This window comes from Chinchilla lanigera, unplaced genomic scaffold (assembly GCF_000276665.1).
Source record: "Chinchilla lanigera isolate Chin_1 unplaced genomic scaffold, ChiLan1.0 scaffold00051, whole genome shotgun sequence".
NCBI lineage: Eukaryota > Metazoa > Chordata > Mammalia > Rodentia > Chinchillidae > Chinchilla > Chinchilla lanigera.
The window spans coordinates 15454276-15523453 of record NW_004955452.1 but is presented as its reverse complement, the minus strand read 5'-3'; the positions used below and the strand labels follow the sequence as shown (position 1 = coordinate 15523453).

General features: G+C 48.7%; 3 protein-coding genes across 7 annotated transcripts in view; 2 read left to right on the top strand and 1 right to left on the bottom strand.

Moving 5' to 3' along the window:
• The window catches only part of Epha10 (EPH receptor A10), a 37716-nt gene extending 24316 nt beyond the window's left edge, over positions 1-13400 (top strand). Inside the window, exons 7-18 of the mRNA XM_013519462.1 lie at positions 336-507; positions 4555-4663; positions 7032-7093; positions 7225-7350; positions 8266-8451; positions 8884-8945; positions 9167-9370; positions 9635-9784; positions 10005-10198; positions 10746-10901; positions 11070-11178; positions 13038-13400. Coding sequence (XP_013374916.1) covers positions 336-507; positions 4555-4663; positions 7032-7093; positions 7225-7350; positions 8266-8451; positions 8884-8945; positions 9167-9370; positions 9635-9784; positions 10005-10198; positions 10746-10901; positions 11070-11178; positions 13038-13136 — 1629 coding nt within the window. The 3' untranslated portion in view covers positions 13137-13400. The remainder of the gene's footprint in view (positions 1-335; positions 508-4554; positions 4664-7031; positions 7094-7224; positions 7351-8265; positions 8452-8883; positions 8946-9166; positions 9371-9634; positions 9785-10004; positions 10199-10745; positions 10902-11069; positions 11179-13037) is intronic.
• Positions 13401-21615: 8215 nt separating this feature from the next.
• Positions 21616-36939, bottom strand: Cdca8 (cell division cycle associated 8). 3 transcript variants are annotated; one of them, XM_013519695.1, is made up of 12 exons: positions 36805-36939; positions 36572-36698; positions 36317-36445; positions 34254-34294; positions 30947-31019; positions 28496-28578; positions 26782-26840; positions 25785-25880; positions 24389-24515; positions 23587-23673; positions 22610-22702; positions 21616-22404 (listed from the first exon to the last, which is right to left on the bottom strand). In XM_013519695.1, exons 2-12 carry the CDS (start codon positions 36663-36665, stop codon positions 22360-22362), a joined length of 927 nt encoding a protein of 308 aa, XP_013375149.1. In that variant the 5' UTR covers positions 36666-36698; positions 36805-36939; the 3' UTR covers positions 21616-22359. The 3 variants fall into 3 exon arrangements, with proteins under 3 accessions (XP_013375149.1, XP_005395272.1, XP_005395273.1); XM_005395215.2 differs by having other exon boundaries at positions 36572-36681; positions 36805-36936; XM_005395216.2 differs by lacking the exon at positions 22610-22702 and having other exon boundaries at positions 36572-36681; positions 36805-36926.
• A 114-nt stretch (positions 36940-37053) lies between these two features.
• LOC102013140 (chromosome unknown open reading frame, human C1orf109) lies at positions 37054-46201 on the top strand. Of its 3 annotated transcripts, none has more exons than XM_013519698.1 (5): positions 37054-37367; positions 37507-37784; positions 41428-41607; positions 44171-44289; positions 44597-46201. In XM_013519698.1, the coding sequence occupies exons 2-5, from the start codon at positions 37510-37512 to the stop codon at positions 44632-44634; spliced, it is 612 nt and encodes a 203-aa protein (XP_013375152.1). In that variant the 5' UTR covers positions 37054-37367; positions 37507-37509; the 3' UTR covers positions 44635-46201. The 3 variants fall into 3 exon arrangements, with proteins under 3 accessions (XP_013375152.1, XP_013375150.1, XP_013375151.1); XM_013519696.1 differs by having other exon boundaries at positions 37065-37123; positions 37504-37784; XM_013519697.1 differs by having other exon boundaries at positions 37098-37123.
• The last annotated feature ends 22977 nt before the right edge of the window (positions 46202-69178 follow it).

The window sequence follows — 69178 nt, the reverse complement described above, 5'->3', positions numbered from 1 at the left end:
GGGCTGAGGCCCAGCTCACCCTTGGACCACCAGGCCACACGGCTGTCATTCCTAAGGAGGTGCTGCGACTTCTCTAAAGTTTCTCTTAGGCAGAGCGAGGCTGTTCGCAGCCATGAATACCCTGATTGTGGGGTAAAATTGTGGTGGAGAGAGATGCTGGGAATCCCATGGAAGAATGCTCTGCAGTCTCCTGGATGATCAGGTTCCCCCACCCCACCCATGCTGGCCTGAGACTACTTCTCCCACCTCCTTGCTCCTTTCCTCTCACCCTCCTCCCAAGAGGAGGGCACCGGGTCAGGCACCGGGTCTGGGCCTCACTTCTCTATCTTCTCCAGGGTCAAAGTGAGCATACTTACTCCATGGTGAAGACAGGGACACCTGCGGTCACTGTCACCAACCTGAAGCCAGCTACCCGCTACGTCTTCCAGATCCGGGCCGCTTCACCAGGGCCCTCTTGGGAGTCCCAGAGCTTCAACCCCAGCATTGAAGTGCAGACCCCAGGGGAGGGTAAGTAATGTATGCAGGACGTGGGCAGGGCTGGGCTCAGTGGGCCTGACCCAGAGGTAGGCAGGAAAGACATAGAAAGTGAAAGTTAGGTGTGTACCAGAGCCTGCAAAGCAGCAGAATTACAGCCTAATTTATTAAGAATTTTGGGATCCATCAGTATGAACTCAATGGGGTGCCTGCCTTGGAGGGGCTCACAAGAAAAGAGTTTGGGACTGCTCAGACCCCTACCTCAGCCAGCACCAGCCTCCTCAGACCGTGGATCCCATGTCTGTGGTGACATCCTGTGTCCTCTCCACAGTCTAGCCTCTCTCTTGGGAGAAGTTCATAGTCTCACAGTCTCCTCTTGCTCTGACAGGTAGATCTTCTGTTCTTGTTCTCTGCCATGATATAGACCACCTTGGGGCCCTGTCCCTTTCCCCACCAGGCTTAATGTGTAAAACATGTCATTGAAGGTTGGGGATATGAAGGGGGTGAGACTGCAGCAATCAGCAAAACAAAACAAGCATCGTACACTTTAAATGGGTCAATTGACTGGCATGGGGATTACCCCTCAATACAGTTCTTGTAAAAACAAAACAGAAGCTGAACATTAGATATCCTGATCTTAAAATATCTCTGGCTTCTCCACAATGTCACGCTTCCCGGCTGCCCCCTGCGTCCCTCCCTGCTGCCTCTTCTCCCCAACCCACCCCAAATTCCCTCTCAGGGGTCTGTGCGGAGCAGTTTAGCTCCCTCTTTTGTTGTTCTGCCTGCTGCTAACCCAGCCCTCAGGATCTCACCTCTATCTACCCGGAGCAGCTCATGAAAGTATTTTCCTGAACAAAGGCAGTTCCCCCTAAGAGGCATTCTGGCACCAGCTGTCAAGATAACAATTCTTTCCAACCTGGTACACGACTCTAATCCAAGATAGGAAGAGCTGCGAGCCCAAAGGGAGGCAAAGATAAAATGTTGAGAGAGTCTGAGTTCCGGGAAGGAAGGCAGCCCTTCATGCCCAAATGCCTGACTGTGCCAAACCTCAGCTATGGGAGGAAGAGATTAGCACCATGGCTGGAGGCTGGAGAACATCTGAACCAGTGGCCACAGGCAGGGAAGGCCACTGGCAGAGCTCTGGGTGGAGGAAGCCATGCGAACAAAAGCCCATGGGTTGAGCTGGAGTGAGTGTGGCAGGGGCGAGGACTGGGGCTGTAGAGGAGGACTGATGATTTCCATTCACTCTGTGCCTCTTTGTTAGTAGGGACTGCTCAGACCCCAGCCTCCTCGCTGTGGCCCTGCATATGGGAGGATCTGGTTCACCCTATCTGTGATCAATTTTTCCAGTGAGCTGTGACCCTCAAATCAGAATTTTATTCTTAGACAGGTCTCTTTGTGCAGTCCAGGCTGGCCTTGAACTTTCTGTGTAGCCCAGGGTGGCCTCAAGCTTGCATTCCTTCTGCCTTAGTCTCCCCGAGTGCTGGGATTACAGGGGAGGAACGATATCAAGATCTTGATGAGGGATCGTATATCACTGTTGCATTAGCTATTTACGGTTGTATAATAAATACACCACAGTCCAGTGGCTACAAATAACAGGATTGTTTTGTTTCACGGTTTCTGAGGGTCAGGAACTTGGGTGCCACTTACCCAGTGGCCTTGGCTCAGGGTCTTCCTTGGAAGGCATCTGCAGCCAGTTGTCCTCTGGGCTGCTGTCGCCTCGGGCTGACTCAGGCGCTCTCTGCTGTGCCTTGCGTGTGCCATTCACTGCCCCGCCGGCCCCTCGGCAGGGCTGCTCCGCGCTGCACTAGACTGCTTCAGAGGCTGTGAATGAGGGGCAGACAGAAGGCACCCAAGACAAAAGCCACAGTCTCTTGTCACCTGACAGTGGAAATGGCTTCCTGTCATAGTTGCCATATTCTGTTCATTAGAAGTTAGTCACCAGATCCAGCCTGTGCTCAAGGGGATGGAGACCAGGAGGCCATCATCCTGATAATCATCCTGACAGCCACACAGAGCCTGCCTGGCACAACTGTCTTTCATTTTCTGTGTTTGTGTCCCATGGGTGCCTGATTTCAGACACTTCTTGGCATCTGCACTCACCTTCTGCTGCCAGCCAGACCTGGGCTCTGTTCACCTCTGTAGGCCGGGACTCTGAAATGCACTTTTTGATCCTTTCTTGTGGGCCTCTAACTCTTCCTTCTTTTCCTGCTTTTCTGCACTTGCTCTGTGACTTTTCTTTTTTTTTTTTTTTGGTTTTTCTCCAGTACCGGGAACTGAACTCACGACCTTGCGCTTGCCAGGCAGGCGCTTTGCCGCTGAGCTAAATCCCCAGCCCCGCTCTGTGACTTTTGAAAGGCAGCTTTCTGGATCCTGCCTCATCTCTCAGGCTTTGAGCATGCTCACCCCCATCCCTGTGCCCAGCTCCTGCAGGTTACCCCATCAGAAATGCTCCCAGCTCTGCTGGCTGCACACCCTGCACGTCTGTCCACCTGCCTGCTGGTCCTATACCTGGACCTCCTTCTGCCCCACGCTGAGACTGCCTGCAGACATGTGGTTTTCCACTCAGTTCAGTCTTCAGGGCCACTTAGAACTTCCCCTGTTTTTTGTTTTGTTTTGTTTTGTTTTGAAAATTTGATACAGAGTCTCAGTATGTTGCATAAGCTGGCCTCAGACTGCTGATCCTCCCAATTCAGTCTCCAAATAGCAGGGCTTACAGGTAGCAGGGCTTACACCTGGACTCCTCCGCCCCACCCTCACTCCCCACTCAGAAGATGACATTATTCCTTTCTCCAGGACACAACTCTACCCACTGTCCCCTGGTTCCCTGTCACCCTCAGGATAAACTTCCCACTCTTTCGCCTGGCATTCCAGGCCGCTTTTCCTCAGTTTCCCTCAGCCCCTGGCCCCCAGCATCTGTGTTGCCACCTCTTCTCTCGTGTATTCTATTGTCAGGCCACAGGGGCAATTTACCATTTTCTATACCTGTGTGTGCATCTGGATCTGGAAGGCATCAGCAACCTCTTTCCACCTTCCAGGCTGACTCAGTATGTGTCTCTTCTGTGAAGCTTCTTCATTGGCTTTAGGAAGGAATTGCTGGGCCTCTGCTCAGCTCTGTTCACTTCTCTACTTTTCTTTTCTTTTTCTTTTTTGTCTTTTTGAGACAGGGTCTCGCTATGCAGTTCAGGCTGGCCTTGAGCTCACTTTGTAGCCCAGGCTGGTCTCGAACTTGCAATGATCCTCCTGCCTCAGCTTCCTGAGTGCTGGGATTACAGGCGTGTGCCACCACGCCCAGCTCTACTTTTCATTTGCAGTTAAAATTTTTGTTTATCAGCTGGGGTCTGCACACTGCTCCAGGGCAAGGACTCCACCTCATTCACACGTTGTATGATGGATGGGTAGAAGGAGGGATACATGGATGGATGGATGGATGGATGGATGGATTGATGGATGGATAGATGGATGGGCAGATGGATGGGGTTCTGTGGACCTGTCCTGGAGAAATACTTCACAGCAGAGGCTCAGGCAGAAGCTTTTACAAGTTCAAATCTTGGCTCACCACTTGTTGGCTGTGTGACCTTGGACAAACTGCATAACTTTTCACAATGTTGGTTCCCTCTGCTGTAAATGGAGACAGTAACGGTTTTCTGGGCTGTTGTGTTGAAGAAACAGGATAACAGATTCAGGAACAGTGTCTTGTTGACTGTGTGTTTAACACTGGCTCATTATTACTGGTGGTGAGTATCCAGATCAGAGGTGGGAGCTCTGAGCAGAGACAGTTCCCCCTGTGCAGCGTCCTTATGTTGCCCATCTGAAGGCACCCACAGCTGCCTGTCCCCACTGTCTGGGTTCCTGCTTCTCCCTCAGAGCTGGGGTGTAGTGGAGACGCCCTCCCTGGCACTCCAGGTGCCGCTCTGGACAGTGCCACCACCTTGGTCCCTCTGCTGTAGGAAGGCAGTGCTGAGTGCAGAGGTTTGGAGGGAATCTTCCTGTGGGGTGGGCACAGGAATCTGTCCTGGGGCCTGGCCAGGAACCTGCTTCTCTGCCTGCTTCGACCTTTTATGGTTTTCCTCCCAGTCACTTCAGGGTCCAGGGACCAGAGCCCTGCAGTTGTCGTCACCGTGGTGACCATCTCAGCCCTCCTCGTCCTAGGCTCTGTGATGAGTGTCCTGGCCATTTGGAGGAGGTAGGTGGCTAGTCCCAGGCTGAGTGACCATGGTGAGTGTGTTCCCCGGTGCACATTAACGTATGCTCACACTAACCTGTATCTGCACCCGCTTTGCTTTGCACACATGCAGATCTGTACACGCAGGCACGGCTGTGTAGATATAGCTGTGCCGGGCGCAGCCCCTCCCCCATGCATGGCTCCTGCGGCAGCCACCACAACAAGCTCAGCCGCCCTGAGATGAAGGGGATTTAGCTCCTTAACTCATTAAATGTCAGAAGGCATCACTGAGGATGGAATCAAGCTCTGGCTGCTCCAGTGTGATTAGGATTCTCCTGAGGTGTTCAGAGGCCCCCAGCCTCTTCCCCCAAGGGGTATGGAGACCACTGAACACAAGCAAAAAGAAGAAATGAAAAGATTGCGTGTGTGTGCACACGTGTGTGGAGAAGGCAGAGTGGGGACCCCACAAGCCAAAACCTGCCACCTGCAGCAGAAGGAGGCTTGCAGGAGAGTGGGCAGAGGAAGGAGGGTGGAGCAGATGTAGAGCTTGAGTCTGGAAGAGAGAAGATTCTGGCCTTTTTGCATGCAGCACAGGCCTCACCTCTGCTTCTCCCCAGGGCCACGCTTTGCTGCTGGTGGTAGCAGGCTGGGGCAGAGGTCAGCAGGTTGGAGAGTGTGGGAAGTTTGTATACAGTGGGCGGTTAAGGGGAGCAGAGGAGAAATGGTCTGGTCAGGAGCCGCATCTCAGCCCTCACAGCCCCCCGGGACAGGGGCAGATGCCCTTGATTTGGCACTGGCTGCTTCCACTGCCTTAACTGAGGCACTGACAGTGACAGAAGGCAGAGTCAGGAGAGGAGGCCAAGAGCAGGGAGCGCCAAGCTCCCACAGCTACAAGGCCCACAGGCCTGCATTAAACCTGTTGGAAAGCAGCGATGGGCAGCTGCGAGAGCATCTGTCTTGGCTTTGGGTGTCGAGACTCCTGGAGGCAGGAGGAAGGGGAGAGAGCAAAGGTGCTGAACCCCAGAGCAGACGCCAGGAATGCTGAGGAGCCAGGTGCACCAGAGGTGGCAGCGAGCCAACAGCGGGGCTCACTCGCCACCGCCACCACCACACTGCAGTGGGGAGAAGTGGCCGGGCTGAGGGGTCGAGAAGCTGACTCCCCTACAGGCATCCCCAGCTCGCAGACTTGACATCTCTCACCGTGCCCTCTGCATGTCCCTCAGTGCCTGCTCTGTGCTCTGGTCCCCGCACCTCTCCTCCCCACCTCTGTCGCCCATCCTGACTCACTCGCTTCTCACTGGAGGCTGGCATCCTGAGCTCTTAGCTATCCATCGCTGCATGGTCTTTTCATTTCTCTGTGCTTGCTTGCTTCTTTTTTTTTTTTTTTTTTTTTTGAGAGAGGGTCTCACTGCATAGTGAGCTAGAGCTAGGATAATGAAGTGGCTCTGTGTTGCACATTAAACAGTTTGCACCACAGACTATCAATGCTCTCTACATCATCAGGAGACCGTGGCATCTTTAGGTTTCATCAGATGTCTAAATGTACACCTTTTATCTCCCCATCTTGGTGATGGCATCTCAATGAACTCTGCGGAGCAACTTCTCCATCCACCTTTCTGCCGTCCAGCAGTCTCCAAGCCCTGAGGCCCCTTTCTTTTCTGTTCCTGGCATGATCACCCCACAGCCCGAACCACTGTCGGCCTCCTGCAGGGACCACAGAGCACTCTGCACTCAGCAGCTGGGATGATCTTTCTAAAATGCAAATTGAAGCACGGCACTCTCCTGCTTTAGGTCCCCAGGCACCGCCCCTGCTCCCAGAATAAAGGGCAGAGTCTTTATCTGGCCCAGCAAGACCCTGCCTGGGGGCAACAAATGCTCGCCTCTGGCTCTGGCTCCGTTGATTGTGACTCCGGCCTTTAGTCCATAACTGCCTCTTGTCTCAAGATTTCTGTGATGGTCCCAGTGGGTCAGGTGGTCTGCTGTGGTCGGTAGTCATTGCCTTCTCCTTTGCACCTGAGGACAGGGGCTGCCTGTCTCCTGTCTCTCCGGAATGCAGGCAGGGGCAGCTTAGGGCGGGAGCCTCTGGAGTCACCAGTGTTTTTATGGTATCTCACAGTGGCAGTAACTAGGAAAGCTGATGGTGGTGCGGGGCTCGGCTGGGACTTAGTTATATGAGTGCTGTGAGGAGGAGGTTGCCAAACTGTGGAGAAGGGGGATGTAAAAATCAGAAAGGAAAAGAGAAGGAACAATGCAGAAGTCTTTAAACCGGCAGGACAAAAAGTCGCTCCCCAGGGTGGAAGCCTTGTTATTTGGGATACAGAAGTGTTTTCCTGGGTGCTGAAGTGGGAAGGCTGGGGTGGCCTGGTGAAGGGGTTCTCTGTGCCCGCAGGCCCTGCAGCTATGGCAAAGGAGGTGGCGATGCCCATGAGGAAGAGGAGCTGTACTTCCACTGTGAGTTGTGGAGTCACCGGAAAGGGTGGGCTTCACCCACCTCTCTGCTGATTGCCCTTTCACTAGCCCCTCCTGCCTCAGCAGTGAGGCCCCTTTCCTCGGGCTCGGGCTTTCTCACCCTGTGTTTTCAGTCAAAGTCCCAACGCGTCGCACTTTCCTGGAACCCCAGAGCTGCGGGGACCCGCTGCAGGCTGTGCATCTGTTCGCCAAGGAGCTGGATGCGAAAAGCATCACTCTGGAGAGGAGCCTTGGAGCAGGTGAGTTGGGCCCCATGGAAGCTCCTCCCGCAGGCCGGACCCACCAAAGCCACGCCCATCTGGTCCCACCCAACCAGATGCTCCACCCACCTGCCTCTCTGGTCAGCCCGCCTCCTGAGAGGCTTATCTGTGACTCTGGGGGCTCCTCGCCACACAGAGCCCCTCCACACAGAGCCTTGCCCACCAGAAGGATCTGTGACTCTGTCTGCCCTCTTGGGTTCCCAGGGTCATTGTAAGACCTCTCTGTCCAGTCCCACTCAGGGTCAGCCGCTGCAGTCTGTTGCTGGCCCTTTAGTGCCTGGCCTTCAAGAGGCAATAAGAGGGGCCTTTATAAGAGGAGTTCTAGTTGTGGCACTGCCACCAATAAGCTGCATCACAGGGCCCGATCCTCCTCTACTTGGAGCCTCAGTTTCTCATCTGTAAGATGGGCATGACCTCTGCCTCTTCCGGGTGATGTGGTGAGCTTGCTTGCTCAGGTCAGTTTCCCCCTGCCTTCGTACCTGTCCATGATCCCTTGCCCCATGTGTTCAGAGAAGCCCAACAGACACTCCTGACACTGTCACCAGCCTGCTGCACAAAAGGCAGAATAGATGTCATTATCACCTGTCCTGGCTCCTGCTGGGCTTAATGGCCCGTGAAGGGCTGGAATGTGCAGTGTCATGTCCCGAAACTTTATGGGGAACGAGGTGAAGCCCATTCTCTGTGCCCCCTGTGGGCACAGAGAACCCCTTCACCAGGCCACCCCAGCCTTCCCACTTCAAGGTCACACTGCTGGGACTCAGGTTACCAGGGTGAGAACTCAGGAGTTCCACACCCCAGGCCAGAGTCACTCTCTCCTCAGTTCAGGCTGCCTCGCTGGACACTGGGGGTGGGGGTGGCCTTCAGGGGGCCAACTGAGGTGCTGTTTCCCCACAGGGCGGTTTGGGGACCTGTGCTGTGGCTGCTTGCAGCTCCCTGGCCGCCAAGAGCTGCCTGTGGCTGTACACACGCTGAGAGATGGCTGCTCAGACTCGCAAAGGCTCAGCTTCCTGGCTGAGGCCCTCACTCTGGGCCAGTTTGACCACAGCCACATTGTGCGACTGGAGGGGGTTGTCACCAGAGGTAGGCCTGCCTGGTTCTGCACTTCCTGCGGGAAGGACAGATGTGGGGGGTGGGGGGGCTCCAGGAGTCATGAAAGAGGAAGCCTAGACATATAGGTCTTAGTTTGCTTTCACTGATTCAGGGTGATCCCTCTCCTGGAGTGGTCACTCACCTGGAATGACCTTCTGACTTATAGTGCCACTGGGGGGTTGAAACACTTTGACCCTGGATGATCTTAGCTAGCTTCTAATTCCTGATGGTGGCCTCTGTTCCCCTACACACACTTCTTTTGTTACTCTGCCTGGGGGATGCTGGGTTGAGGAGAAGAGTAGCAAGATTAGGGAGCTTGACTTTGGTTCTGGCCATGTTAGCCAAGACAGGGTCTCATGGAGGGAACGTGTGTGTGCAGAGTAGCCAGGCGACTTAGTGTGTGTGTCCCCACCCCTGGCACAGGAAGCCCCTTGATGATTGTTACTGAGTACATGGGCCATGGGGCCCTGGACAGCTTCCTCAGGGTGAGTGGCTTGGGCCCCGGGGGGTATGGATGACCAGCTTATTCCTGGTCCTTCACTTTCTCCTTGGTGGGCTTGGAGTTGGCCTCATTACCCCTGGCCGTGCTGACCTAGGGGCCACAGGGTAAACTGAAGCCCAGTGAGGGCTAAGTGGCCTCCTAGGAGTCCACAGCACCAGGTGATCTGAGTGTAAAGCCCTGGCCTCAGTCTCCCCCCGTCCGCAGCATCATGAGGGGCGGCTGGTGGCTGAGCAGCTGATGGGGCTCCTGCCTGGACTGGCATCAGCCATGAAGTATCTGTCGGAGATGGGCTATGTCCACCGGGGCCTCGCCGCCCGCCGTGTGCTGGTCAGCAGTGGCCTCATCTGTAAGCTCTCTGGCTTTGGGCGGGGCCCTCGAGACCGAGCCGAGGCTGTCTACACCACCATGGTGAGGGGTCCTTTCCCCAGGAGTCTCTGTCCTGCCCCCCAAGACCCTCTGTTAGGGTCCCTTCCCACCCTGCCCTTCCACCCATTTGGTCCTGAGTTAAGGCCACCGTGGGCCCTGCACTGTGGTGGGTGGGATGCCTTCCCCAAGCGTGAAGCTGGGAGTGGGGAGCTGCCTCGGAGAATGACGGGTGAGGCTGGATGTGGGGTGGGGAAGCCTGGCTGTGACTCAGTTTCTTCCTGCCCTGGCCTGCCTGCCCACCAACAGAGTGGCCGGAGCCCAGCGCTCTGGGCCGCCCCTGAGACACTTCAGTTTGGCCACTTCAGCTCTGCCAGTGATGTGTGGAGCTTTGGTGTTGTCATGTGGGAGGTGATGGCCTTCGGTGAGCGGCCCTACTGGGACATGTCTGGCCAAGATGTGAGTGACCCGTGGCTCCAGCTCCTTGATTTCTACCTTTGACCCTTCGCCTCCTAGCTCCAGGTCCCTTTTCTCTGTCTACTTGCTTCCCACCCTGCCTGGCCACTACCTGAGTCCTTGGAATGGGCTGGGTGTGTATGTGTGCGTGCATATGTGTGTATCTGAGTGTGTGTTGGGGGGACCTGGAGCCTCCTGTCTACTTCCCATCACCATGGCCCAGGTGATCAAGGCTGTGGAAGATGGCTTCCGGCTGCCGCCCCCTAGGAACTGTCCCTCCCCGCTGCACCGACTGATGCTTGACTGCTGGCAGAGAGACCCAGGTGAGCGGCCCAGGTTCTCCCAGATCCACAGCATCCTGAGCAAGATGGTGCAGGACCCAGAACCCTCGAAGTGTGCCACAACCACCTGTCCCAGGTACCTTCCCATTGATCCCCATCCATACCAGGTTCAGCCGACCTCTCACCTGTCCATGAATGGCTTCCCCAGTGTCCAAAACACAACACCTCACCTCTCTGGGTAGCGCCACTCAGCAGGTGCCCCAGATAGAGCTAACACTCCCACCTATCTCAGGTACATCTTACCTCACATCCACTTGTCCTGGATTTTGGTCCACATATCCCCGTACAGTGACCATTGACTGGATAAATATATCTACAGTGCACCCCCCTATATAGTTCAATTAAAATAAGTGAATTTAGTATCAGTTCCAAATATATGTCACCTGCCATACTTGCATCCTACATGTAGCTAAACTGTCCCAGATGCTGCCAGTCCCTTTAGCAAGCTCAGCTCTCCACTTGCCTGAGTACCCTGAGCCTTGCCTCTTCTGGGCTGCAAAGTGCTGGGAATGCCAGGTCTGTCCCTGGGGCTTGGCTGCCCTCCCTTTCCCCATCTTTCCCAGGGAGCAGCGAGGTCTGGGCACCAGGTCCCACTGTCAGCTGACCACAGACCTCCTCCCTAGGCCTCCCACTCCCCTTGCGGACCGTGCCTTCTCCACCTTTCCTTCCTTTGGCTCTGTGGGGGCCTGGCTGGAGGCCCTGGACCTGTGCCGCTACAAGGACAGCTTTGCGGCGGCTGGCTATGGGAGCTTGGAGACTGTGGCAGAGATGACCTCCCAGTGAGTCTGAGAAGCCAAAGCAGGGACACTGCCCCTGCCTAAATGGGAAGCCCCTGCCTGTCCTGATCCTGGCCCTGCCCCATCCAGAGGAGGGAAGGAAAGCAGGGGGCGATGTGGGAGGAGCTGAAGCGGGGTTGACCAGCTGGGTCTGAGCAGCCCTTGTTCCAGGGACCTGGTGAACCTGGGCATCTCCTCCGCTGAACATCGAGAGGCCCTCCTGAGTGGGATCAGCGCCCTGCAGGCTCGAGTGCTGCAGCTGCAGGGCCAGGGGGTGCAGGTGTGAGTGCCCCTTTTCTTCCAAGGCAGGTCCAGCAGGGGCCAGATCCCAGTCCTGCCCAAGCAAGGACCCTGGCAAACTGTGCTCCCCCTGGGTGGTAGTGAACACTTTTCTTCCCAGAGCTGGTTTGGGGCCACAGTGTCCCCCATTTCACTGCTTGCTTCTCCCATTTTCCCCTCTGGCTTAGTGCCCTTGGAAAAAGGGTTCAGAACTGTGGGGAGGAAATTCAGGGTCTCAGGGACAGAGCTGGGACAGACCTGGAGAGCCAATAGATTTTGCTTGCTCCGGCTCATGCCCTTCTGTCTTCCATACCCCTGGAGGTTGGGGCCTCCCCAATGGGTGTCCCCTTTTCCCACAAACTTGCCATCCAGCCAGACAGCATGGGCCCCTGAGAGGCAGTGACCACAGCTGCCAGGTATCTGGGCCACTGGGCTATGCTGGAAAGGAAGGCTCCTTACCCGCTGTTCCCTGGCTGGCTGAGGTGTGTCTGCTCTGAGGCCCAGGGAGGTGAAAGTGGTGCTGAGCTCAGGGGCTGGACTCCAAGGCCCAAGACTCAGGAGCTGTGTCCTCATCCTAGACTGGCAGTGCAGAATGAATGGGAGGGTCCTGGCTGGGCTGAGTGGTCCTGGTGCTCCCCTGGGGCTCCCCAAGGCTCCCCATTTGCATTCACTTTATGAACTGACTTGGCAGAGCATGAGGGGACAGTTCTCTCCATGGAGATCTGTGAGCCTTGCTCTCCATCCTGGGCAGTGGTGAAGACGACACTCAGAAACAGCATTGTGCGGTGGGGAAATCAGCTGGTGAAACTCAGGGCCAGAGTGAGGTTGGAAGCCGATCTAGGGAGGAGGCTGGCTCTGGAGGGAGTCCTTGGCCTTGCCATGTCGTGCCAGCCCTCTTCTGTGAGGCAGCCCAGTAGATTCTCTAGAGGTGACCCTGTGCTGCCACCTCGGTCCCTGGAGCCTGCCTCCATGGAGCACCTCCTCCCTCTGGTTTCTGTAGAGCCGTGGAGAGTGGCTGTATTGAGCTGATTCTAGAAGTTCTTATTCAGAAAGGCCCTGCAGCAGTGGTGATTGTATGGCCAGGGCCTAGATGTGGTCAGGGCTGTGGAGGCAGAGTTTGTTCATGTCACCTATGCCAGATGCCTGCTGTGGTTTGGCTGTGTGGGGTGGGGGTTTGGGGGAATGGGCTGTGAAGGAAGAGAGGAGGGGTGCAGGAGAGGTGAAGGAAACGCAGAGCCTGGCCCTGGGGGCTCAGATGGGCAGGGAGATGAGCTCAGGTGCAACAAGTAAGTTAACAAACTGCATTCCGCCAGTGGCCAGGGCCCCCCAGGAGCCCTTGGGGTCAGCAAGAGGGTGAGCTGATGGACACGCTGTTGACACATGTATAGTGAGGGTTGTCCAGAAAGGCATCTTAGCTGGAGCACAAGTCGACAGAACCTTGGGAAGATGGAGATCTCAGCAGGCCAAGGAAGCAGGCTTAGGACAAGAGGATTCTCAGCAGGGACCCCCTGAGGAACCATAGGGCTGAAAGGCATTGTGCAGCTTTGAGGAGGACCTGTGATGGAAGATGGAGACTCCAGCTGTGCCTTTGGCCTCACCCTGCCAGCAACAGCTCCACCCTCCTTGGAGCCTACACACACACTTGGGCTACCCCGTCTCTGAGACCTGTGTCAGCTCAGTGGCTTTAGGGGTAGTGGGGCAGACTAAATACTGCCTCCACCTTGGACAGGGTTGGCGGTCCCCTGCCAGGCACCCCCATCTCTCCCTTCACCACTCTCTCCAGGGAACCCTGGGGACCAGCGCCCTGTCTTGGGTAGACAAGAAACCCACCCCCCTCACCAGCCACTTCATTCTCCTAAGGTCAAAGTGCTCCCTTCCCCAGCTGTTCTGTGGAGGGACTCCTGGCTGTGCTGGAGGACTTCGGCATCCAGGGTAGATCTCCCCTCCGCTGAGGAGTGAGGTCCAGAATTGCTGTGGGTCCCAGGCCTTAGCCCTATGCAGGTGCTGGCCTGATGCAGGGCGATGGGTCTCGAGGAGCCCTTTAAAGATCTATTTTTGTATGGAACTTGTTCACTGGACAGAAGGAGGTGGCCTGCAACCCCCATCGCCCCTGTCGGCCCACCCAGGAAGGGAGGGGGCCTTTTGGGGAGGTGACTAATTTTGGAGATGTTTTTATATTTCTTGGGTTCTATATGCAGGACAAATAAAAACTTGTCTGTGATACCGTGCCTCTTTGAGTGGTAGTTTTTTAGCCTCCGAGCAGTTTGTGGGAGGGTTCCTTCATCCCCTCCTGGGGTCTCCAGAGTGTCTTATCTGAGATCCCTCTGCATGGATGTAAAACTGACCCTAGTCCTTTCATGATGTATGCCACAGGCTAGTGGGGACACGTTGAGGGAGCGTGACATAATGGTGTGGTTAGGGTATAGGGAACATTTTGGGTGCCCTGGGGCTGTAGAAAATGGTGTCACCCAGCTTCCAGAGCAGTAAACCAAGGACAACATCCCTAAGGAGATGCCTTTCCTGAGATTGACCCTATAGAGGGCAGGGGCAGGAAATTAGTTGGCTGCATGTTCAAGATGCTGGTGGGAGGTGCAGGCTGAGGTGTCTGGGATGCAGGCGGACACTGGGTCTGGAACTTGAAGCACAGATATGTGCTAGTGACAGGCTTCGGGATCTGAAGCCACCGTGGGGAGGTCACCTGGGTCAGTGTGTGCAGAAGAAGGGAACCTGGGGAAACTCCAGCATTAGGAGCTAACTGGGTGGAGCGGGGCCAGGAGGCAGAATGTGAGAAGCAGTGGGAGGGAAGCAGAGGCCAGAAGAGGTTGTGCCATTGCAGCCCGAGAAAGTGTCATTACAGTGTGAAATAGAGAAACCAGGCAGCAGAGGGTGAAGAGTGGCTGTCAGTCTGGATATTGTCAGGGACTGGGTTCGTTTATGTGGGCCAGTGTCATGAAGCACTGGAAACTGGGTGGTCTGCCCAGCAGGAGGGGATATCCACACCGCTGTGTGACAGGAAGTCCAAGATCACGGTGTCGGCAGGGTTGTTTCCTTCTGCTGCCAAAGGTTGTGAAGGGGGATCTGCTCTGCGGGTCTCTTCTTGGCTTGTAGATGGCTGACTTCTCCCTGTGTCTCTTCATGGCCTTTCTTCTTAGTGTCGGTTACTCCATTCTCTAGGGACAGCAGCTAGAGTAGACTGGTCCATATTGGCCCATCTTAAAGCTTCATTTAACTTAATCTCCCCTTTAAAGATCCTGTCTCCAAAAATGGTCACATTCTGAGTTAGTGGGGGTTAGGACTTCAGCACCGAGTCTGGGGTGCACCCAATTCAACCCTAGTCAAGTCGGGGAGGAGTGGCAAAAACCACATGAGCAAACTGGGGTGTGGAGCTAGGGAATCTTTTGAGGAGTGCAGCAAAGGCTGCAGGAAGCGGAGGCTAGGATGGTGACTAGAGTGAAGGGAGATGTGCGGCCAGGAGTGCTGGAGCAGGCCCTGGCACTGTGTGCGTGGGACAAGCCTTTGCCACCCTGGATTGGCTCGCTAGTGCTTCCTCTTACAGGCTGGCTGCTCTTGTTCACAGGCTGCGGAAGACATCCCACTCATCTGCGTGGTCTGAGCCGCGGGAGGTGCCTAGTGCAGGGGGTGGGGCAGTGCTGACCAGTAACACCCTGTTCCTCCTCTCTTGTACCTGGAACCAACGGAGTTCTAATTCACTGGAACAGATGGAGATTAACCTACCAGTTCCTTGACAAGCCTAACTGGAGAATGTTGCTTACCATGTTCCTTTGAATCTAAGATGCCAATGAGTGTAGGACACGTGACTAGGAAAGAAACATTCCAACTAGTTAAACCATGTCATGCCATCTGGCTGGCAGATGCATCCCATTTTCAAAGACATCCAGATGTGTAAAATGTAAAATCTCCAATAAGTGAGGTATGGTACATTGGGGACAGTATTTCCCATCATTCCCCTGAACTAGACACTCCAGTGCCAGGCTGACTAGATGGCACAGGCCTCCCCTGCCCACTCAGCTGCCACATGGTGAGGGAAAGACCGGAGTGCCTTTCTTGTGGGAAGGCAGATGTGGAGGAAGACAGATGGAATTGATTCAAGCAGGTCCTTCCTTCTCCCCCAGGTCCATTAAACAAGCCCGTGAGGAGGAATAGATGAAGAGTGGGTTGGAGATGCTAGGAATGTGGCTTTGCTGAGGTCGGTCCCAGGACAGCATGCCACCAGGGAACAGAGGAACCCTGAGTTAACACAGGCCTGGCTCCTGGGGTGCCCTGAATATTAATACTAGTAAAGTGTGAGCCACCAGGCAGATCTACTGTGTATGGTCAAGAATTTTTTTTTCTTTTTGAGATAGGTTCTCACTATTTATTTTTCTTTTTGAGATAGGGTCTCACTATTTAGCCCGGACTGGCCTTGAACTCAAGGTGATCCTCCTCCCGCAGCTTCCCAAGTGCTGGGCTTCCAGGTGTGTGCCACACCTGGCTACGGTCAGGAATTGAAACAGACAGTGAATTCTCTGGGCAGTGAGCCCACTCTTTGTCCTCAGTGAACATGTACTGGGCGCCTACTATCAGCCAGCACTGGGAAGTTAAGACCTCATTGCTTAATAGAAGAATAAATTAAGTAAAAAGCATGATTGGCAATAGGCACCGATTCTAGACATTTCAGGAGCCGAGGGGAGGGTGCTGCCTCACTAGTCCCTGGAAGGAGAGAGGAAGCCCCGGGGAAAACCCAGTGGTGAGTTCTTGGCTTTGCTAACCGGTGCCTGAGTTCTGGACTTCAAAAGAGGCACCTCAGCTCCTAACGTCATGCCCATTTCACTGTTCAGGAGGTGAGTGAAACTTGCCAAACTGCACCGTCTTCAACCTCTTTATCTTTTGCCATTGAAATTGAAGTGCCTGCCAGTATCTTTAAAAAACATCTTGTTATTTTCCTTAGGAACTTCCCACTCTGTTTTACTAGGTGGGGCCCTGAGGTCTTGGAGCAGCAGAGTCAGAAACTGACTCCCATCATGGATGACCTCATGATCTCTCAGCATCTTGGGAACCGACACGGAAGATGCTTTGACCAAAATTGCTTGTATATGTGTACAAGAGAAGCTGAAAATCTGAACTTATTTCCCTGTTGGAAACACCTTACTTACATGCCTTCCCAGGTGGGCGCCCTTTTCCCGCTGCTGCCACTGTGTTCTTTCCATGACATTCTTCCTGACCACCAGCCAAGGCATTCGATGCATCAAGCCGCGGTTCGCCAGCGTGACCTTTGCGGGCGATCTGAGGTGCACTCCTGGAGCCTGCCACCTCTCCGCCCCCACGGTTCTTGGCACTGTCTTGCAGTGTGCTTGTGGGCGCTGAACGTGTGCATTTAGTATCTTGGTGTCAAGAATACATCTGTCCTCCACTGTGGCCATCACTGAGGATCAGAAAACACTATTACACAAACCCTAGTGTCAACCACGGGAAGGCTGACAGCAGTGTAAAGAAGTCCCAGCAGGCTGGCAGTTAGCGGGAGAGGAGAGGTGACATACTTGATAGGTTCAGGAAGATGGAAGATGGCACAGGAGAGATAAAGGGCTAAAGAAACACCGCATCCTGGAGTACCATGGAGATGGCACTCTGCTAAAGCAAATTAGATTCCAGACTATACCAAATGAGGGAGCACCCACTGAGTAGACCCCAATTCTGACTGAACCCTTGTGTGTCTTTCAGCACTTTAATTTCTAGTATAAAATCTAGTATCTAGTATAAAATCTAGTACAAAATTATCTAGTATAACTTATGTAGTATAAAACCTTTTATCTGGTATAAAATCTTTTATCTAGTATCTAGATTTAAAATATTAAATTATCTAGTATAAAATCTATTTTTTTTCTTTGAGACAAGTTCCACTATGCAGTTCAGGTTGGCCTTGAACTTGCTTTTGTTGCCCAGGCTGGCCCAAAACTCTTGGAGATCCTCCTGCCTCAGCCTCCTGAGTGCTGTGATTACAGGCGTGTGCCACTACACCCAGCCTAGTAAAAACTCTTGGATATGCACCATGCTAAATTTTAAGTGTGGGATAGTTATCGTGTAAAATAAAAAAGGAAAACACTTACGCACACTTTAGTCATTGGTACACTTGCTTTTCAGTGGTCATGGGGACATACTAAGGAGGGAAGCCTTTCATTGGTACATCAACTATCATTGGTGGAAATAGGCTATTAATGCTTTTGAGAACGTGGTCAGGTGGTTTGAAACTGCCTCCCAATACCTGCCCCTCATGAATTAGCTTTTCAAATGAGTAATCTAAGCTTCATAAGGCAATACTTTCATCAGGAAGCCCCAGGTAGAGAATGCCTTGTAGAGGAACAAGGAACCTACTCTTTATTGGAGCTCTGGGGGTCCTTGAGTCTGCCTAGAGGTCCCAGGGAAGGACCTCAGGCTCCTATCTACTCTTTGCCCAGAGCAGTTCTACTTTGAGTTATCTTGTTCCCATAGGAAATGACATAAACCAAATTGCCCAGAAGGATTCCAAACTCCTGTAAAGGAGGAGGAAAACTCAGTTCCAGGCAGTGACTTTGATACTAGGAGTGCAGAGGATGAAAATGAGGAAAATAAAGTGAACTGCAGAAGGGAAAAGGTCAGAGACTTCCAGGCATTACTCCAAGGTAGGTGACACCAGGGGAAGAAGCAATCCATAGGGATTGCCTAGTGCCAGAAGAGGATTCTCTAAAGGCCAAGGAAAGCTGCTACTCCTCTCTAGCTGACTGTGGGCCTGTGTTGCCAGACCTTATTTTTGGAGGCTGTTTTTAAAATTGCTAGCAACTGAGACGGAAGCAAGATGGCAATTCTAGGCAGGAGGCATAGGCTTATTTTGCCACAGAAAACACTGCAGTTGCACCCTATTTTGCAAAAGCTATCAGTGTTTGGGAATGACTGTGATGATGATAACTGTGACGGTCTTCATAAGGAAGCTAAAGAGCAGACTGTGGCACAGACCAAACTTGAATATGGAAGAGTCCACTGTATATGAATATTCCAGTATTTATGATGACATACAGGAAGAAAATGAGGAAAAGTAATCCCAGTTACTTTGGGGAAAAGATCAAAAGCCCAGGTATATCCGCAACTTACAAAAAGCAGTTGAGATCAGAAAAAAGAAACAGGAAAAAGAATGGAAAAGAAAATAAGAGAATAAGAGATGGAAAAATGAGAATTTGAAGATAAGGCATTTGTGACATCTGCTTATTTAAAAAAAAAACTGCAAGAGGGCCGGGCATGGTGGCGCACGCCTGTTCCCAGCACTTGGGAGGCTGAGGCAGGAGGATCGTTGTGAGTTCGAGACCAGCCTGGGGTACAAAGTGAGCTCAAGGCTAGCCTGAACTACATAGCGAGACCCTGTCTCAAAAGACAAAAACAAAACAAAAAAATGTAAGAAAGAGCTGAAGAAGAGAAAAAGGGCACCTAGTAACGCAGCTGGTGAGGAAGTACTAAATGCAGCTTTCATGAAGCCAGTTCTTGAATAAAGAAAGAGAAATGAAGAGGTTACTCAGATGAAATAAATGAAGAGAGCAGAATACCACAGGAGAAATGAATTCTCCAAACTCCTGGAAAGGAGGAGGAAAACCCATTCCAGGCAGTGACTTCGATACTAACAGTGAAGAGGATGAAACTGAGGAAAATAAAGTGAACTGCAGAAGAGAAAAGGTCAGAGACTTCCAGGCATTACTCCAAGCATCACAAGAATCAAACCCACCCAAGGTCATCTAGTGAAGAAAGTGGTATGGTGCCAAACACCACACCAAAAGTTTCAAGTCCAGATGGCACAAGAAAAAGGAAGATCAGCACCAAGAGAGGCAGGAAAACTCCAGAGACTATTGTACTGACCATCACCACCCAGGAGCAAACGGTTCGCATACGTTCAGAGAGCAGGCATAGAGATTCCCACCACAGCAGGCATGAAGAAGGTAAGCCCAGCGGAAGAGACCAGAGAGAACTGACAGGGAGAAAACGGAGAAATATTCTTCAGAACGACAGACAACAAAATGATCATGACTGATACAGTGAGAGGTGGGGAGAGGGCAGAGAGGAGCAAAGAAAAGGAAGAACACATGAAAGCAAGGAAGTATATGAAAATAATGATAAATACAGAGGTGGGGAACAAGAAGTATGTAATCGTCAGAAAGAAGTCAGAGAAAAGAAGGCAAAGCAAATCAAATCCTAAGGCAAAGGCAAGTTTCTTAACCAGGAGAGACCCAGCAAGATGAGGAAAATGGGAAAGAAAGAAACCAAGAGAAGTCCCCTGGATCTGAACATTACTGGGCGCAAAGCACAGACTCAGAGAGGAAAGGCAAGAGCAGGGCAAAGAACGAGAGCTCACCAGTTTGCAAAGGTGAACAGCGAGGCAGCTGTGGTGTCAGCTAGGGAGAGGTGTGTGGCCAGGAAAGTGGCATGAGAAAGATTAACAGCTGCCCCAATGGGAGTGCGTGTGGAAACCTGGGACGTTGTGATTTCTGGGCCTTGCTTTGTAAGGGCATAAAGGAAGGTGTCAGCAGTAGCTGGAGAAGGGTATTTCTAAAGATACTTTTAAAATTCATTATTTAAATCAAAAGCTGGTCCTTTTATCTTGACTGTTTCAAGATACGTAGGTATGTAATATTTTGTTATCAATACCATATTCTTGGTTGTATTCAAGAGCCATAAAAGTGGCTGGGTATGGTGGCACAGGCCTGTAGTCTCAGCACTCGGGAGGCTGAGACAGGAGGATCACTGCAAGTTCAAGGCCAGCCTGGGCTACAAAGTGAGTTCAAGGCCAGCTTAAACTGCACAGTGAAACCCTGACTCAAAAAGACAAAAAACAAAACAAACCATAAAAGTGTGCTAAACCCCTGAGTTAATGAGGAAATGGTCTCCGCTGCTATCCTTCAAAATGAACAACTTTCCTAACAACTTTGCTTTTGTTGAGTAAGAGTTTTACAAATATTTATTTCAGATAAAATATAAAAATTTTAAAACAAAAATTGTAATATGCTCTGCAAATTGTATTAAAGTACTATATAGATCAGAAAAAATTTCAATGTAGATAAAAAAATTTTAAAGATTTTTAGAACCAGGTGTGGTGGTGCATGCCTGTAATCTCAGCATTTGGGGGGCTGAGGTGGAGGACTGGCTGCCCTGGGTTTGGACTACATAGTGAGTTCAAGGACAGCCTGAACTATATAGCAAGACTGTCTCAAAAACAAACAAACCAAAATTATAGAAACTTATCAAAAATTTAAAACAAAAACCCAAACCAACCAAAAAAGTGAGAGTGGAATTATGTCTGTGGGCTATGGCACTTAGGATCGAAATTTTCTTTGCAATACCCCAGTCCTGTGACATAGTTCAGCCCATGAGTTAAACTTCTGGGATGGGGAGCTCTACCTTCCAAACTAGCTTTTAGTTAGGCATAATGGCACATGCCTGTAATCTTAGCACATGGGAGGCCTAGGCAGGCAGATAGCTGTGGGTTTGAGGCCAGCCTGGGCTACATAGTGAGTTCAAGGCCTGAACTAGAGGTGAGATCCTGTTTCCAAAAAAAACCCCAGTAGGGGCTGGGGATTTAGCTGTGGCACAGCACCTGCCTGGCAAGCATGAGGTCATGAGTTCAATTCCCAGTACCGTTAAAAAAAACCAAAAACCCCAGTGGCAACAACAAAGACAAAATACCAAACTAGCCTGTTCTACAGCATGGAATGCCCTAACTCAATCACAGGCCTTCGTTCAGTACCTGTTGCATACTAAGCATTTTGTACAACTAGGTTTGTCTTGCCAGTGGCGTGGATGGAGTGAACTAGGGTGAATCTGGCTCTGGGAAAAGCATGTTGGGCCCTAGGTGATCCCTGAAGTCTGGCCTTTCTCAGTGCTGCAGTAGAAGAGGGCAAGGTAGAAACCTCAGGTGTGGTTACTGCCTCGCACTGAATAATCTTTCTTCCAAATCATGTCACTGACGAAAGGGCGGCTTCTCTTTAACTATCTGTGCCCCACAACCTGGCTGACTCATGGCTCCGTAGAACCCCTGGCCACCTAGCTGAGCTGAGCATGCAGCGTGGGCAGTTCTAGGAAGGCAGGTCTGCCAGTCCCTGGCGACTTAAGAGAGTGAACAGCATGACCACCAAGTCACCTCACTCCTGCTCTGTCCTGGCCGAGGAAGTTTCACTCTGAAGCTTTACTGTAGACAGACTTGATTTTGTCCTTGTAAACATCTAGTTCCTGAAATGAAGGTGCTGGAGAAACCTGCTTAGGGGCTGACGTCACTGTGCCTTGGATCTTGGGGTGTGAACCCCTTCAGGTATCAGGTTTTGCCTACAGGGTTTTCACGAGGAAGGCAGTTGTCCAGTGACGCCCACTCTAATAGCGTTAGCTCCAAAACCATCACCCCTGTCCATGTGGCACAGCTGAGAATATTAACTAAAAAACCAAACCAGAATTTATTGAAAGCAGGAACACCATCACTCAGGAAGACAGTATGTACAAAAGTCTTAAGAAAGGGAGGATAAAACAACTTGAAAACAAGTCAGTCTATGCAGGACAGAATTAGTAATACAAAATATAACCAAGAGCCATACAGAAGGAGGCTGTGTGTCCACAGGCCTGGAGATGAGAACACCGGTTCCCAAATTCTCAGAGCACAGGTCATGATCCTTTAGGGCAGAGAGGCTGTTGAAGCACAAAGGTCTCACCGCTGACTTCTCATAACTAGTCCTTGCCCTGGGCATAGGTTAAACACAGGGAACGAGGTCACCAGACAAGTTACACTTGTCCTCCCGAGGCTCCCATCCCCATCAGATGCAGTTGGCAGACTCAGCAGGGACCACTGGATCAGACAGCTTAGAGACAGTTACTCTGGTTGGTCACGTAAAACCCTAGACTACTCTAAGCCCTACGGTTCCCTTATCTAAACTCCCATTAACTAGAGAGGTAGAGGTGCAAGACATGGAAGCTGCCTCCAAGCAATTTTTGGTCTTTGATAAACAGGAATAAACACAGAATGTTGTCCCACAAATCAGCATGACAAGAACTGCTGGGCACAGCAAGTGAAAGATTCTGGGGGCCCCCTTAGTAAGCCCGTCTCTTCCCTGCACCAGAGGAGAAACAGGAGGGGAAAAGGGAGACACGCATGTTCCAATCCGATCCGACATGCCCTGCTGTCTTCTCATTTGTGGGTCCGTATGGTGCTGCAGATTTGGGCCAGCCGGTTCTAAAAAGCAGAGTTAGAAGGTCATTTAAAGATAGCCCGAGGATATGTAAAATGATAACCATTGATAATTTCCTACCATTTTGTCTGTAATTTGCTAAGTCCCCCCTATTATTATGTTATCTTTCTTTTATTCTTTAAAATAAAAAATAAATAAATAAATAAAATAAAGATAGCCCGAGGCACGTATGCCTAGCCAGCCACTTACAGTCCACCCAAGAACAGGTCTGAGTGAATCTTTGCCCTTCCATCCTCTATTCGTATCACGTACTCTCTGACCTTTCTGAAACTCAATTTCCATCTGAACAAAGGAGTAAAATATAATCTTGAATGAGATAGTGAAAGCATCGCATGAGTATTTGGGAATAGTGGTACTTAAATATAACACAAGAGTTGGATGGTTGAGTGTGTGGGACCTTCGTGTGTGTGTGGAGAGGAACCCAGCTCCACCCTTGTCCCCTTCCTCGGGTTCGCCTTGCATGGACCCCGCAGAAGGGTGGGACTACAGCGTCATGTTTGTATCACATGACCCCATCTACCACGCAAGACCACAGATAACTGGACCAGGGAGGTTTATCAGACCAAAGCTGGGCTGTAAATCCTTCCTCTTGAGAATTTAAACTAAGACAGGAAACTGAGCAGGGTTGGCACTGAACAAGAACATTAGTGGTTCCCTGAAGGCACACACAAGTCAGTGTTAAGGGCGAGCACAAGGGCCTTAGGGAGAAGGTTATGTGCTGAGGGAGAATGAACACGTGCAGAGAAATGAGGGTTAGGGCCGGGGCTAGAGATGGTGACCCAGCACAGACTTCCATAAACCGCTGCTGGTGGTCCCCAGCGCTCTGAAGGCCTGGCTGTTCAGCTCTTTCTTCGATTCCGTGGGACCCACCCTCCTCTCCTCCTTGGCTACTGTAAGGAGGTTCCAGTTGGGAGGGCCCAAGCATACCCTGGTGCCAACTGCCTGACTTTGTTTTAGAACTTCAGTGCCAGGCACTTGGGAATTGACCAAAACTCTACACCAGGGACTGAGCTGCTGCTATTTAAGTACAAAATCTCTTGGGGGGAAAGAGGTGACATGGCCTTAAGTATCACCTGCAGGTCAGACCCAAAAGATAATCTTAAAGAGAGCGAAACCAAGAAAGGTGCTAGAGGCCTTCCATATGTGGTGATGAATATGAGACTCACCGAGAGCTTCTTAATGTTTCCTAAGGCCTCTGGGTCCAGTTGTGCAATATCGATCCTCTGCAAGTCACTGGCCAATAACCGCATGCTCTGTGTGGAGAAAGAGCAGGTTCAACTGGCCTGTCCTTTCTCAGACAGGAACTTCCACCCAGCAGCCGAGGGCGCCCCAGGGGTCCCTCTGATATCCAGGGATGGGCAAGACGGAGAAGTGGCAAGGTAGGCAGGAGGGGTGTTAGCCCTAAGGAGATAATGACGTCGTCAGTGCTCTTACTGGCCTCTGGCGGGATTATCTGGGTACAAAGGCATGCACAATAGCTTAGAAATGCCATGCAGACCACAGAGTCCTCTCATGAGGACTGAGCTCATGTGAACTTGCTCTTCTCAGCCCAGAGAAGCCAGGCTCGGCATGCTTCAGAATCCCGAACATTGTAGATTTGAAGGTACAGCTCAGGCCACCCTTGTTAGACGAGGTCCCTTCCTCTGCACTCCCTTTAGGATCTCTATTAATACACATATCACAGAAGTTATAATTGAGGACCTAGCTCTACTGAACTGGGCAGGAACCGTGTCTCCACTTCGGGTCTGCTGTAATCACTGGCACTAGTAGCTGATAAACAGATGGAGCCCTGAGTCAGGCAGGGACCTTCCCAGTCTGGCCCTCTGAATGGAGAGAAAACGGTTCTGATGGAGATCAGGACCCACGCAACTGAGAGGACTGTGAGGGAGAGCGGCGGACAGTGCCCAGGACAGAGAAATGCTCCAGCGAGCACTGCACGTTGGCCTGGTTCCTGGGGCAATACTTAACCGCGCCGCCGCCCACTGGCACAGTGAGGGAGATCTCTTTGCTGTCAGCGAGAGGGCTGCCATTGACAGAGATGTTGTAAATCTGCTCTCTGGCTGCTGGAGTGCGCAGGCCAGGGGTCTTGAAGACTCTGCAAAGCAGAAAAGATTGGTGAAGACGGTTTTGCAGACTGAATGATACCAGACGCAGTGAGCCCGTCCAACTCCCAGCTGGTTTCAAGCTGCAGCCTTCAAATCACACATTTCTAAGCAAGTAAGTTCTAAATTTAGGGAAAACTTTTTTCTTTAAAGCAACAATGACTAAACACAGCTGGAGAATGGAGGTTGTAATTATCAAACATGCATCTAGCAAAAGTCAACCCTTATCTGTGTAAATTTTAGGACCAAAGCTCCACATGGGTGCCAGTCATCCACCCATCCACTGAGCCAGAAATAACCTAGTAAATGTATTCCCAACTGGCTAAGTGTTTCTATCAGAGGAACTTCCCAGGGTCAAAGGAAGAAGATGCCGATTACATCATTATACTAATCTCCAACCTAACTTTCTCAATGCTTAAAGTGTAGCTCCTGTTTTCCCTTAAATGTCTCTTGCTACATGCTGGTATGAACAATCAGGAAAGTGGGGATTAAAAGTAGAAAGTAGCCACGCGTGGTGGTGCATGCCTGTAACCCCAGCACTCAGGAGGCTGAGGCAGGAGGATCTTTGCGAGTTCAAGACCAGCCTAGGCTACAAAGTGAGCTCAAGGCCAGCCTGAACTGCATAGTGAGACCCTGTCTCAAAAAGACAAAAAAAAAAAAAAGAAAAAAGAAAAGAAAAGGAAAAAAGTATTCCTTATTCTCTCCACACCAGAGATAACCACTTCTTACTCCATTCCCCAGGTAACCACTCTTAATTTCTATTGTATTTTCCAGAAAACTTCCATGTACATGAAGCAAATGGGATCACATATTACACACTGTCCAGCAACCTGCCTGGAGAGCCTGTAACCATGTAGCTTCTTCCCTGGAGCACATACACATACAGAGTCTTGTAAGGACTATACTGTTCAACCAGCCCCTATGGAAGGTATCATCTTGTGCTGTAAACATGCTCATTCATGTTGGCCTCCAAAAAGGCAGCATCAACTTCCACTCCTACCAAGAGTATAACAAATGCCTACCTAGCTTTGAAGAGCTTCTGACAAGGATCAGAAGAAGTCAAAAGAACCACACAGAGGTTTCCTAATCATCACAGGCCGAATATCCTCCTTTTTCTAATCAGTCAAAGAATCATTGTGCTACTGAGAACAGTGGGAAACTGAGAGGGCTCCCTTGCCGAGGCTCAGGAGCATTTCTCACACTCTCCTTCTTCTCAGTGCTACTCACTGCTGGGCTCCCACCTGCATCCAAGCACTGCTCACCTGGAGTCAAACCGGGGTGTCATGCCTGGAGTTGGCTTCACCATAGACAACTCCAATCGGCCCACAGCTGGGGTCACAAGGTTGTCATAGCTTGGCCTACAGGTAAGAAACAGGCATGAAGTATGTCAACTCTCAGGTGCAATGAGAGCAGAAGATAGGGAACACACGGAGAGCACTGATCATGGCAGACACTGACCCTCCCAGCCACCTTCAGAGATAAACACTATTCATGTCTTCATTTACAGATGGGGAAACTGTGGTACACAGTTTAAAGAACTTGCCCAAGAGGACACAGCCAGGTAGGGAAGAGCCAGACTCTGACCACAAACAGTCTGCCTCTAGCCTTGGCAAGGCAAAGGCTCCCAGCTGGAATTCCTGTCCTGCTGCCTCCTGCATCCAAGGAGAAAAGAGGTGCTCTCTCCTTCAGAAACGCATGCATCTCAACGCCTACTTCCCTCAGCTGTGCCCTTGTGCTCTGAAACAGTTTACAGTGGAATCCAGCATAATCAGTTCAAGCCCACGGACCTAGGCCATTTCAAGAAAGCCACTTATGGGAAAGTGACAGCCACTCTGTGGCTAATTCTGGTAGCTGTACACGTGGACCATCAAGTAAGTCAACATAATATCAAGTTCCTACTGTACTCTTCTCAGCCGTATTTTCCCTTTCTGGGTTGAAAACCAGTGGAAGCAGATGCACGTGCCTGGAATCCTAGCTACCAGGAAGGCAAGAGGATTGTAAGTTCGAATCCCGCCTAGGCAAGTGAGACATTGTCCAAAAGTTAAAAAACACAAATGGCTGGCCATGTAGCTCAGCAGTCCCTGAGTTTAATTCTTAGTACTGCAAACAAAGTAAAACAACAAAAAAGTAGGGGAAGACAGAATGTAGCAAAAGCCCTGGAGAAGGTATTGGTGTAGGCCACTGCTAGCTAACTCGTGCCATACTATATAGAGTTCTCCAATGAACCCAAACTGTACCTAACTTTGGAAAACCTGTTACCTTTTGCCTTTTCCTTGTACGGACTGGGTTCTCTTCTTAGACGGAGGACATCTTTTGGCCTGAAATCACAACCAAGCAAAACTGAGGTTATACAAAGCCCAGCAAAGGTATGGAGGGTTAAAAAAAAAAGTAGGCGGGGGGACCAGTTCTGGAAAGGAAGATTAATACTGAACACAAGAAGGTCCATCTCACAGAATGACTAAAAAAATTCAGAACGTAAGTAATCAACTTATACTGGCTTATGCTGGACTTGGACTGGCTGGCACTTTGAAATCGATGATTGGGACCAAGATTAAAAATAAGAATCTCTTGAACTGATCGAAGCCTGGCTCACCCTCACTACTTGCCAGAAAGTGCTGCTGTGGAGGCCACGCAAGCCATTTCGGGTGCCCAAGCCACGGAACCCCTGGCAGTTCGCCCTGCCTGAGTCACGTCTGATTCTTGCTCCTCAATGTCTGATGAATTTTTTTTTTTCCTCTTTCTTTTTGAGACAGTCTTACTATGCAGTTCAGGCTGGCTTTGAGCTCACTTTGTAGCCCAGGCTGGCCTCAAACTCGCAACGATCCTCCCGCCTCAGCCTCCTGAGTAATGGGATTACAGGCGTGCGCCACCATGCCCGACAATACCTGGTGACCTTCTTCTCTCATCTTCCAAGCTGGATCCAATTTTCCTCCATCTCTAGCTGTTCCTTCACAGTCTGCCTGAGGAGCCCCTTGCCACCTTCCTCTGGTGCCCACCCTCAGCTTCCCTCCCTTCACGCTCTCCCTGCACAAACTTCTACCTTGGGGCAAGCACCTAGAGATCCGGGAGTCAGTGGGTCTCCCAATCTCCTCTCTTTGTCTGAGCTCCAGGCTACAATTCCCATCTGGCCTAGATGTCCTGGAAAAACCTTAACACTCAGCAGGTCAAGCAACTGGCACTTGCTCCCACTCACCCTAGCCCCCAAACTACCACTCTGCCTCCTGGGCAGAGCCCGTGGGACATCCTCCAATGTCCCATGTTTCACTAGATGATCCCTTTCTGCCACCAATCACAACCATTCTCCTTTATAAAACATCTCAAAACCACTTATTCCTTCCAGTCACTGCCTCAGTTTAGCCTGCAAGGTTTTTTTGTTTTTTCCCCTTCAATTTACCCTGAATTCCACTTTGAACTTTTGTTTGTTTGTTTGGTTTTTTGAGACAGGGTCTTGCTATGTAGTTTAGGCTGGCCTTGACCTTGTGGCAATCCTCCTGCCTCAGCCTTCCGAGGTGTGCACCACCACACCCAGCACTTTGAAATATTAATCTGATGTTACCATTACGCATCTGACTGAGCAGAAACTTCCAAGCCTGGCAAACAGGTCATCTATTATCCTGCCCCTGCTCTTTCCGATGCCCTTACAGTTTACATCCCCACCACACCGAACTCCTTTCTGTTCCTCAAGTGGATACTTTCCTAGTTCTACATGGACTTTCTCCCCTTTCTTCTCCGGCTAGCAGAACCTCCATCACCTTGAAAACACTGGCTGTGTCCTAATGAGGACAGGAAAACTCACTGGCTTCCTCCATGTTCTACACACTTGGCACAGGTTTCAGCGATCACTTTTGTTATTTGCCACTTAAAGGGAGATCTTTTCAACCAAACCTGGAGCCCTCAGGGGACAACACTGTTTCCTTAAATTTTTGCATTCATTTATCTCTTGCTAGCCCTCCTAACCTGAATTCCTACTTACTCTTGTAGTTTGAGAACTCTTAGGCTTATTTCCTTCTTCTTCTTCTTCCATTATCATTTCATCCACTTGTACTACCTTTCGTTCTATAAAGAAACAGATGTAAAAGCATGTGATCTCTGATGGAACAACCTTCCATGCATTCACATTTCCTACAGGAACAACTTATACAATGTTAGGCTGCAATCAAGAGACAGATATCATGCACTCTTCTTTCTCTTTGGCGGTGCTGGGGATTGAACCCAGTGTCTCCTTGTACATGCGAGGCATGCAAGTTCTGCCATGATGCTACATCTCAAGTCCCAGAAATTCAGTTTTTTAATTTTAATTTTAATTTTTAGTCTTTTTTGAGACAGGTTCTCCCCATGCAGTTCAAGCTGGCCTTGAGCTCACTTTGTAGCCCAGGCTGTTCTCGAACTCGCAACAATCCTCCTGCCCCAGCCTCCTGAGTGCTGGGATTACAGGCGTGCGCCACCACACCTGGCTCACTTTTTTTAAAGAAGAGGGCTATTTATTTATTTATTTGTTGGGGTTTCTGAGACAGGGTTTCACTATGTAGTTTAGGCTGATCTTGAACTTGCTCTGTAGCACAGGCTGGCCTCAAACTTGCGGTGATTCTCTTTCCTCAACCTGCCAAGTGCTGGGATCAGAGGTGTGGACAACCATGCTCAGCAAGAAGACAGTTGCGGGCTGGGGATACAGCTCAGTACTTGCCTAGCGTGCACAAAGCCCTGAGTTCAATCCCCAGTACCATAAGAAACAAAACAACAACAACAAAACCCAACAAAAAAGCATTTAAGAAGAGCTGTTTAAACAAAGGAAGCCAATCAGAGTGCTTGCAACCCCACATGATGGCTCACGGTTGTTAGAGACAGCATGAATTCTGATTAAGACAGACTTGGGCTTGAGGTCTGGAGCTACTACTTACTAGGTCAAAAGGCTTTAATAAAGTGTTCTAGTTTCCTCATCTATAGCAGGGGGCTATCACTTTATAGGGATATTATGAGGCTTGGAACATATTCCACAAGGATAGATTGTTATTGTTATTACTGTATTCCGAGACCCTAGAAAGGTACCTTTAGGTGTTAAGTATTTGTGGAATGAATGAATGAATCTACAGTCCAGACACAAATTAAAATAAGTATTAATTATAATATGATTTATAAATTTTTATTACAATGGCCTTAAAAGAGATGCTTCATTCCCTCTAATAAATCCTTCTCATGCCTCTTTAAAAAAAAAACAAAAACAAAATTGTCTTAGGAGAAAAAGGGAGTATGAAGGATGTCTAAGCTGAAAGATTGCAATATCTGTCTGTCTGCCTATCTATCTATCTATCTACCTACCTATCTATCTATGTCTTACTAGGCAATTAAGGCTATCCTTGAACTCACCATGTAGCCTAGGCTGGCCTCAAACTCATGGTGATCCTCCTGCCTCAGCCTCCTGAGTGCTAGGATTATAGGAGTGTGCCACCACACCTGGCTAGATCCCAATTTTTAATATTTAAGGGGCTGTCTTAAGGAAGTTTTTATGGGGCTCTATAGAACAGAACTAATATTAATATACATACCATAAAGAAACTTTGGTTCAAAATTAGAAGAACTTTCTCACCATAACCACTGTCTGATAACAAAAGGCAGAATGTTTCACCACTAAATATATATAACCAGGAGCTGGACAATCCTGAGTAAGGAATTCTACAGAGAGAGCTCATGTATTTATGTACTCATGGGGGTAGGGGGATTGGACTAAAGGCTTTAAGCTTTTTAGCTTCAACTTTGACACATTAGAATCTCTCTGTCTTTTAATAGTTTACAGTATAATGAAGTTCAGTGGTCAAAAAAGTATAAAAGCAATTTTAACTGTTAGTTAACATTGGTCCTGGTGGATTCAGTTTCAAGGAGTAAAATTAGAAGACCCTTGTCACCAATGACAGTTAAGCAAAACCGACAGAACTCAGGAGAGAAAACTCATATGCTGTCTTCACTCTGCAAGGCAATTCTGATGGAAGGCCAGTCAGGCCAGAAGTACACAGTGTTCCTGGCCCTTGTCAGTGGAATAAGGTCCCTTGCAAACCAGTCCCACATCCAGGCGGGTCACTTCTGTCCTCACTAAGGTTCAATACTTCTTGAGTTCTGGGATTACGTGTGGGTACCACTACGTCCAAGTATACACCATGCCTGGCTTCAGCACAGTTGTTTGTTGTTTATTTCCTCTTTCCATTTGACTGTAGCTCACTCATCAGTCTTCCCCCTCTACACACACACACATCAGTTGTATGAGATTGGTTAGTATGAGTCCTACACACAACTAACTGAATGCAGCAGATCAAAACAAATTTTTGGATGTACAAGATTGAGGACCAGACAGAGACAAGAGGGCCACCAGTGAGGCCCTAATTCCTAGACTTCAGGTTCCGTCTGCTCAACAAGGGCTTTCAAAAGTACTCACTTTTGGCAGATTTCAGGGGTGTCTGAATAGCTTCTGCTGTTAATTTGTTTATTTCTGTGATATCCACATCAGCCTGTGACAAACAGCCAGGAAGTACCAGGAAAAACAGCATATTAAGGCAAACAATAATTTAAAACACCTTATTTCCTACATGACAAAAGATTATTAAATGTTGCAATATAGTGAACTTCCATAACGTGATTATCATACAACTCAAGACCTAAAACACTGCCAATAACTTCTCTCCCTCAAAGGTGACCAGTCTTCCTGGCCCTGTAATTCCTCAGAGGTAATCACTATTATTCCACTTGCTTAAAACAAAGTTTATGTATCTGTAAGTATGTTCACAAATATGAAAACTGTAATTAAATTTTTCGGTGGTTTTGCTTGTTTTCTGACCACGATTTATGGTTGTACTTAAATTTGTTTTTAACTGCTATATACTAGCCCACTAGATGATTACATCATAATAGATTTATCCATTCTCCTACAAATAAATTTTTGCCATTACGAACACTACTACTTTGAACTATCTTTTATGTGACTGTTGCATTTGATGTCCAGGTTTTCTCTCGGCTACACACTTGGGAAGAACAGAGCACTATAAGGGCGATACCAGTTACATAAATGTCAGTCTTAATATTACGCCAAACTGTTCCCTAAAGTGGTTAGGCTCCCACTCATCTGCAAACAAAAGCTCCTAATGGTTCATGTCCCATATAACATTTGATGCTCTGTCCGACTTCTCATTCTACTGCATCTCACTCATGCTCCTGGGTCCTTCAAAAAGCCTTCCCTGCACTAATCATTCTAATGAGACTCTGTTATGGCTGGGACCACCCATATGTACAGGTAGAGTTAAGAGCAGGGATGATTTGTAGTCTTTTCCTCATGGGATGCATGTAAATACTGGAATAGTTATTACAGACTGGGAAAGACCCGGGTATGTGTCTGGGTTGGTTGGGACTATGTGCAGTACTCAGAGGATTCTGAGGCTGTTGGGACTTACAGTGCTCTAATAGATTGGTAATGCCTACCATAGTGGATAGAATGAAGTGGTGAAAATCCAATCAACTTTTTGCCATCTCTGCTAACAAGTGGCATATTGTAAAGTCGTCACTGGTGGCAGGCCACAGACACTATACATAATAGTTAACACATCAGGTCTAAGATTGATGGAAGTAGCAAGGCCTGTTTACAAGACTGCCCCATGGCTAGCATCTGGGAACTTGGATTTCAGGACTCTTACCATTCTACGGTAAGAGCAGCTCACTAAGCCTGGTGTGGTGGCACATGCCTATAATCTAAACACTTGGGAGGCTGAGGCAGGAGATCATCTAAAATTAAGAGGCCAGCCCAGGCTACATAGTGAGTTCAAGGCTAGCCTGAACTATATAGTGAGACTCTGTCTCAAAAAACAAACAAACAAAACCCAAAAGAATAGCTCAGTGTGGCAGTATGTCGTACAAATGATATAATTCATGCTCAACATCTGCTTTGTTCTGCTAGGCAGAAGATGCATAAGAAGCTCCCAGTAAAAAGCCTTGTCACTGAGTCTCTAAAGAGCTTTTCAGGCAGACAACATTTCACACATGTTGAGTTAAGCATATCGTGTGTGACTCCACTGGAACTGGACTGCTGGGACTATCCCCCCCCATATACTTTTTTCCCTTTGCTGAGCTTGTATCTTTCACTGTGATAAATGATTGTCATGAGTGTGATTATATGCTGGCTGAGTCCTGTCAGTTCTTAGTGAATCACCAAACTTGTAGTGGTCTTGGGAGCCCCCAACACACCTCCCAGATAAGAGCTTTTGAACCAAAGTGTCATTCCTTCACTGGGTTTTAAATACATTAGGTAAAGCTAGAATTCTCTCAGCCTGTTGTGATGAGTGGATCTCAGATTACACCAGGAGCTCTTATTTATAGGTCTGTATGCCTGATTAATTTAAAAAGAGGAATACAGGAATTTATTGACTGTAATGTTGGAAAGAGTCCAGAATCTCACAAATACTAGGCTAGCACTCTACCAGTGAGCTACACCCTCAGCACCAAATATTGTGTTTTAAAACATTAGATCCGAATCTGTGTAGGGTAGATTTAAAATGGGTCATAGAAACAAAGAAAAAGAAACCAAGGAGTAAAAGTGCTCTAATACCTTCCCTCTTTTTTGAGACGGGGTCTCACTGTGTAGCCCAGGCTAACAAAAGGTAGTGTTTTTGCTGAAGTCATTTAAAAATCATAATGGGTAGAAAAGTTGTAAGCCAAGAACTGTGAAGAAAACCTCAAAATATAGTCATCCTTTGGAATCCATGGGAATTACTCCCAAGACCACCTGAAGTTACCAAAAATCCACAAATGTTTAAGTCCCTTATATAAAAGAGGGTAGAATGGCAAATAACTTAAGCACATCTTACCGTCTTTTGTTTTGTTTTTTTTGGAGATGGGGTCTCGCTATGTAGTCCAGGCTAGCCTTGAACTCACTTATATAGCTGAGGCTGGCCTCAAATTAGAGGTGATCCTCTTGCCTCAGCCTCCTAAATTCTGGGATTACAGGGTGTGCCACCATGCCCAGCTCTTATATATTTAAAATTACCTTAAGATTACTTATAATACCTAATACATTGTAAATATTATGCAAATGTCATCATTCTATGTATTTTTGTTTTGTTTTGAGAGAAGGTCTCACTGTGTAGTCCAGGCTGGCCTTGAATCAGCAGCAATCCTCCTGCCTCTGCCTCCCTAGTGCCAGAATTATAGGCTTGTACCATCACACTTGGCCTATTCATTTACAGAATAAGAAAAAAAGTCAGTACATGTTTATTATGGATGCAATTATTTCTCTCTAAATATTTTCAACCTATGGTTAGTTGAATCCTCATCTGAGGAATTCACAGATAGGGTCTGGAGGAAATGTGTACCATAATAACACACTCTCTTTTTAGGACTCAGACATATTTGGGCTTCATGTACCCAGTGTCTGATACAACTGGAATTTTTAAGTTGACAAACATAATGTCCCTATGTTGCTGGGTGTGGTGGCGCACACCTGTAATCTCAGCACTTGAACTGAGGCAGGGGGATCACTGCAAGTTACAGGTCAGTCTGGGCTATAAAGTAAGTTCAAGGCCAGCCTGAACTGCACAGCGAAATCCTGTCTCAAAAAGACAAAAAAAAAAAAAAAAAAAAAAAAAAAAAAGATAATGTCCCTATAAGGAATCTTTTTTACAGTATGTACTAAATTGGTTCAATTTTGTGATTGGATTAATCTTAAATTAGCCAGCTCAAAAATAAGATAGGTCACTTACTGTTGCTGCCTCTTCCAGGGCCTGTTTGTTTCCTCCAAGAGCTTTAAAAAGAAAGAACATTATATTTAGTTACTATTAGATTTGAACAATAAATCATTTTCCCAGTTCAGTCAACTATCTTTCTGTAACTGGACCAGATTAAGCTCTTGGCCCACATTGAAAAACCTTCACAGTCCTGTCTAGTCTTTCTCCAAGCGTAATTCTCTCAACTTCTGACCTATTATTCTATGTTCTACCGCACCAAGGTTCTTGTTATTTCCCACAGGTGACACTGACTCTCATGACTCAGTGACCTAGGACAATACTAAGTATTTCCTCTGGCTAAAATACTCCTGTGCACACAAATCTGTAATTCACCCTTCAGAACGCAGCTCGAATGTCACCCCCAAAGTCTGCTTATGTTCCTTCTGCTATAACAGATTTTGGCAAATAAAAAAAAATTGCAAAGCACAAAATAAATTGCTAAGTAGCTCCCCGACACATACCCCCAGCATACCCAGCTACTCAGAAGCTACTCAAAGTTGTTTAAGTGCCCACTCCTGCCTTGGTTTCTTTTTTTTTTTCTTTGAAACAGAGTCTCCCTATATAGTGCAGGGTGGTCTTGAATTCATTTATGTAGCTCAGGCCATCCTCAAACTCACCGTGATCCTCCTGCCTCAGTCTCCTGAATGCTGGGTTACACACGAGTATTGGGAGTACAGGCATGTGCCTCCACGCCCAGCTGACAGTATCTCTTTTGTATGATTCTTATCATATACTTGAAATTGTACCTAAGTTTTTAATAATCTTTCCCCTCTAACCCATAAGCTCCCAAGGACAGAGACAATGTCTGTTTTATTCCCTGATGCATCATCAGCACCTAGCACTACAAATGTGACATATTCAACTTTTGTGAGTGAATGCATTCAGTAAATAAAACACCAGTCCAAAGAATCATTAAAATCCTATGTGAACATCACATGCATTTCTACCCAGTACGGAGACTACATACTGGGTAATTATTAATAATAAAGAAAACAGAAAAAGTGAAGTTAGCACAGAAATTAGTATAGAAGTTAGTACAGAGCTGGGCCTGGTAACACACACACTTATAATCCCAGCACTTGGGAGGCTGAGGCAAGAGGATAGACATGAGTTGCAGGCCAGCCTGGGCTACGTAGTAAGTTCAAGGCAGCCTGAACAACTCGGCAAGACCCTATCTCAAAAGAACAAACAAACAAACAAAAAAACCCCCCAAAAGTTAGTACAGGCAGAAAGGACAGCTCTTGCATTCTCTTGAATATTTAATAAGGGAGTGGGAAAAGAAGTTGGGATTTTTCTCTGATCAGAAAAAACTCTCCTGTCCTTATACTTTACAACAAAATATAGTGGTTTTTCTTTTTTTTTTTTGGTAGTACTGGGGATTGGACTCAGGACTTTTACACTAAACTACATCCTCAGCCCATTTTTACTTTGAGACATAGTTTGGGTAAGTTGCTCAGGTGTGATTTGAACTTGCAATCTTATTCCCCAGCCTCCCAGAGTGTCAGGGTTACAGGTGTGTGCCACCACTCCCACTTTTTAAAGGGACAATTCCCACAAGCTACAGAAAGAGCTGCTTGCAGTAACTCTCCCATCTGAGCTCTAATTAACTAAGTCATTTATTCATTCATTTGTAAATGGTTAGGTAACACACACGAGTATTATTTTGTGAAGTGAAAAAATTATGTAAAATTTACATTTCCGTGTTCATAAATAAATTTTTATTGGAACACAGTCCATTCATTATACCTGTTTTGAGTAGTTGGACATAGAACCCTCTGGCCCAAGAAGAGGAAAATATTTGCTGCCTGACCCTTTGCCGGGGGTGAAGGTGGACACTGGAATGCAGTTCGGGCAATGGAGACAAATGAAGCAGGGAGCTGAGACAGGGAGGGGCCCGGAGCAGCAGGGTTGCAACTTTCCACGGGTGGTCATGTCAGACCTCATTCAGCAGGAGACATTTGAGTTAGTCCTTTCCCAAAGCTGTCAGGATAACCACATACGGCTACAGACCGCAGCCTGGGCAGACTAGAAGCTCTTACCAAAGTATTCGAGCCAGTTCATCTCGCGCAGCGCCTTGGGGAGCCGCAGGATCTCGATGTTGTACAGGTTATCCACCTCCTTGAGGAGGTTCTGCCTGTCTGACTCAATTTGCTTGATTCGCACTTGCACTGCGAGAGGGAAGAGATGAGAGGACACGGTTCACTCGGCGGGTAAATTCGCGCTGCCGGCGCCCCAACCCTCCAGCACCCCGCGATCGACGCAGGCAGCCGCGACGGCCGGAATCCGCCCCTTACCTTCACGGTCGAAGTCCTTAAGAAACGAGGCGAGTTTCCGACTCCGTAAGGAGTTGGTCTTAGCTGCCCGACTGCTACGCTTTCTAGGAGCCATGGTGCTTGGGTGGAGGCTGCGGAGAGCAGGGTACTGAGACACAAGGGGTCAGCGGAGGCGGAGAACGTAAGGGGGTGCGAAAAGGATGGGCGGGAACGTCCTTCAAAGTCTGGGTATAAAGAAGTCGCGAGGCACTTACCTGCGGATGCCGCAGCAAACACGGAGAAAAAACTCACTGTCTTAGCTGAGCCCGGCAACTAACCGCCAACCAATTTAAACCCAACTACCACAGACTGGCGAATGAGATGTCGCTGCCTTAAGACGGTCCTATAATATCCAATCACAAGGAAGTCCCACTACCAGGCTGCCAATCCATATGTAGAACTTCAATGCCCAGAAGTCTTTGCAGTTTGATGACGTTTCCAGGATCAGTCGCGCTTGAGTCTGACGTTAGCGTGGGGGGGGTCGCTTTTGAGCATGCGCGGACCGAGTGTGCGGCGTGGTGCTATTCCCGGCGGGTACTTAAGGGTTGGATTTATTTGGTTTTAAGTTTTTCGGCTGGTGTACAGCACAGTTCCTGGCGGCCTCAAAGAAAGGATACAGTATTATGGTTCCAAAAGCGCTGACCTGAGGGGATATGGGCCTTGGGCCCGGTGAAGCAGAGAGCTTCCTCATCCCGAAGGAGCCTGCTCGGAGCCATAACCAGGACACTTATCCTGGGGTGGGAAGCAGAGGTCCTTACCTAGAGCGCCGCTTCTGAAGGTAGGACAGCGCCTCGAGCAGAAGCTCCTGTCTCGGGGGACTTGGAGGCCGAGCGCTAGACCTCCCAAGCGGTCGGAAATGCCGCTCAGCCTCGCCCTGACTCGCCGCCCTGGCCCTATTTTTATTGTTTTTCTAGCAGAAGATGACTCAGGACCAGCCTTTGCTCGCTGTGCAGCAGGCCCTGAAGAAGTGCTTTCCGGTGGTGGAGGAACAGCAGGGCCTGTGGCAGAGCACCCTGCAGGACTGCCAGCCCCTCCTGGCCTCCCTCGGCAACCTGGCAGAGCAGCTGCAGGCCGCACAGAACCTGCGATTTGAGGATGTGCCGGCGCTTCGGGCCTTCCCGGACTTACAGGAGCGGCTGAGACGCAAGCAGCTGGAGGCTGGCGACACGATCCTGGACAAGCTGGAGGAGAAGCTGTGAGTCTCCGTGGCACTCTTTCCCGACAGAGTGACCTTAAAACTGGCAGCTTTATAACTAGTTAGGATGGGCCAGAAAGGTAGTTCTCTCTTGGAGTGCATGGCACTTAGAAGTGTCTCAGCTTTTCCTTCTTTCCTTCTGTTACAGTGGGACTTCTATCAAAAAGCCATCTTTCTGGTCGGTATTCCCTTTGCCAGAGGCTGGGCATGGCCATGCTGCCCTTAGTGGAAATGACAAAAGCAAGCCTGTAATCCCAGCACTCGGGAGGCTGAGGCGGGAGGATCTTTGCGAGTTCGAGGCCAGCCTGGGCTACAAAGTGAGCTCAAGGCCAGCCTGAACTGCATAGCTAGACCCTGTCTCAAAAAAACAAAACCAAAAACAAAACAAAACAAAAAAAAAGTGACAAAAGCAGAGCAGAAAAAGAGTGGAGAATTTTGTTAGCTCTCCTCTATTGTTTTCTTTGTGAAAGGCTATGAAAAACTATATTTTAAGCTAATGGGGACCAGAACTAAGAGTTTTACTACACTACCTCATAAAGTCTTTTTTTCTTCTTTTTTTTTTGAGACAGGGTCTTACTCTTTCAGTTCAGGCTGGGTTTGAATTCACTTTGTAACCCAGACTAGCCTCAAACTGACAGTGATCCTCCTGCCACAGCCTCCGGAGTGCTGGGATTACAGGAGTGCACCACCACCCCCGGCTTCTCCTAAAGTCTTTTGACACCTGCAATTTGATCTTGCTTTATTCTATTTTTGCAGGCAAGGAAACAGATTTAAGCAGATTGCCTCTGGTCACAGGGCTAGTAAATAGCGTAGCTGGGATTCTAACCCAAGTGTACCTGACACCAAAGCCAGAACTCGTGACCACTGCTTTGTTGTGCTGAACATTGGTGTTTCTGCTCAGGAACAGCATGTCTTCCAAGCTGATTGATAGAGGCCCGAGAAGAGACAAGGCATATGTGGCCTCTCCTTGACCCAGAACAAAAGACAGTCCCAGTGTACAATGTCTGTGCCATTGATTCATAGGACACTCATTCTATTCTTTCATGCATTTGTAACAAGCAACATTTACTAAGCATCTGTAGAATGCCGGGCAGAAGGTGCTATGCATACAAAGATGAGTTAGACTTCCTGTTCCTAGTGGTGTAGGAGGGAGAGACAATCAGTCATTTTAGTTATGTTGTGCTGTGTTCTAAGGTAGTGATGAATGCCATCTGAGCAGGGAGGAAGCCTCTGGAAGGAAGTGTGTTGGAAACCTGGGTGGCCCCATGTAAACTGGGTCGGGAGGAGGATATGAATAGGGTTGCGTGGAGATTGGCGTGGCTGGAGCGGCGGCTGGTAAGAAACGAGATTGGCGCTCACGAAGGGATGTGTAAGCCATGTCTAGGACCACATGATCCGTAGACACATGTCTTGCTTCTGGATGGAGGACTTTCGTGAGAGATGGAACAGAAATCCACAAAAACCTCTTAGCTATTGACACATTTGCTCTATATTAATTGGCTTCTTTATCAGCCGTAGCTGTTTAAGGAATCCATGGGAGTCAATATTACTCATACTGCCCAACAGGTGGTATAAATCCAATGTCCAGCAGGTATACAGATAAACAATGTACTAGGATCTGTACAGTGGAATATTGTTTAGCCATAAAAAGGAGTTACGTACTGATACGTGCTAAAATATGGATGAACCTTGAAAACATGTAAAGTAAAAGACACAAAAAACCCCAACGGGTTGTATAATTCCACTTGTGTGAAATGTCCAGAACAAATCCATAGAGATGGAAAAGTAGGTAACTGGTTGCCTGGGGCTGAGTGGCAGAGGAGAATGAGGAAGTGAATACTAATGGATACAGGGTTTATCTTTGGTGTGATGAAAAGTTGTAGCTATAATAATATATAACTGAAATATTCCACAAAATATGACTGCAATATTTTGTCTTCTGTTTTATTGGTTTTTTTGGGACAGGGTGTCGCTGTGTAATTCAGGCTGGTCTTGAGTTCACTATGTAGCCCAGGCTGGCCTGAAACTTGCAGTGATCCTCCGGCTTCAGCCTCCCAAGTGCTGGGATTGCATGTGTGTGCCACCATACCCAGCTTTATTGTATTTTTTAAATGTTGTGTACAAATAACAATATGGAAAACAGTGTTTCAGAGGGTCAGGTATTGTTCTGTCAACTTTTATATCAGTTGATTACATGTTTGTGTGTGGGTATTGGGTTATTTTGTCTGGTTTTTTCATTGTAATTCATGGCCAAACATTTTTGAGAGCCAGCATTCCAGGCTAGATGATTCCTTGCCCTTTGAGAAGTTTTAGGTGTTGTCTTGATGGCTGGATACACTGGAATCACCAGTAAAGTAATATTTACTTCATAAAAAGCTAAGCACTATTCTAAGCACTTTTTATGGATTATTGTTTTAAATCTTTATAATAACCCTTTGAATTCATTCATTGACTCATTTAGCAAATATTTGTTGTTCTACATGCTAGTCTGTATTCTAGCCATTGCTTTGGATGTGCAGTGAAAAAAACAAACTTTTTCTTTTTTTGGTACTGCGAATCAAGCTCAGGGGCTTGTGCTTGCCAGGCAGGTGCTGTGCTGCTGAACTACATCCCTGGCCCCTGCAAAGTAAATTTTTTTTGGTACTGGGAATCGAACTCACAACCTCACACTTGCCAGGCAGGTGCTATGCCACTGAGCTAAATCTCCAGCCCTCTACAAACTAGTTTTATACATGAGGGAAGACTGTGTAACTATCCTAAGGTCCACAGTACTCTTGTCTATCCTGAGATCACATTTTGCCATTCATGAATTTACCAAGAAAAGAGGCCAAGCATGGTAGCACATGCCTGTAATCCTATACTCAGCAGGCTAAGGCAGAAGGAGCTCCGTGAGTTCAAGGCTAGCCTGGACTACATAGCGAGACCCTGTTTCAAAAAAAAAAACAAGAAAAGACTAGGGAACATGCACATAGTGTTAATTTGTTGCCTCAGTTACCTCTTGCTTATTCCTTTTTCTTGTATATGACCTGGGACTGTTTGCTGTCCTTACAGTTTTATGGTAGTCCCAGAAAGGCCCCTTGGTCTTCACTTTCTTTGGTGATTGTGCTTATCCCACAGGTTTGAGAGCCCTATAACTTCTTCAGCTTCTCCATCTGTAAGTCAGTTTTTGATTCTTGAGCCACTCCTATTTCCAAGGTATTGTCACCAGTTTCCTTAGATCAGGGTCTCAGTTGGAGATGAATTTTTGTAAGGGACATTTGGCAATGTTTAGAGACTATTGTTGTGATTTAGAGAAGGTAGGAGCCAGGCATGGTGGCACAGGCCTGCCAGCACTTGGGAGGCTGAGGCAGGAGGATTGCTACAAGTTACAGGCCAGCCTGGGCTGCAAAGTGAGTTCAAGACCAGCCTGAACTTCACAGTGAAATTTTGTCTCTAAAAGACCAAAAAAAGAGAGAGGTCGGAGCCTGGTTTCCTCCAGTCATTCAGTGGATGAACACCAGATACTCTACTGAGGATCCTGCCATGCACAGGGCAGTCCACAGCCCAGGATCACCCAGTCCCAAATGTCAGTGACACCAGGCTCGAGAAACCTCACCTCCTGCCTTCCTCATGGGATTGTCTGATGTCAGACTCTTTCCCACAGAGACACCCTTCTCAAGGTGCGGGACACTGTCAGCAGCCACGTGGAACGAGTGTTTCAGACCTATGAGCAACATGCAGACGCAGTTGGCATTGATGCTGTCCTTCAGCCCTCGGTGGTGAGCCCCTCTGTGGCGGACATGTTGGAATGGCTGCAAGACATCGAGAGACACTACCGAAGCTCATATCCTTTGCGTCCCTTTGAGACAGTGTCAGGCGCTGTTCCAAGAAGTCTTTTTCCTTTCAATTTTCACAAGATGAAAAACTTTCTATCTTGGACTGTTCTCTTTAGTTCCTGAACTTGGATTCCTCCTGTATTCCTTTTTATAATCATTCCTCAAATAATTTATTGAGTAGGTACTGCCTGCCAAGCACTTTTGTAGGTGCTGGGAGACTTGCATTAAAAAGTAAAAATGTGCTGGATGTGGTAGCACATGCCTGTATTCCTAGCATTCTGGAGGCTGAGGCAAGAGGATCAGTTGCTGTGACTTTGAGGCCAGCTTGGGCTACATAGTGAGATCCTGTCTGTAAAAACAAAACAAAACCCAAAAGGAAAGAAGAAAGATGGATGGATGGGTTGGTGGGTGGCTAGCTAGATACACACATACAGACATACATACGTACATAGATACAGAGCTGGGCCCAGTGGTGTATGCTTATAATCCCAGCTATGTGGGAGGCTGAGACAGAATATCAAGCTTGAGGCCTTCCTGGACAACATAGCCAGACTCTGTCTGGAAATGGAAAAAGGAAAATGTATGGCTTGTTAGATGGTGATAAATGCTATGGAGGTTAGGCGTGGTAGCATATGTCTGTAATCCCAGCACTCGGGAGGCTGAGGCAGGAAGATTGCCATGAGTTCCCGGCCAGCCTGTACAACAGCGAGACCCTGTCTCAAAAAAGCCAAAAAAAAAAAGCTATGTAGAAAAATAATGCGAAGAATGTGAGGTATGAGGGTGGGCTCTGAGCTAGGGTGGTCTGGGCAGGCTTTCATGTGCTGAGAGCAGGGCACGAGGGGAGCCCAGGAGTAGACTAGATTAGTGGATCCAGGGCCTTGAAGGTCTCTGAAAGGACTTTGGCTTTTACTTTGAGATAAAAGCTATTAGAAAGTTTTGAATAGAGGAGTAACATGAAAAGACCTACATTTTTAACTGTATCTCAATAGCTATGTTTTTTTTGTTTTTTTTTTTTTTGGTACAGGGAATTGAACTCAGGACCTTGTGCTTGCCAGGCAGGCGCTGTGCCTCTGAGCTGTCTTCCCGGCCCTCAATAGCTATGTTCTAAGCAAAGTCTCAGGGTGATGGCAGGCAGGGGTGAAAGCAGAAAGACCAGTTAATTAAAATTCTAGCCTTTTCCTCTGTATTCTTGCCTGATACCCACAACTCTTCTCTGGCTTCATCTTCATTTTTGCTTCTGGTCTTGAGTCTCAGTTGAACTCGGGGTAGCTCTCAAGAATTCACCCCCTTTTTCATTTAGTTGTAGAATCAACGCTGTTATTCAGTATGGAAATGTACCCCCACCCCTGGGCTTCTCTTTGTTGTTTTAACTGCCACAGTGGTACTGATGTGATACCAGGAGTAGCAGTGAGAGCAACAGCAGCAGGGGCAAGAAGAGCAGTAGCTACAGTGGACATTGCTGAACACTTGCAGCGTGCTAGACTGCTTGTACGGGCAGTTGGCAAGCCCTTTGATTCTGTTTCCCTAGAGCTAGTTTCTAGTCACGTGCTACAAATGAAATGAACCACACATACCACAATGGTCCCAACAGGCAAGAGTACTCTACTCAGCGATGTCATAGCTGTCTTAGTTGTGTGAGTAGACTTCATGATGTTCACACTGGACAAGATCAGTTATGACACATTTCTTAGAACATGTTTTCATCATTAAGTGATGCATAGCTATATTTTCTCTCTGCCCTCTGCCACTTCCTTAGCTTCTAACTTGAACTCTTAATCACATGTAGCTGTTGACAGGTTCCTCTGTCTCTAGTTTTTTCCTTCTCTAAGTTATTTGTAGGTAATGACCACAGTCTATGTCTTCCAGAAGTCTATCTGTTTCAGGCTGCTTGTACAGGAATTGTCGATGGCTTCTGTTGCTATTAGGATAAGGTTCAGAATCCCTGCCTGGGTTCTGTTTTCTCCGGGTTCTGGATCCACGCATCTTCTCAGCTGCCTTTCCAGCCACATACTCTGTGCATACCAGCTACACTGGAAGACTCACTTTTCCCTGAATCTACTTCATGTTTCCCCACTCCCTTACCTCTGCTTCTCTTTCCTATGAGCTGGAATGTTCCTGCTGGCCTCTAAAGCAGGGGTATCCATCCTTTGAACTTCCACTGAGTTTATGTTTGTGCTTTTTCGCCATTCAGTTTCTGGTTTTGTTGTCACTGGGGTGAGATTCCAGATTTCAGGGACAGTGTTTGACGCTTCTCTCCTACTAGCATCAGGCTGTGTTAAAAAAGAGTTGCTTGGGGAATATTTATGCATTCTGCCTATCTGGTAAAATGTAACTTTTACTTTATAGCTCTGTAGCTCTGGTCAGGGTGCTTTGTTCCTTCCACATACTTCATTTTCTGTCTTCCTTTCTCCTTTGCTTTTTTTCTTTCTCTTGTTCCTTGTTTCTTTCTTCTTTCAGTATGTGAATTGAGTCAAGGGCCTCATGTATGTGTTAGGCAAGCATTCTAGTACTGAGCTACGCCTCTCAGTGCTTCATTTTCTTTGTGCAAATGTGTCCTTAACTCCTGGGAAAGTACCTGAAGAGAAAGTACCTCCTCTCCTCCATGCAGTGGGGAGACTTGGAAGGCATTCAAGCACTGCCCACAGCCTGGAACCGAATTTCAGAGGATGAGCGCCAAGACCTTGTGCAGGGTACTGTTCTTTTATTATCCTGTATGTCTCTTCTTTCCTGGTGGCTCATCTCTTGGGAGGTCTTTTTTTTTAAGACAGGGTCTCGTTGTGTAGTTCAGGCTGGCCTTGAGGCTAGTGTCAAACTCACAGTGATCCTCCTGCCTCAGCCTCCCAAGTGCTGGGATTACAGGCGTGTACCACCGCTCCTGGCTATTCCTAGGAGGCTTTAGAGAGATGCCCTTGCTGTATCTCTGTATCTTTATAAATCTGATGTTTCATGTTCTCTGAAGTGGTGATATACAACAGTTTTTCCCTCTTCCTGTTCCAGATATCCTATTGAATGTATCTTTCTTCCTGGAGGAGTAAGGAAGCTAAGCTGTGTGTTTATCGGAGACGGAGGGCCACTGCTGAAGACTGACATTGCTGCACTCTGGTATTTCTAAAGGAACAGCAGCACAGCAACCTGTCACATTGGAAATGTCAATGCCTAGAACCTGAGGACTGGGTCTTGGGAGGATTGGTGGTGCATCTCTGGGGGCATGGCCAAGGGTACATGGGTCACTGCTTACCCTTTCCTGAGGCTCAGGGAAGTGAGTGGAGGCAGACGGAAAGTAAAGGCAGTGCTGTCAATACAGTATCTGTATCTTAAGGCCTGAAGTAGGGAGGGAAAGGACAGGAGATAAAGGGCTACAGGAGCTCCTGGCATTGTCTGTGTACAAGTCAGTCTCTGACTCCTTGATGAAGGAGAAGGTGGTTTTGATGGTTTAAATAAATAAAAGTGAGGCTGGGAATATAATGCAGTGGTAGAGCTCATGTTTGGTACGGGCCCAGCACCAAACAATAAAATAAGAAATACAGAAAGGAAGAAAGCCAGGTGTGGGTGTACAGGACTGTGATCCCAGCATTTGGGAGGCTGTGGCAGAAAGATTGCAAACTTGAGCCAGCCTAGGCCTCAATAGCAAGTTCAAGGCCAGCCTGGACTACATAGTGAGACCTGGTCTCAAAAAGGAAAAAAAAGGTGATGTTGATGGAAAACATTTCAAAATTAAAATACTTGACCCATTGCAGTAGCTCCTTATTAAGCCACTTTCATTTCCTCAGCCTGCCACCAGGGGGAGCTGATGCAGCATGACTCGGCTGAATGCTTTGTCTTTGAGCGCTTTCCCTTGTTGCTGTCAGCCATGTGGGAGGAAGTAACTAGCCAGTGAGACTCCCAAAATGACAGGGTTTGGCGGCAGCGGGCATCGCGCGTGGCGCGGGCCGCGTTCTCGTGAGCTGGGACTAACTGCACAGCCCAGAGCCGCCGCCTCGGGTGCCTTGCGGAGGCCCGGGGCTCCAGCTCTTCCGCTGCCCTGCGCTCGCAGAGCTTCCCGTTTCCCAGCTGCTTGGAGAGGTCTGGATCCCTGAGGGAAAGCTCTGTAATAAAGAGAATAGTGTTTTTCAAAGTAAAAATGACTTTTTTCCTTACGCTTATTTTAGTAATTGTAGGGAAGATTTAAAATGTAGAAAAGTATAAGGCAAATTCCATCAGAGACATTTTAATATGTCCTTTCATTGTCCATTCACAGTTTTAGTGAAAAACAGAAGGTATCGCTACATGTCATTAGACTGTCTTTAAAAACTTCAAATGTACCAAATTCATCTTCATATCTGTTCTTATACCTCAATACAATTGTAACCGTTATCTTTATCATATAACACATATTTGCCTGTGATTATATCTTACATTTTATGTAATTTTTCCAAATCTTCAAATTCTGTGTACAAAGATCATATACTCTATGAAAAATGAAATGCACAAAAATGTACCATTGTTCACGTAATACATAACAATTATTAATAACATAGTGTATATTCTTCCAAGAATTTTACAAAAAAATCTATCATATGCATAATTGTTATGTAACTAAAACTAAACTCAGAAGAGATTTGAGTATTGAGTCTTATGATGGGCTCTGGGAAGAGCGATAAAAGAAAGCCCAGAGGAAGCTTACCATTCAGTCAGGAAAAGCTTTAAAACAGTCTTTCTCCAACTTTAACGTGGATATGAATCACTGGTATCATGCTAGAATTTAGCGTCTTGTTCTGTGATTGGGGAGAGGGCCAGATTTTGCGTTTCCGCAAAGGCCCCAGGAAATGTGGCTGCTGATCAGTCTTTGAGTTGTAGAGTTAAATTGTAATACAACAATAAAGTGTTACAGTTGCATAAAGGGCTGTGGGAGAACAGAGGTGACATTTCATGGTGACAAGTACATCTGAGTTAGCCATAGGGGAATTTTACTTGGAGCTAGAAAAGAGATTCATGGTATTCTATGCACAGGGCACGGTCTGAACAAGGGCAGCCTTTGATTAAGAATGGATATTGCCGGGCGTGGTGGTGCATGCCTGTAATCCCAGCACTCAAGAGGCTGAGTCAGGAGGATTGCCACAAATTTGAGCCCAGCCTAGGCTACATGGTGAACTCAGTGCCAGAAGGCCAGCCTGTACTACACAGCGAGATGCTGTCTCAAAAGAAAAAGAAGAATGGACGCTAACACTCATTGAAAGTGTGCTCTGCATGGCGTCGTGCTTGTTGCTTTTATTCCCTAGAACTAACACTTGCTAATTATCCAGCACAGCAAGCGAGTAGAGTTCATAGAAGGAGGGCAGGAAATGGGTCTGTAGGGGCGGTCTGGAGCCACACTATGAAGGACTCACCCTGGTTCAAGATTCTCTGTTTTGCTCCAGTGGCAGTTGCTTGTGTACATGCACATGTGTGCGGTTGTATGCTGCATAACATTTCGGTCAGCGAAGGACCCCATACATGAGGGTGGCCCCATACGAGTGTACCCTAGTGACACTGTGATGCACAGCTGTACGCGTGACCTTGTGGGTGTGTGATGAAGCTTTTTAAGCTCCCATCTCTGGAAGAAGTGATGACTAGAAATGAATATGCTTATGGTGCCTACGGGTAACTATTGAAGGGTAGTAATTTTGATTTCTTTACTCTTAGCTCTTCTGCTACTAAATGGCATCCTTTTAATTCTTTTAAATTTTTAAATTGTTTTATTTTTTGAATAAAACATGTAAGCAATGTGTAAAATCTTAAAGTACAAAAGCATATTGAGTGAAAAGTTCTCCCCTAGAGCCAGCCCCCTCCCCTGCAGGCGGCTGGTGCTGAACATTTCAGTGCACACATCGGTGGTCGCATCCTCCCAGAGAGCCCAGGAGCCGTCTCTACCCGCCCGTACCCTGGGGCACCCTCCCTTTGAGCCAGCTTGCAGATTTGCGTCTGATGACAGAAGACTGCAAAAAGACGGGATGTTGCTTCGAAAATAGATCATCAAAACAAGACTGGCTTCCATGTGGGTGCTGTCTTTCACTCTTGGGTCATACGGGGATGTCAGCTGGGGGTGTCAGCTGGGATGCTGTGCACAGCTGCAGCCCTGTGAGCAAGCACAGGACAAGCCAGGTGCCGCAACAACCCGGAGGAGAACTTGGAAGCGGGTCCTTTCTCCCGGCGGGTCCAGCCCCAGCTGATAGCTCAACTGACCTCGCGAGGACTGAGCCAAAGACAGCTAGCTCAAATTAACTACTGCCCAAATATAAATCTTAATACCATTCACACCAATTAAAAATGGTTATAGACAGCTAAGTTAGAAATATAGGCAATCAGACAGGGCTAGGCCATCAAGGGAGCCAGTACAGCAGATGAGAATACGTTACAATGGTGGGTACAGACCCGGTGGTTAGAGGGCAGACCTCAAGACAAAATAAAAAGACCTGTGTGCTGATTCCTGACCCACCACACCAAGATGATAGTGTTTAATCACTAAGTTTTGGGGGTTATTTTTCCATAGCAACACACAACAAACATGTTTTTGTGTTTTCTCCTTTTTATACGAATAGCAGCATGATACCTACCCAGTTTTATGCCTGGGATCTTTTGTTTGGGTTTCTTTTTGTTTTTTGAGAAAAGGTCTTGCTGTATAGCCCAGGCTGGGCTCTTACCGTGCGATCCCCCTGCATCAGTCTCCTAAATGCTGAAATTACTGGTGTGCAGCACCCCTGCTGGCAATGCCGTTTTTTTCTGTTTGTTGTATCTTAGAATTCGAGCTGCATGAATACATAAAGAGTTTCCTTGACGTGTTTCTGTACACACATGACCGTCCAATTCATACAGGGAAATCCTGATGTCAGATACATCGAGTTCATGTTCCTTGTTGTCAAAGAATGAATTCTAAGGAACAACGGAGGCTAAGAGTAGGAAAATTCTTTGGAGACTAGAGATGGGGAATAGAAATAGTGCACAGAGACAGGAGGGATCCTGAATGGGTTGCCAATGAACTTACTTCTTGAGGTTTTGTGGTTTTTTTTTGTTTTGTTTTGTTTTTTTCGGTCTTTTTGAGACAGGGTCTCACTATGCAGTTCAGGCTGGCCCTGAGCTCACTTTGTAGCCCAGGCTGGTCTCGAACTCTCAACGATCCTCCTGCCTCAGCCTCCTGAGTGCTGGGATTACAGGCGTGCGCCACCATGCCCAGCCTTGAAGTTTTATAGAACAAAATCATAAGGTAGGTACAACATGGGTCAAAATTTTGATTAACCAATAAGATTGCAAGGATAATCACTTAGGTAATATCCAAAAGTAGCGAAGGCATATGGGTATCATTACTCTTGGTTGATAATCTGTAGTCTTAGTCTTGTTTTTAGTCTTAGTTTTAGTAGTCTGAGGCTGAGGCTGAGTCTTGTGGGAGGGAGAGGATGGCCCGCCCCTAATGAGGTAATGGGAGATCTCAAAAGCGTGATACCTGTAATGTCAAATTCTGCTTATCCCTTAAAGAAGTACGTAAATCTAGCCATTGTGACTTTAATCTTCAGATGTGCCTCCAGCCACAGTCTTGATGCATTCTCATCTTCTGATTGCCTACCGTATTTCTACCTAACTTAGCTGCCTATAATAAATCAGGTGACTTGTGCCACTGGTGGTACAAACAGAGCTAATCAATTTTATTGGTCTTTTTATTAATAAAATTAGTCTATAAATGGACTGAATCTAGTTAGTTGCTTGAATTTGAATAATTACTGCCCAAATATAAATATTAATACTATTCACCCCAATTAAAAAATTATGTTATAGACAGCTAAGTTAGTTGAAAATATTATAGGCAATCAGACAGGGCTAGGCCGTCAAGGGAGCCAATGCAGAAGATGAGAATACATTACAACGGTGGGTACAGGCCCAGTGGTTGGAGGGCAGACCTCAAGACAAAAGATAGAATACTATACCTACGTCTCCCCGCTAGGGATAAACAGTAATGATTAATATTCCAAACAGTCCTGGCCCATTCCCTCCAGGAAAAGTCTTTGTTCATTCCAGGTGTGCTTACTACCTGACTTGCTTCCCCATTGGATCCGTATTGCCTAAGCGACTACATTTGTAATCTGATTGGTTGACCTCAGTTTTGTTCCACTTTATACCCACCTCGTGTCATTTTACTCCATAAAGCTTCCCCTGAGAAGTGGGCTTGTGGGTAGCCCATCTCCTGGGCCCCCCTCCTGTCTCTCTTAGATCAAAGCTTCCTTCCCCCCAGTAAATATTTCCCACTCTTAACCTCTGTTCCTTAAAATTCGTTCTTCGATTTTGGGGAACGCGTACTCGGCATATTGGACATCTAAAAGTTGAGAGTTACCTATCTCCTTTGTATTGTTTGGATTATTTGGAGGTCCTATATCCCTATATCAGTTACAGTAATCAAATTATTTCATTAAATTAAAAGAAATTTCTATTTGTGAATTTCTTTTAAACATAGATAAGGGGGCTGATTTGTGCAAAGTACACAAAAAATGTGTTTGGCTTATTTTTACAGCTACAGCAACACCCATATTTTCAAGTAGTCACGCGTATACTACCAGTTGTTCAAGCCCATGGGGCAGTTGAGTTCAAATAAAGCCAGTGAGACATACAAATTGTAGCACCTTGAAAACATGTTAAACTTTTAAAAACAATGACAGAGTTTGCCATTTTGTGAGTATACCATAATTTATTGAACTGGCCCTGATAACTGGGTCCAACAGTCCAGTTGCTTGTGTACATCCAATGATAAAAGAAAAAGTAGCTTCATTTATTGTAGTTATGGGAAGATATGTTCAGGGCAGGTCCCTGACAGCAGAAACAAAAAGGGTGGTATGAACAGAAAAGTGATTTGGGGTGACAGAAAAATAAAAAGCACATGGATAAATCATCTTTTGGATTTAAAAGATGTGCACCCCAGCCTAGGGACCTCTGGAAGGAATGATTGACAGGGTGCTGAGTTACCTCAGGGACTTTGAACAAGCTTGTATGTCCCAGAGTTCAGTCTGATTAAATCACATGTATGAGATGCAGTCCATATTTATAAACCTTTCGTAAGGTTCACCTGGGGAAGAGCTTGCTGAAGGTCAGGCCTCGAGATATAACATGCTCATGTTCTGGCCTGGAGATCTTCCACATCCAGCGCAGCTCTTGAAATTCCAGAGGGGGAACAGTGGCAGATGAAGAAATGAAGACCAGAGTCAAGATGCACAAAGCTGAGGTCAGGTGGAGCCCCTCTCCTGATGGGAGAAAGGACTGCCCAGCAGCTACAGCATATTTACTATACAATCAGCATAAGAGGCTGCTTCCAGAGAATTTTAAGGGGAGGGTAAGATCTGAAACAGGAAGAACACCTAATCTTCAACAGAACATTATGCGTTGGTGGTTACACAGGGAGCAAGTGGTCTCAACCGAGATTTTAGAGATTTCCTAGGTCTTTGTTTTTTTCTGTTTGTTTTTGTTTTTGTTTTTGTTTTTTTTTTTTTTGAATAATGGAAAGAGGCTGGCCCCGTAGTGTTGCCCAAATTCAAGTGGGTGGAGGGAGTGGTTTCCCACCCCCCCACGATGCTACCTGCACTAGCCCTTATTTGTTTGTTTTTGTTTTTGTTTTTTTTCCGGTACTGGGAATCGAACTCTCGACCTCACTCTTGCCAGACAGGCGCTGTGCCGCTGAGCTAAATCCCCTGCCCCAAGCCCTTATTGATGAACATTAAAATGATTTCCAAATTCTTAATGTCTGGTTTGAGCAACTCTTCCTGTACTGTTCATTACCCTTTCCCACCTCCAGAATTTTCCATTTAGCTAATCCTGCTACCCTCAACAACAACAACAAATTCTTTTGGTATTTTTACTGGAATCATAATAAATTTAAAAACTAATTCAGGGAGAGTCACCATCATGGGAATACTTCCAGTGTTTCTTTCTCATTTAGGTATGCTGTTGGCTTATAGGTTGAGGGTTCTTTTCTATTTCCCTCATTTGGGTTAGAACTGCTTTCCCTGTCACTGTAAGACATAGTCTATTGGGAATAAATGAAGACTTCTGATTTCCATTTACTTGCTTCATCCACATTTAGAAGTGGGCCTGAAGGTTTTTGTTTCAGACAGTAGGGGTTGTCCCAAGCCAGTGAGCTCCTGGACTCCAAGGAGGACTCCTGCCTGCCCAAGGAGAGTCCAGGCTCTGTGTGACTGTATTATGTCTGGGCGTAATTAGGATGAGTGAAGCCAGGGACCATTCCAGTGTGCCCAAGCCCTGAATGGGGAGGACCTGGTTGGCGGGTGGGAAGGAGCATGAGTTGATAACGCTGCACCTCACTTTGACCTGGGCAAGTCTAGATGTGCCTCTAACTAGCTGTGTGACCTTGGGCACATGAGTTCCCCTTTGAGGTGTATTTTCTCATCTGAATAATGGAAAGAATGATCGTCCTGTTACTGTGGAAGGGGCAGATGTAGTCCAGGCTCTTGTGTATGATGAGGAAAGAATTGCCAAGTGTGCAACCAGTAGCAAGTGGCACGCAAATACATTTATTAAAGATCACGGGAAGTTTTGCTCAGGGCAAGTCCGTGCCAACAAAAGATAAGGCACAGACAGAAAAAAGGTGCTGGGGTGACAGAAAAGCAAAAGCACAGCTCACACATCAAAGCACACAGCAGCCCCCAGGAAATCAGGCTTTCGGAATTTGTAGGCTATGGGCCTCAGCCAGGTGCCTCTCCCGGAGTCTCTAGGTGTGATTGACAGGAGTGATTGACAGGGTGCTGAGTCATTGTAAGGGCGCTCAACGTACATGCTTGTCCCAGAATTCATTCTGATCCTAATTAACGTATGCTATGTAGTACATATTCAGGAAGCATTAATGAGGTGGGAAGAGGGTAAAGGTGACTGAAGGTCAGGCTAGGAGATCCAACACCCACGTGCTCTCACCTGGAGCATCAGAGGTCTCCTGGGTTTTTGTTATTTTATTTTCTACCTCTACTACGACAATGGACAAAGGAGTGGCCATGACCATAGAGTGGTGTTTAGAACAAACTGGGTGGAAGGGAGTCACTTCCTCAACTCCATTGTTTCTAACTGTATATCCCTACAGAGTTGTAAGGTTCAAGTGAGAAAAGATACATGAGGGCTTTGGTAAATTTATAAACATTTAAGAGGCTGAAATTTACTTAAGATTTATCAGTCGTGCAGTAAATGCATAGCTCTGTGCTATGCTCTTTTCTACCTCCCTATTTTCCTTTGTTTTATTTTTAAAAATCTTTACAATACTTCACAAGTATTGAAATGAGTTTGCTGACCTCTGTCGGGCAGATGAGGAACTGCGACACAGATGCAGTGAGTGTTCTGAGCGCCCACCGTGCGTCAGTGACATTGCCAGAATTTGTGCCAGGGTTGCCTTGGTTTCCGTGCAAGCGTCTCTTCCCCACAGCACGGTTCCCTCTCTGCCTCAGGAAGCAAGAGCATTACTGACACCTAGTTAAGTTTTCTGAGTGCTCGGCCCTGCACATGATAGGATTTCTCCAGCACCTGATTCGGAGGAAGTGCCCCCGCCTCTTCCAGATGGCTGTGACCATAACAGTTACCCTCTCCCCGATCCTGTAGCCAGGGGGGTTTGGATGACTCTTGGGGCTGCCTGCCAGACTCTTACGCTTTGCCCTTTGTGCCAGAGCCTGGGAAGAGAAAGCCAGTTTAAGGAATGACAGGGTCACCCAGGCACTGTCCCTCTTCCCCATCATTCCTGGAAAGCTGCTGCCTGATTTCTACAGAGCGCGAAAGTCATTTTCTGAGGCTGGGACCTGGTAGAGTATATTAGAGCCTCAGCTCCAAGAATCGTGATCTGTACATGAGGGAAGGGGCTATTATCTGTGTTCTTAACCCTTCATTTGGATGCAGAGTCACACTTTAAGAAACAGCCTTAAACTGGGGGCAGTGCTACATAACTGTAATCCCAGCGCTGGGAGGCTGAAGCAGGAGGATCTCCATTTTGAGGCCAGCCTGGGCTACATAGCTAGACCCTGTCTCAAAGAAAAAAAGAAAAAGAAAAAGAAAGGAAGGAAGGAAAGGAGGGAGGAAGGGAAGAGAGGAAAGGATAGCAGGAGAGAGGGGAAGGAGAAACAAAGGAAAGAAGGAAAGGAGAAAGAGCCTTAATCTTGAGCAAAGGTGGCAGCATGGAGGTGTGGCTGGCAGAGTAGTCACAGACACTGCTTTTCTCTGGGGAAGAAACTGGCTCATAACCTCCCCCGAACCTCTTCTCCCTCTACTGCTCCCCAGCACCTAGCTAGTCCTCGGTGCCAACAGCACCTCAGCATCACTCCCACCACACCCACCCCCAGCTGTCAGGAGTGGGGCAGTAATTACTGATGCCTGCCGCATCCACAGTCACATTCTGAGCCTTCCTTGGGGCTCTAGCACAGAACTGATCACTGGCCATGCAAAGGTAAATAAGAAATTCTTGGTTTAGAAGACCAGGCAGATAGGCAGGTCATGAAAGAAGTGCTGTCGTAAAGGATGCATGGGACATGCCAAGGAAGGCGAGGGTGGCTGATTCTTTCTGTGGGAGGTGAGAATGGAGGAGTGAGACCCTGAGTGAGAATCTTCCCTCTGGTCTCTGGAAGAACAAGTTGGGAGGATGGGGGCAGCATGGCCCATCTGCCACCCTGGAAGCTAGGAGCAGCTACTCTGTCTCCGGTTCTTTTCCCAGTTCTGATGTGCAGAGTAGCTCTTAATTTGCAGAGAGAGCCCAGACTAATAAATCCACTACTCAATTGCAATCCCCACAGTGCGTTTATAGGCAGCAGCTGACTTTTATCAGCTAGTTTGTTCTTTCATATAAGCAGAGTTTTATGAGGGTCTCCTGAGCTGGCTCGTAACGTGATGAAACGTCTGCAAAACTCAGTCATAAATCCCCGGCACCTGCCAAGCAGAGGATGCTGTTTTCCAGGCACATTTTGTCCAGCTGGCGGCTCTGTCCCCTTGCCCAGTTTGCATTTCTGCACTTGTCTCTTTAAACTTGGATTTGTTTTTCAGATCTCTGCGGCCTCTTTAAAGGGAACTAAAATATGAGGGGTAGGAAAAAGGAACTTAGAAAGTTACGTCTGTGCTAAAAATGACTCCTGGCTTATGTTGCTCTGAAAGCTGGTTTTGATCCCACTGCTGAACAGAGAAGTCAGGCTTCCCAGCCACATGGACCCCAGGGTGGGGGCCTAGAGACAGTGCCAGGCAGGCCCGTTATTGTTACTTTGATTCTTTCCTGGGCCATCGCCCTTTGTACTTGCCGGAGCCCCTACCCTTGGTTGGCAGTCTGTAAATTAAAGAACGGTTCTAGAGGCCTCTTGCCCAGATGGTGTCCAAGTGCAAGATCGTTTCCCAGCACTCGGAGCTCCCCCCACACAGAGATAAAACTTCATGCCCCCCCTCCTCCCAGTCAGCCAAGGCCTCGGGAAGGTGCTGCTTGGCCAGGGTGGGCCTAGAACCTGTGACAGCTGGTCTCTGGCTCCCAGTGCCTCTGCAGAGCATGCCGTCAGCCCAGGCAAAGTGGAGTGTGGCTCCCGGCTGTGCCTCGCTTATGCTCACGGGTCCCTGTCATTTCGGTCAGGAGACTACTAGGCCAGAAGGCTTCCGAGGCTGACCTCTACATGGTCCCAACCCATGCTGGCACTCAGGGCTGGCTTCATGGCATGTGGCACGGGGCCCATGCTCACAAGGGCCCTCAGGCTTGGTTTTGAATTCCCTGCTGTGGCTCTTGAGAGTCTTAATATGTTTTGGACAAGGGGTCAGATTTTCATTCTGCACTGGGCCATGTAAATAACATCACCATCCTGTCCTGCTTCTCTCCGGTCCTACTGCAGGCAGCTAGCATCCCCGAAGATGTGGGCAGAGCCTGTCTCCTCCCAGTCCAAGTCTGAGCCTGCACAAGGCAGTTTACTGACCTACTGATAAGGAATCTGGCTTTGTTCTATTCCCAAAGGGCCCATTACCCAATCTCCTGGTCACAGCCAATCCTTACTATGTGATGGCATTTCCACAGGCCCTAGAGAGGTGCCACCAATGCCAACTCCTTAATTACCATCAGCTGCTCCTGACTCCTGCTTATCGTTTCCCAGAGAGGACTTCTGTTCAGTGCACTCTGCTTGGAGGAAGCCACCTGCTCCCACGGAGGGGCTGGGTCTCTGCTAGAGCCCCCACCTGTGCCTCAAAAGCAAGACATGGTCGTTTGTTATGGAAAAGGAGACCTACCTTCTTATTTTTCCAAGCCCAGCCCAGATGCCATAGATTTTATGGTAGTTTTTTTGGCAGGATTGAAGATTGAACCCCAGGGCCTTCACATTAAGCTATATCCTGAGACTCTTTTTATTTTTTATTTTTGAAACAGGATTTTGCTAAGTTGCCAAGGCTGGGGTCAGAATTTGTTTTGTTTTGTTTTGTTTTTTGAGACAGGGTCATGCTGTGTAGTGCAGGCTGGCCTTGAACTCAAGGCAGTCCTCCAGCCCCAGCCTCTTGAATGCTGAGATTACAGGCGTGTACCACTATGCCCAGCAGGCTCAGAACTTGCGATCCTCCTGTTTCATCCTCCTGAGTGCTGGGATATAGGCATGTGCCATCATGCTGGGCCTGTGGTGTCTTTTCTTATTCTCCTAGTCAAAATAACTCATTCTCAGTCCATTGCCTGTACTTCTCTGTCACTTCATTTTTTTCATGCACCTCTTTTCATCCTGCCAGCTCAGGGAGGAGCTGAGTCCATCTGGGAGCTGAACTCAATGATAGAAACGGTGCAGAGGCCTTTGTAGCCACTGTGTGTGAGGAAGGTGGACAAACTCTGCTCTCCTCAGTGAGGATGGTGCAGAGGGGTGGTAGGCTTTGGCAAAGCTGTCTGGCTGCCGGGATGTGGCCTCCCATAAAGCAACAATGGCCTGGAAAGGTCATGAGCTTTGGCATAATTCTGGCTGTATCACCCTGACCAGGACGGTTAGCCTTGGGCTTTACCTTTCTTACCTGTAAAATGAGGATAATAATACCTGACACATTGGGCTACAAAGCACAAGGATAAGACCCAGCACCTAGCAGGTTCTTAATGAACTGTAGGTTTTAGCCTCCCTCCAGAGGACTTGGGGCTGAGGCTCGTTTCCTCCTCTGTCTGGTATCTGCTAGGCAGAGGGTCTGGTCCCTAGCTACCTGTGCCTAGAAGCTGGGCCAGCGGACAGAAGTGAAACAGACAGTGGGAGAAGACTCCCCATTCCAATGGCAAGATCCAGAGGCCAAGCATCTTCCCCTTCCCAGCCCTGCACGGCCGGCAGACCCAGAGCCACCTGCATTGCAACACCAGCGGAAGTGGTGGTTACCGTCCCAGCCAAACCATGGGGCTGTGGCGACAGCCCTGACTGGGCCCAGCCACCACATCAAGGGCCAGCTCCACCCGCCCAGCAGCGTCCACTCCCACCCGGGGCTTCCCCGCTTTCCGCCTTCCCAGAGTAGTCGGGGCGTAACCTCCCCGGAGGCCTGGTAGGCAGCAGCGCTCTGTGGCTGCTGTGCGGTGGAGAAAGTCTTGGGTGGGGAGTCGCAGCATCTGGGCTCCTGACCCAGCTCTGCCACTCAGCCCTGTGGGGCAGCACATGTGACTGGGACCTCTCCAGACCCAGCGTCTTTATTAAAACAAATGCAAAGGGGGTTTGTAGGCAAAAGTTTGGGCTTCACAAGATGCTGCAAAAATGAAATGGGCTAACACACATAAAATAACTTTAACTCATGTGACACAGATGTAAGTGATTTCCTTCTGAGAAGTGGCAGAGTGTAATGAAGGATTCAGGAGCCAATAAGGATATTACAATTGCCACTTGTGAAGCAGTTTCTCTGCTTCATGCTTATGTCTAGTGCTTTTATATCCATCATAGCCCCGCAGGAGATACTAGTTCTCTTGTTTATAGATAAGGATGCTGACTGGGAAGGTCAAGTAACATCTTCAAGTTCATGTGGCCAGTCTTGGACTACGGCCTCCAGGAAAATCACCTAATCTCTCTGTGCCTCAGTTTCCTCCCCTGTGCAGTGAGGGCCATTGCGCCGTCTGAGAACCACTGGCAGGAAGTAAACCCATGCCTGGAGAGCAACGGGCACGGTGCTGGGAGCCAGCAGCCTCTGCTAGATGCCCTCACCTGAAATACTGCTTTGGGTGGGACAATGGCTGCCTCCACCCTTTCCAGGGAGCAGCAGTTCCCAGCACTGGCCTGAGGTTCCCTGAAGCAGGCAGGGTTCTGGTGACAGCTCAGTGTGGGAAGCACTGCTCAGGTAGGAGCATAGGTGTGTCGTCCTGGCTCCACTTCAGAGGTGAGCCTGACAGTGTGGGCCTCCCGTCTGCCCAGGGCAATCTGAGGGCAGCCCCAGCTTCTCTCTCTGTCCACGGACATCATCATTTCCCAAGAGCTGCTAAAGCACCAAAGTTGGATGTGACAGCTTGCAGAAGTGTCCCCAGAATGGCAAGCCCTCCAGACTTGTTTGTGACAGTAACCAGCACCACATGTGCAAGGTGCTGGTCCCTTCTTTTGATCTGAGGTCCAGGACCAAGGAGGGTAGTTTCCACCCTCAGACAGCTTAAAGTCTTCCTCTAGCTGTCCTCAGGCCTAACTGCCTGGTCCAGCAGAATTAGGCAAGACACACAGTTTTCACCATTTCTGTCTTGTGGATCTCAGACCCAGTGAGGATTTAAGAATCCACAACAGTGTTTTTTATTCTTGGCTGCCCATTGAACTCACTGAGGGAGCTTTATAACACACTGACATGTAGAGGAACAGGTTCATCCCCACACACACATTCTAGTGCAATTGACTGGGATGCAGAAATTTAACCCCCCGCAAGGGATTTTAGTATATGGTATAGCTAAAAAGAACTACTTTAATGCAATTCCTTCATTTAAGTAAAATGTTATTGTCTACTGTGTGTCAGGTACTATGCTGGCCACTGAGGTGAACAAAAGAGGTGAAATAAATCAGTAAGAAAGTAGATCAATTCAGAGATAAAAGGTGCTATGAAGAACGTGGAAGCAATGGGCTAGAATGAGACGGGGAGAGGATAAGGCACTGGGAAGTCTTCCTGAGGAGGTGACATTTGCGTTGAAACCTACATGGAGTGAACAAGAGGGAATGCGATGGTCTGGTACAGCACGTACCAATGTTCTCCAAGACCTTGTTGAGGGACTTGCAAGGGAAAACTTTTGGTAATCCTGAGACATATTTGCCTTTTCTACTCTCATGGTCTGCAGGCGTTTTCAGATGCTTGTGGTATGTGGTAACACCACTGTGCCGGCAGCTAATGGGATATGTGCTTGTGTATTCTAGTGTCTTAAAATTTTTTTGGTAAGCAATGATGGATATAACCCACACAAACATAAACAAACTCTTTGGAGTCCTCAAGTTTTAAGAGTATAGTGGAGTCATGAGACCAAAAGGTTTGAGAACTGCTGATCTGGTAGGAGAGCCTTCCAGATGGTGCCGAGCTGGGAATCAGCTTGGTGTATTTAGGAAGGAGCAGAAGGGCAGGGGGCCAGGGGGAAGAAGGAAAAGGTCAGAGAGGAAAGTGGAGAGCAGGTAGGTGTGCGGGGATCTGGAGGCAAGACTATTTCCAACAGAACAAGAGCTTCCATTCCAGTGGGGAGAAATACATAAGCAAGAAAAATCAATCATTTTAGAGGGTAATGAGTGCTACAAAGAACACAGAAGCAGTAATGGCATAGAGTGACTTGGGGAGGGGATCAGAGTGACGAAGAAGGCTCTTCTCTCACCCCTGGACAAACTGTTCCAGTTAAACCAGAGACCACACCAGAAACGATGACAGTGGAGACGAAGAGAAGTCCTCTCTGGAAGGTTGGGTCAGCAGTACCTGGTGATGTATTTCACAGAGGGAAAGTACAGGAGAGTGATTCCGGGTTGTGACCAAGGCCGGGACCCAAGAGCTGGATGAGTTTTAGGGTGGGTGGGAGCGGACAGAGTACGTGTGATGTCCTGAGTGGGGGACACCCAACTGGCTTCTAGACAGATGGGTCTGGAGGTTACCAGAGAAGTCAGTGCTGGAATGAAAATCCAACCTGGGGAGAGACTAAAAGTCATCTGTGGAGTTTGGCTGGGGAAGCCCAACATGTACAGTATGGCCCAAAGACACGGAGAGAGGGATCCAGGGGAACCAGAAGGTAGTAGGGGAGCCAAGGACAGAGAGAGTTTCAGGAAGGAGAGGGGGGCTGGGCGATGAGTGCAGAGATGTCATGTAGGTGGAGAGCAGAACTGTACACTATGACCTCTGTTCAAAGAGTTTCTTGGAGGTGGAGAGCAGAAGCTGGTTTGCAGTGTTTTGAGGGGTGAAAAGGACATGGAAGTGATGGGGCTAGAAAGTCTCTTGAGAGTCTAAGGAAGGTGACAGCGTGAAGCAGATTCAGAGGGGCATTTTAGGGCTAAGACAGGAAGCTATTCTGCAGGTTGAGGGGCAGGAGATGGTGGATATGAAAGGGAAAGGTTGGTGGCACAAAGTTGCAGAGCCCTGGTGAAAAAGCTGGCTCAGACCAGGGCATGGAAAGACAGACACAGTTATAGTGAGTTCATGAGGTACAAATGTAATGGGATGGCAGGTAGGAGGCAAGGTCATCTGCTGAAGGGGGCTGGGTGTCACCCAGGCTAAGCGAGGGGAAGATATTCTAGGCTCAGCGGCAAGCCTGGGCTTGGATTTTCTGTCGCTTCCCCACTGTGGACTTGATGGGCTCAGAAAATACCAACTGTGACGACTTTAGTTTCCTTTGGAGAACTTCTCCTTCCCATCCCCAAGTGTCCCCCATATTGGGAGGACAATATTATCTCCTCCATATTGGGAGGAAGTGAATAGAAGAATGGATGGGAATTTGTATCCTGACTTGATGAAAGGAAATAGATACCAAGGGGAGAAGAGCTCTTAGGTGACTTCTGAAAGTGGTCGGAACCATGTCCATGTCTGTGTCTAGCTGACCACTGGACAGCAGACTTCTCCTTCTGCCCACGCAGGGTTCCTCTCTCCCACCATCCCACCATTGTCTTTGATTCCTCCTCCTTTTTTGCCACCTTATCCTCCAAGCCCATCTTTAACCCCAAGAAAGTGATACTATCCAAACCTCTCCCGAGTCTATCTTGCCACGTGGGCAACTGCTGGCCTCTGCCCCCGTCTGTCCTTCCAGTCTGCCTTCAGACAAGAGGATCTCTCTATCTCCAAGTCTAATAATGCAGTCCTCTTGCCCTGAAGTCTTTCAGTTTCCAGAGTCTGGAGAAAGTCCTCGGCAGAGCCCACCATCTCCTCTTTATATTCCAGCATTCCTTAGGTCTCCCCCGCCCCACCCCCATACCTTTGTGATGGAGGATCTCCTGCCAGGAGGTCCTTATTCACCCGAGCAGGTTCTGTTCACCTTTTTTTTTTCTTCCAGTACCAGGAATCGAACTCACGACCTTGAGCTTGCCAGGCAGGCGCTTTGCTGCTGAGCTAAATCCTCAGCCCTCTGTTCACCTTTAATTGCCCTGTTTCAACATCTCCTCTATGAAGCCTTCCTTGACCGCTCAGACCAAACCATCTCCCTCATCTCAGTCCCCAGAGTACCGTGTACACCACTTTAATAGCCTGTCCCATTTTGTGGAAGATGGCCACGTAGCTGTCTATTCCTTTTTGCTGGACTGTGCACTCTTCCGGGGAGGTTCGATTATGTGACCCAGCCAGGATTAGACTTTGGGTGCTGGAATGATTGAATGAATGAATCAAATAATCAGTCAATGTCTTACAGAGCCTGGGTCTTCAATCTGAGAACCATTGCTGTAGCTGTCTTCTTTAAAAAAAAAATGTGTTGTCCTGCTAAGGCATGGTGGCACACATCTGTCATCTCAGTGGCTTGGGAGGCTGAAGCAGGATGATTACAAATTGGAGCTTAGCCTGGGAAGCTTAGCGAGCTGTCTGTCAAAATAAAAAATAAAAATAAAAAGGGTTTGAGGATGTAACTCAGTATGAAGCCCCAGAGTTCAATCTCCAGTACTTAAAAAAAAGCAGTAAAAATATGCATAAGAACTCAAAGACCTAGGGAGGAGGCTTGACCCCTCAGGAGTATGTTCAGAGGACCACTGCTAGCTTTCTGGGCACCCCTGCAGAAGCTCTCCTTGAGGCCTTTAGCCAGGACTCCTGTAGCATCTCACCCTATACTTGGGCCTCCAAACAAACCAAGCTTAAGAAGCACCGACAACTAGGAGGCCCAAGAGAGGCAGTAATCATTCTTCAGTCCAGGCTGGCACAAATCTGCCTTGCCCAGAGGACAGGGGGCTGCATGGAAGGAAAACCCTGTTCCAAGAGGCCTTGGCTCCCTGAGGCTTTGTGACAACCCAGAGAATCACAGTGGTTGTGTGTAGTCACATCTGCAGGTAATTTCTTCACCCATCTTCACTGGAATGGATCTCATTCAAGTCATTGGAACGGCACCCTCCGTCCCAGAGCCGTCTCTCAGGCAGGAAGGGCCGCTGTGTCCCCTGAAGAGCACGTTGCTCAGGCCCTGCCTTGGAACCTTCTGTCTCCTAGTGGGCTCTGATGGCGCTAGGAGTAGCCAGTGGGTCAGGAGGCGTGCTTCTTTCAGCAGCCTGGCCCCCAGCCACCTGGGCGCATGCAGGAGGAGCTCTGAGGCTGTGCTGCCTCACATTTGCAATCGTTTAATGGGAATAAATTCCAGCTTTGAGCTCTGTTCAGCTTTTCATAACAACAGCCAAACTGTCCGCCCTGGACAGGACATAAATCCTGAGGGCAAGTCACTGGGCCAGCTCTCCTCCTGGAGCTGCTTCCTTCCTGGACTTTGCCAGGGCACAGCTGTTTCCACCTCGGTTTGGGAGAGGTCCCAGGAAAATGATGGAGTACAGGAGAAAGAGCGCATGGTATCAGGAGTCAAATCCCAGAGGAGCAGTTTCCAGGCTTAACTTTTGAGTTTTTCCCATTTGTGAAAGGGAATGATTGATACCTGCTTCTCTTAATGATTCTAAGCATTAAAGACCCAACCATGATTGACATCCCCTAGATATAAAAGACAGTGCTTCTTTCCATTGCCCATGAGCTAGCTGTGTGACCTTGGATGAGGTACCTAAAGTCTCTGTGCTTTGACTTCTCATCTGTAAAATCAGATCAGGGCAGTAGCCATCTCATGGCAGCTGGGAGGGTTAAGTGAAGTAACATGTGCAGTGCTGAACACTCAGGACGTGTTAGCCCTTGCTGTTTGTACTGCTTGGGAGGATGCTGCAATGAGGCAAGGTCTGCTGAGTACATTGCTTGGGGTGGCTTGGAGGGATAGTCACGCTGTCCTGGTTGGGATCCAAGCTGAGGCAGGTCGCAGTTTTGGAAGAGAAAGAGGGCTGGTGGGGGGCTGAGATCCCAAATGACCAAATACTGTATCTCATTCATTTAATAAATATTTACTGAGGTCCTGCTGCATGCCAAGCATCAGACTGCAAGTATAGAGCTAAGACAGGTGAGGACTCCTGTTCCAGGTCATTTGTATGATCTGCTGATCTTATTCTTCTCTTCACTGGCCTTTCCCTCTTTTTTGAAAATCATCAGTAAGGGGGAAAAGACTCACGGACGCTAACCTGGCTGAGCTTTTGGATGTGCTTGATGGGACGCAGGTCCTAGGTGACCTCTTCCTAGGCCAGTGATGGCGAACCTTTTAGAACTTTCAGTGATAACGAACAACTGGCTGTGGCACATGTGCCGTAGGTTTGCCACCCCAAAGCTCTGCATTTCAGTGGATGTGTCTCTTCAGCTCCCCTCTAGATCAATCAGATGCCTTGACCTCAGTCTTGGTCTCTCACTATCTTTAAGTTTCCTGGTAGCTTTTTCATGACCAAAGAGGACAGACACTGGACACCTTGCTCCCTACTCTCCTCTAGAGCCTTGTGGGTAGAGCTGCCCTGCAGCCCCAAAGGCAAGTTCCCTCTGCCCAGGCCAACTTCGTCCTGGATGCCCTCAATGTTCAATGCCTCCTCTTCCACGCTGGGCCCTGGAGATGCCAGTCCAAACCAGTCTCCCTGAAGTCACAGCCGCGCTGCGGGGAGCAGCTCTGAACCAGGAGGCAGATACCTTCAGTCAGGTTCTGGATTTGTGTGACCTGGGGCAAGTTCCTTTCCTCTGAATCCTGAGGTGTCACTTCCATACAGTGAGGGAGAGAGGGGATTTTTAATGCTACGTATGAATGTATGGTGTATGTTTGTTAAAGGCATGGAAGCCTTAGTGCTTTGGAGAGAAATCTGAGTTGGAAAGTCAGTATGTAAGACAAATGAAAGAGGAGCTGCTCTGGTTGGAAGGCAGGGCTGCCCCCCACCCACCCCCAGCCTCCCCCGTTCCTCCGTGCATCTACCCGACATCCACAGCCTGGATGCCGCCAGGCTGCCTGACTTCTAGGCACTTCTTGCCCTCAGGGCCCATGGGTGCTCCCAGGACTGGGAGGTCCAAGAGCATTGCCTTCATCTGGAAAGAAGTTTTCCACAGTGGGGGCAGGCCCATTGCACCTCACTCAGGAAGGAGACTCCAGCTTCCTGGGCATGGACTTGGCCTCAGCAAACAGGAACAATACGAGCCTCTTCCCTCCTGAAGCTGCCTGTGAAGGCTGTTGGGGACACACTGCCAGAAGGCAGACCTATGTGACGGCTTCCCAGGGGCTGGTACTCAGGGCAGCACTGCGAGGTGAGCAGGAAGCCCCTTCTCTGGAAGCATCCTGAGTCCCTGGACCCAGCCTTGCTCTCTCCAGAGGGGCCAGATGTAGAGAGCACCTCACCAGGCCCTGCTGCAGCCTGGGCTCTGGCAGCCTCTGCTCCGGCAGCCTCTGCTCCGGCAACCCCTCCTTCCAAGGTGTCTGCTTAATCCCTGTTCACAGTGGGCTGACCTCCCACTGCCTGCCTGACGCTGGGCCTGCCCCAGATCCTCAGAGGCCTCCTTCAAAAAATAAATAAATACTTTCTCTCCATTATCCCATTAGCAGCTTCACAGGTTTTTCTGCTATTAGTTCCCAGCTCCAGTGAAAGTGGAAACATGTGTCTGGAAGGGCCTCTGCTTGCCCACCAGCTACCCTAGGGTTGGGCTAGACTCAAGCTGAGAGCTGTGCCTGTCCACCTGCAGCTGCCCACTGAGGAGACAGGACTCAGAACCAGTTTGGTTCCCCCCGGTTGCAGCGTGTACCAGAGGTCTCCACACTAGACAAGGAGCTGGGAGATGTAGACACTGGCTATGTGTCTTCAGGCAAAGTTCTTAACCTCTCTGGGCCTCAGGTTCTTTGATAATTTTTTTTAAAATAAAGATATTATAATTCCTTTCTTGAAGGATTAGAGGATTGAAATAATCTGAGAGGACAAGGAAGGATCATCAGTGGCACCAAATGTCTTGCCAGTGAGGGTTGGATACTTGAGGGATGCTTTACTTTTCTGGCCTTTGTAGTTCCTCTGTCCTGCAGATCTACAACAGGAAATAGCCAGGCTTTCTCCCACCATGTCCTTCTGTAGCTCAGGCCAGGGGCCTTAGAAGAGCAACCTCTCGCTCACCACGGCTATTACTTTCTGCAAAGATCCTAGGGTGCCAGCTCATTGTCTCCTTGAGGTGGTGTAGCTGCCCAGCTGGCCTTTTCTAATGCCCTACACACCTCCCTGCCAGGGCCTAGTGCAGGACGCAGCACCAAGCAAAATCAGGCTGGCAGCCAGGAATGCATTTTTCTCCCCATTCTATCTCTTCGTCCTTTCTTGCTTCCTCTGCCCATGGCCCCAGGCAAGCAAAGCCCAGGAAAAGGCCGGCTCAGCCCTTTGGCCCAGGTGTACAGGAGTCTGGGCCATTTCTGGCTTCCCACATGGCACTGAGGACTTGGTGGGCAGCTGCCCAATCTGTTGGCATGGCCTGTGAGGTCAGGAAGCACAGCTCCCCCATTTCTCAAAGTAAGATTGAATTCTAGCTCAGGCCATTGCTGAAACCTTCGAGCCCTCCCCAGAACCTTATCCTGGCTTCACATCTTCTCTTGCCTGTGAGCGTCTTCCTAGGAACAGGCAGTAGTCCTATTGTCTCTGAGTGAGCCCTGGGGTCAGCTGAGCATGACTGAATGCCCTTTGAATGGTGACTTGTGGATTGGCTGTGGAGCCTTGGACAAGTGACCTAACTTCTCTGTACCTCTACTTTCTCATCTTTAAAGAGCAGTGAGAGCGTCACATTGTTCTGAGGGCTGAGTGGGATTATACCCTAACACAGCGCCTGGCACTTTATAAACTCCCCAAACAATGAGCTGTTATTATCACCCTCTCTCAGTCCCCAAACTCAGCACCACGCCTGGGAGAGCAGCGCGCAGCAAATGGGCGTGCACCTGCAGGCTCAGTCCCAGGCCCAGCCCTGCGCCCTCCCTCCAGTCCTGGCCAGGTGGGCGACGCTCTCAGCTCTGCCAGAGTGTGGTTTCCCAACATGGGGAAGGTCGTCCAGACACCTGGGAGCAGGGGATGACTGAGCCTGGACAGCCTCAGGCCCGGGGGCTCCCACACAGACAAGAGCCTGGAGCTCATCCCACAGCGGGGAGCTGGCCTTGCCCTCCTGCACTGCAGCCTTGGCCTCAACACTCCGTCTGAGGAGTCGGCTCATTTCTCTCACCTCGCTGCTGGGCTGTGGGTCCATCTCAGCTGTTTGGCAGAGCAGCTGGGCTTCCTCTCCCCGTCCTCTGAGAAGCCCCCTAGCACCTGTCAACCTGCAGCTCTCATCCCCTGGGTTTCCCAAAAAGTCACAGGAGGAGGTTGAACCAGGGCTTCTTGCACTCTGATCTGCTAAGGCCCTCCCTGGGAAAGCCCCTCTTGGAGGTGAGGTGAGGCTGGGGACTGGCTGAGGGACGCTATCACCTGCTGTCCTACTTTGGCCAGTGCTGGCCTTTGAGGAGGCAGAGGTCGAGAGCTAGGGGTAGCATCTCCCTGAGTCCTGGCTCTGTGCCAGAGACCAATAGAACTCAGGTGCCTAGCAGGCTGGCAGGGGGTGGCCAGGCCCTGCCCCCTTGCATGGATGGCCTCCTGAGGAGCTGGCCTGACAACTGAGGCGGGGGCTGCCCTGCCTGACCTGTGAGCGCACAGGCTGCGATTCTGTGATTGATTCTCCCCTGGAGCAGCTCTCCTGGGAAAGCCAGCAGGTCTGAGTAGAGGGGAGGGAGTCCATACAGCCCATATTCAGGGGCGGATTAGCTGGGGGAACTGCTCCCACCAGCAGGGAAGGGAGAGATAAAGCCTGTGAGCTGGAGAAGGGGGCCCAGCACGGAGACATTCCCTCCCCTGACCCCAGGCCCGCACAGAGCCGTGAGTCTGCAGTGGGGGAGGGCCACCCCCCTTTCCCAGGATACTGGCCAGCAGTGGAGCCCAGCACTTTCTCAGGCCCTTTATTAAATTTCTCAGGAGCAAGAGGGGAGGTTATCCCTCCCCCTTGTCCCGGAGCTCCCCTCCTTTTGTCTCCCTCCCCAGGAGGGTCGGGAAGGAGCTTTTCTCATTATTGTGGTTATTAAAAATAAATGAGCCTGAGACAGAGACACAGAGAGAAAGACAGAGGCAAGCACAGAGACAAAGCAAGACAGACAGATAGAAGAAGGAGCTGGGAAGACAGAGGCAGAAGAGGTGGATGTGGAGACACGCAGAAACCGAGAGACATGGGGGAGACAGGGCAGCTGAGTGGGGAATGGGGCTTTAGGACTCTCAGTTCATACCTTCCAGTTCATACCATACCTGGTAGCAGAGCGGCTTGGCCTTGGGTGACCCGCTTCATCTACGTGAGCCTGGATTTCCCGCAGCGTGGAAATACCAGTCCTTACTTGTAGGTATCACTGCGAAGCACAGAAACAACATCCGTACAATACTGAGTGCAAATGTGGAACTTCACAGGTGCTAAACGGCTTTATTTCTGTTATGGATGTGAGTACACAGAGAGAGAGCTCAGGGGTCCCTGGTGAGGCCCCAGCCTGCAGGGGCAGGCTGGGGTGTTGGGCCCCTTCCCTGGGGAAGGCCTGTTTCAGGGGTCTGGCCCCGTTTCCCTTGCTCATCACCTCACTTCAGTGAACCAACTTTTGGCTACTGTTTTTTTTTTTTTTTTTCTATTACTATCTCAAAGAACTTGAGCATGAGCTTTGAAGGTAAACAAAGCTGGCCCTGAAATTTACTATGACTTTTTCAAGGGCAAAATGTCTAATAACATTTATCTTTCAGAGTTTTTTTCTTAAATAGCTTTCTTAAGGTATAAACTTTCACTTGTAATATCCACCCACTCTACATGTACAGTTCAGTGATATTTAGTAGATGTCCAGGGTTGTGCGATCATCATGGTCCAATTTTAGGACCTGTCGCCCCCCGCCCCCCGAATATCCCTCTTATCCATTTGCAATCTCTCTCCATTCCCATCCGGAGCACAGACAACCACTCCTTTATCTTCTGCTTTATAGATTTGCCTTTTCTGGACGTCACACACAGCCAGGATCGTGCAGTTCGTAGTTTTCCACAACTGGCTCCTGTCCGTGAGCACAGAGTTCAAGGTTCATGCTCGCTGTAACACACCTCACCCATTTGTGTGGCTGAGCAGCAGTCCACTCTGTGTGGCCACCACACGATACCCACGCACCAGCTGAGGGGCCTCTGGGTTGTTCTCAGAGTACTTTAAGGGTTAAGTAAGATACTGTGCGAAAAGTGATCAGATCAGTAAATATCAGGTCGTCTTAAGTAGATTAAGGAGAGAGGAGAGAGAAACTTCCTTACAGGCGCGCTCGTGCCAGGCACAGCTGGAAGTCACAGACAGCTCAGATCACAGTGGCGGCGGGAGGGGGTGTTATTATTATCATCTCTGTTCTGAAAGGGAGGCAACCACAGCTTTCAAGGGGACTGGCTTATCCGTGACACCCAGCAAGCGTGGAGCCGGAGCTGAGCTGGGCGGTTGGCTCCAGCCTTGCCTCTTCTCATGTCTCAGCTCTTCGCAGGAGTATGAGGAAAGAGCCTGATTTTACGGTAGGGACTAGCAGTGGGCAGCAGCTGCCCAGGGGCCTAAGGAGAGTTAGGGGAAGAGCTGGAATTCCCACAGGCTTCCTGCTCCCAGCACCCAGCTCTGGCCTTGCTCCACAGGGGCTGCTTCATTTGCAGTCCCTCCTCTCCTTTAGCTAAGAGGTTCCCTGTACAACATTCCTATATAAAACCTCTAAGTGTGGAGCGCCTACTGTGTGCCAGGCACACAGCAGTGGCATGAATGACCTATTGTAACCCTCAGGCTTTTCTGAGGAGTGGGGGTGTTGCCTGGAGACCTAGAAAGATTCGGGAACTTGCCTGCAATCGCACAGCTGTGTGTGAGTGGCGGAACCCACATTCTCCTGTCTACATCTGTTTGACTCCATAGGCCGTTCTCCCTTTCTCCTTCCATGCCCCTCCCTCCCAAGGGTTAGAACTCCACATCTGGCTCCCAAATGACCCCCCCAGGGGGGAAGGCGAAGCCTGGGGACCTGCCCGCAGGGAAGAGTGCACTGGAGGCTGGGGGTGGGGTGGGCAGAGGGGCTGCTGGCCTTCCCTCTGCTCCTTAGAGGCCCTCCCTGGGGAGGCGGGT

Coding starts and splice junctions, on each gene's coding strand:
- Cdca8 (XM_013519695.1), bottom strand. CDS start 36,665: ATGGCTCCTAGAAAGCGTAGCAGTCGGGCAGCTAAGACCAACTCCTTA. Junction 31,020..34,253: donor CCCTGGAAGAGGCAGCAACA/GTAAGTGACCTA, acceptor TGTTTGTCACAG/GCTGATGTGGATATCACAGA. Junction 23,674..24,388: donor TGCCAGTGGGCGGCGGCGCG/GTTAAGTATTGC, acceptor TTCTCCACACAG/AGCATGCGGTTATTGGCCAG.
- LOC102013140 (XM_013519698.1), top strand. CDS start 37,510: ATGACTCAGGACCAGCCTTTGCTCGCTGTGCAGCAGGCCCTGAAGAAG. Junction 41,608..44,170: donor GAGAGACACTACCGAAGCTC/ATATCCTTTGCG, acceptor ACTCCTGGGAAA/GTACCTGAAGAGAAAGTACC. Junction 44,290..44,596: donor GCGCCAAGACCTTGTGCAGG/GTACTGTTCTTT, acceptor TTCCTGTTCCAG/ATATCCTATTGAATGTATCT.